The sequence below is a fragment of the Physella acuta genome, unplaced genomic scaffold (genome assembly GCF_028476545.2).
Source record: "Physella acuta isolate Inbredline_101_S28 unplaced genomic scaffold, ASM2847654v3 ptg000099l, whole genome shotgun sequence".
Taxonomy (NCBI): domain Eukaryota; kingdom Metazoa; phylum Mollusca; class Gastropoda; family Physidae; genus Physella; species Physella acuta.
Genome location: NW_026731619.1, coordinates 265,327 through 337,415, shown reverse-complemented (window position 1 = coordinate 337,415; position 72,089 = coordinate 265,327). Strand labels below are relative to the sequence as shown.

The window sequence follows — 72,089 nt, the reverse complement described above, 5'->3', positions numbered from 1 at the left end:
TATTCAAGATGGAAAATTATACCTTATGTACACAAAGCTTAGATAATATCTCAGAAAGAAATCACTTTTAAAAAAATCTTAAAGCTGAAGTGGGAAAGGGAGCTGAAAGGCTAGGGCGGGGGTTGGTGGGAGTGTAGTTTTGTAGCATCTATGATGATGGGGAGGAATTTAATTGAGAATCATTAAAAAGCATGAAGTCAGCAATGGAGGACTCCTTTACCTATCAACGAAGCTGATCTCATACTCACATCCGGCAGACGAAGACCAAAAACATTCCAATGTTGCTAAAAATAGACACACCAGCAACCACGCCCACAACAATCAAAATTGCGTCTTTGTCGTTATCGTCGTCACTTAGTATTTGTTTAGTGTTGAGTTTACATTGGTTACCTGCTGAAAAATTAGCATAGGTTGATTACACTTTTGGAAGACATTGTAATACAGGTTACTTAAAAAACCTCACATAGTTACCCATATTTTCACGCAATCCTTCTATACACACACTTTATATAATATATATATATATATATATATATATATATATATATATATATATATTATTGCTGCTATCATAAAACTGAATATCTAATCTCATGGACGACAGCTTGTCTTCAGTAGCTATGTGAAAGTTTGTGTTCATCGTCTTTGCTTTATGACTATTGTAACAACAAATGTTTATACACACGTGAATAATTTACAACCACACGGAAACAAAAAAGTAAAATATATAATCTAGTAAGGACATCTAAAGAATCGCTAAGATTTTGTAAACATTGAAACATAAGCTTCCTTTGTTTTCGTAGTATTTAATTTACACTATTTTGCCGTTTATTCATTAAAGAATTAAAATCGACAGTTGCGACAAAATATTTGCCTTAAACACTAAACAAGAAGCACAATTCGTGTATTCATTTAATCTGTCGAGTAATGCGGAAATCTAATTAAATTAAAAAAAACAGCATACCACATCTAAACGCTACATTCACTTTTGTATAATTGTGAATTTCCTTGTAGGTTGATAACTGAGTTTCAAAGCATTTGACAGCATCTTTGTTTTGTTGGTAGCACTTCCCTTGTAATTCTTCTTTTAATGTTTGACTCGATACATAAATACGTTTCTGTATATGACAGTTTAAAGTAATATCTATTGTGCTATTAAACAAATACTTGTTCTAAATTTAAACAGTATACCCCAACAGGTTTACCTGAAGTTGTAAGTTACCTGCTATATCATTTGAAAAAAAAAGCTTTTTCATTTTCTGAAGTAAAATAAAGCAGGTCTGTAAGATTGTAAATCGTCAAAATTTGTAAAAATCTCGGTATGTTTTTTGCACGATTACAATGTATCCTTTCTATTCCGTAATGTAGGGAGGTGTAAAACGGTTAAAATTGTCAAAATATCTGCCAGGTATTCAGGACGATTACAATAATTTCTGTATAGAAAGTAAAAAATAATAATGTTCCTTTTTAGACTTAAAGATCCATAGAGCAGGTGTAGTAGAGTTTTTTCTTGACCTCGGGATATGTAGGGAAGGTGTGGTCAGCACTTTGCACAGCCACTTTGGAATTTCCCAACGGGTTTCAGGACAAATGATCTCAGGACAAATGATCTCAGGACTAATGATCTCAGGACAAATGATCTCAGGACAAATAATCTCAGGACAAAATATATCTGGAGAAGTTGTATCATGGACAAATTAGTTCAAAGTATCTCATGGACAAAATATCAATATGTATATTATTTAGGGTGATTTTAGTGGATTTTACATTTTTAATGGACATAACCGAAAAAAAATCTCGAAAGGCTCATTAAATAATTAAAATAAATACCCGATGTCATAAAAATAAATATGGTAATAAAATACCGACATTGATTTTTGTTGGACTTTACTATAGGTTGGGTGTGTTTGATGTTTTTTTTGTTTAGTATTTTTGGTAGCTGAACAAACTGTTATCACAGAAAGTAAACAAATCTTACTTTGGTTGTTTGTTATACAACCATCACACGACTTTGGTTGAGTTGATTGTTATACAACCGTCACAAAACTTACTCTGGGTGAGTTGTTTATAAGTACGTCTGTAACAAACACCGTCTTTCCTGGTTTACAAGGCTTCACTGAGGTGGTCGCTGCGCTACAGTTTTCCTTACAGTTGAAGTGTATCGAACCTGACAAGACTTGTGTCACCGTACCTTGAGAGGAAAATACCATACAGTGATTGTCTGCTATTCAATAGACATTGTACCGTTATACAGTGCGAAACAGAAATGGATGTTATGCTTTCAGCGGAAACTGAGTTAAGACATAATTTGTGTGTTTGGACGGGAAAGGATTCTAATATAATTCTCTATTCTAATTTAAATTCGATATAAATCTCACATAAAAATACATCTTTAAGGAAAAAGTCTTTTTACTATAATCACAAATAGCGAAAAAAATCACAAACTAAAAAATGCTCTAAAAGGTAAAAAATAAATTTAAAAATGTGATTGGTGTAACCTTACTAAAGCTATATGCTGGTATGACTAAGTATAAATACGATTTTTCAAGACGTTTGATGTCTTTTATACCTGTACCGATTTCAAAAGGGCGATTAGTACTTAATCTATAGACTAAAGCTAAGACAATATTTAATGTTTGCCACGTTAGAAAGCGTAAGGCATATTTTAAAAGTTCACCTGAACGTTAATGCCTGTAAAGTTTTTAGTCTTTATATCCTACAAACAACATTATTCACGTGGATCAGAACAACTAAAGAGATTTGTCAAAGAGGCGATTTTAATTTTTAGGAATATTTGATTTCGCTAAAAGTTTTTGTTTCATAAAAATGGGGTTTTTGTTGCCAGATATTTAAAACCACACTTGAATCGTGTTTTTATTAAAAATTATCAATAGAGATAGAGAAAAAAGATCTTACAAAACTGCCAATAAAACATCTGTATGCATACATTTTTATTGACAAACTCAGACATACAAATATAACCCACAAGTCTATACCAACTTTCCACATGCAACATGTTGTTTGAGATTTTTTTCGAAAAGAATGATTTCAAATGCAACAGTGTCTTCATTGCTGGATAGAAGATAATAACAAATGTTGACATCACTATAGACATTATACGAGAAACACAAGAAAGTAGCTGTCACAGTTTTTATTGGGTGCTTTAGTTTGTGGAATGAACAATTTGAATAATAATATAAAAAAGCAACTCAAATGGGCTTACTTATACATCACATGTAAATATAGATTAAAATACTTAAATGTAAAATCTCATCAAAACAAAAGCTTCTGAAATGTTGATTTTTATGTAGATAATGTTTATACTTTGTAAAACAAAGACGAATTTTTAATGACAATCTAAACAGTTAAAAGTTATTATCTTACCTCCGACTAATAATAAAATAATTAGACAGGTATCCATTTTATTCAGTTAAACAGGAAAAGCAAATTTCAAAATGTAGTTGATAAAATTCTGTATTGGTTCTTCTATTTTTATATGGATTCAACTTTTCGCACACGACATTGTGTCTTCGTAAAGGCTATTTAAGAAATGACCTAATTAATCAGACACTTAATGAAAAATATAAGATTTATTGTGACGTCATGTCGTCAGTTAGAGAAGAGAGCAGACGCCATGTTTAAAACAAATGAGATCGGCGGGCTGGTGAGTGCATGCAAACACACGTCTACACACGCAGTAACATACACAGTAACACACACAGGAACACACACACACATGTTGATGAGTGCATTCTAACATGTCTTCATGCACAGGAACACACACACATAGTGTTTCTTCGAGACTTTTTCTCCGAGGGGTGGGGGGGGGGGGGCACTTGAAATTTTCGGGGGGGGGGGGGGGGGGGCGGACACTGTTAAAAGTATATATTTTCTATATAAATTATATAAATTTTATTTCGTTCGGGGGGGGGGGGGGGGAAGGCGGTAGATATTTTTCGGGGGGGGGGGGCTTTGTCCCCACCGAAGAGATGCCTGGAAGAATCTCACACACAGGAATACACTCACAGTAACACACACACATGTTGGTGATTACTTGAGTAAGGGGCGTTTCAAATGTCTTAGTTGGTTTACAATACAAAACATCAGCTAAAAAAATTACTATTTTCTATAACATAATAACAATGATTTTGAACGTTTCTGTTTGTATATAAATATTATAAATCAACAGCTTCTTCACAAATATAATATTTTTCTAGAAGAATTGTTACAGTGATGAGTGTTACAAACTCAAAATAGTGTTGGTAAATTTACCAGTAATGTTTATATTTTGAGCATAGTCTATTAATGACATATGGAGTGATTTTCATTAAGTCAGTCACATTATCAACGTTTCTTTTTTGCATTATATATATATATATATATATATATATATATATATATATATATATATATATATATATATATATATATATATTATGTGAATTACAGAGTATTACGTAAAGCAACTAGATTAAAATGACGTTAAAAGTTATTCTACGCAAGATTGCATTGAGAATGCTTCAGAAGTTTGGACTAATAATATTATAATGACAATGCTTAATGAAAACCCAAAACGTTAAATGATACAATCTTACCTGAGAAGAAGAATAAAGTAATAAGACAAATATCCATATTATTTTATTAAACGTATAATAATTTTAACAAAAAATGTTTTGGTTGAAAATGTTGCCTAAATTTTAGCTCCTAGATAATATATATATAAATGTTTTCTTGCACACGTGATCTCGACTCATTATTAATGAAGGATAGACTCAATAAAGATAAGTTGGTTAACAAACAATAACTTATTATAGTGAGTTGTATTGTTGTAAGTTGCAAAAGATTGCTGACGCCATGTGTAGTAGAATTGGTCGTCACGCGTGTACTAAAAATACATCACTAAACGAACAGAGATATTCCCAGAGGCGTAGCGAAGGGGGGGGGGGTGTTACATAGGGGACGCCAAAATGGGTTGAAAAACAAAAAAGCCCATTTTAGCTGCAGTTTAGCATTATAAATATAAAAAAAAAACAGGGGGGGGGGGGGCGCCAAATTGAGACCACTTGTTGAAACAAGTGAGACCACTTGCATAACTTTGAGATACCACTAGTTTGACCTTGTGAGACCACTAGTCTGACCTTGTGAGACCACCAGTCTGACATTGTGAGACCAATAGTCTGACCCTGTGAGACCACCACCTCGTGAGACCACCAGTCTGACCTTGTGAGACCACTAGTCTGACCTTGTGAGACCAATAGTCTGACCCTGTGAGACCACCACCTCGTTAGACTACCAGTCTGACTTGTGAGACCACCAGTCTGACCTTGTGAGACCACAAGTCTGACCCTGTGAGACCACCAGTCTGATATTGTGAGACCACCACCTTGTGAGACCACCAGTCTGACTTGTGAGACTACCAGTCTGACCTTGTGAGACTACCAGTCTGACTTGTGAGACCACCAGTCTGACCTTGTGAGACCACCACCTCGTGAGACCACCAGTCTGACCTTGTAAGACCACAGGTCTGACCTTGTGAGACCACCACCTCGTGTGACCTCTAGTCTGACATTGTGAGACCACCAGTCTGACCTTGTAAGACCACAGGTCTGACCTTGTGAGACCACCACCTCGTGAGACCTCTAGTCTGACATTGTGAGACCACCAGTCTGACCTTGTGAGACCACCACCTCGTGAGACCTCTAGTCTGACATTGTGAGACCACCAGTTTGACCTTGTGAGACCACTAGTCTAAAAAAGAAATCCTATTTATCAGTAAATTCTAAGTTGCATATGCATTACCTAAAATAGCTTTAAAAACTACAACCGTTCCATAGCTTGAAACGCCTTTGATCATACAGATAGAAACCTGATCAACTTTCCCCACCAAACGACACCACTGTACTGTTCTCCAAACACAAGTGGTGGCTGTTCTATCTCACATCCTGGTGAACGTAAAGCCTGACTACACTAACATGATGTCACGATTTTGCTACATACACAAGAAAATAAAAGCAGCCTTTTAATGTGCTTCTTATGAGTAATTACTTTCAGAAGTCAACTTAATTTAGGGTATCGCTATAAATCTTTCCTCCGCAACTCGGTAAAATCCATCTATAGTGAGGTGTTACACTAAGAAGGGTCTCACAATAGGAGCTAATTTAAAAAAAAATAATTCTTTTACATCTTATAAATTTACAGGTATTTCCAAGAATGTTTTGAATTTCCACAGAATAGGATCAATTAAGTCTGATAATTGGACTTTAATTAATATAATATGCAATACGTACATTAATTACGTTTCATTACAAAGTGCTCTAAAACTATCGCTTATTACTTTAAAAATAAGTAACGAAATAATTTTAAACTATATTTTAGCATTTAGATTTTAAAAAACTGGAGTATTGAGTGTTTTTAAAAGTTTAAGTAATTACAAATGGGTTAAAAAGCATGTCTATATCCCGAGTTGCCATTCCCCGTGGTGTTATCTAAGAATATTCGAGAAAGTTTATGGGAGATCTCTCCTGGTATATTTAATTATGTAAGCAAGGTGTATATAAATAGGCCTACATAATTAAATCGTGAATGTTCTAATGTTAACCAATCTGCGCCATATTCTGTTTACTGTACCACGACGTATGTGGGTATATTTGTGTATGTTCCACCATTGGGGGCGTTAGTTTCTGAGAACAAAAAATAAACAAACATGATACTCAAATAAATTATATAAATATCTATATAAGCACATTGTATCACTCATCGATCAATAGTGTAACGAATTTAATAAAATAATTATGGACACCAAGAGGTATTTCTATTGGTATATCTAGTTATGTATTTAGGGGAAAGGATAAAGAAATGAAGACAAGCATTAACATAAACAGATAGAAAAATATGAACCTATTGGAAATGTACTTTAATGTTTGAACAAAACCCTTTTGGCAATAAACAAATGTGTTAAGCTATATGTTACAACTTGAAACAATCTTTATTGTACATTCATAATTTAGAATCTGCATCAGTGGCGGAACTAGAAAAAAAGGGCCACCCCGCAAAAAATTTTTTTAGGCCCCCCACCCATATATATGTTTATATATATATATATATATATATATATATATATATATATATATATATATATATATATATATATATAAACACAAAATACGAACAGAGCATAGGATGCTCATTGCTGACCTGTTCAGGTTTTGAAAAAAAAATGTTTTTTTTTCAATTAAAACAAATTACTACATGTCATGTGTGTAAGTGCTTTAGTGTGTTTTGAGAAAATCAGTTTTCATTTTATCTGTTATGGATTCTCTTAACATTTATCTGGCCAAAAGAATATAAAACATAAAATCTTTGTAGAAGTAATGGTGTCTCGTGTTGTGATTATTTTTATGTTTTTTTTTTTAATTTATATTATTAATTTTAAATACATTTCCTTTTTATACAAGGTCATTCTTTAGAAAGTATTTTATGAAAAAATATTTAGTAAGAGAAGTAATTGCTTTTTAATTTGTTTAGTACAATTCTATTAAAAGGAGCTTATGAGCACCCCAATTTGACTATTTTAAAAGGGAAATAAGTCATGGAAGTGGTTTGAACGTTTCCTTATCTTTGTTAAGTTCAATTGTAGAGGAGAGAGGGCTTGGCTTTCACAGTGGTTTAAAAAGAAAGGGAAAAAGAATATACAAGAATATATGGTGTCTATAGAATAAAGATAATCAAACCGCAGCTATGGTAATCGTTTTACAAAACAAACATCAAGTCAAAAATTGCAAGAAAATTAGATTTTTTAACTATAATAAAAACTATTAGGGTCGGCCGTGGGCCCCTAAATGGCGTGCCCCCCCCCCCCCCCGCATTGCGGGGTCTGGCGGCACTGTAGTTCCGCCCCTGATCTGCATCAGTTTATTTCAAATTATAAACCAGTAATAAGTAATAATGTTTTCGCGTCATTTGAAAGTTCCAAAACATTTACTTCGTTATCTATAACAGTAATACCAGATCATAAACCAAAAAATAAATTAAAAAAGTAAAGAATCCTCTTTAGACTTAGCGATCAATTTGGGCAGATGGAGTAGAGCTCATATGTTTCTTGACCTCGGCATATGAAGGGAAGGCGTGGTCAACACTTTGTCAAGCCGCCTTTACTTTCCCTAACGTGAGTTAGATCATAGCTGGGTGGACTCTAGCTGGGAAGTTCTACTGATTTGGACCCGGATTCGAACTCGAGACCATCGAGTTAGCAGTCTAGCGCTCTAGCTCTTAGGCCACGCCGACCAAATATACTTTGCGTCACTGATTTCGATTGGTATTTATTACTTCAAGAGTTGATTGTAAGTCTAGGAATAGAAATAAACAATTTTCTATGCAAATAGAGTGTTTTCCCAATAAATAGGAAATTCTGTGTCATCCTCTCCACACCAGTGTCGGTTGTAAAATAGTGTCCGTTTTTTTAATGATATGCCTACAATTTCTTTAATCTTGGGATGTTAGTTTAATCTTGTAATTGTCGATTTTATTAGCCACATCTTGTCTTATGTAGTTTTAAGCACTGTGCCAAAACACTGATTTCAAAATCAAGAAAGAAAGGTGTGTGTGGGTGTGTGTGTGTGTATGAGTGTAGAATATTACCTGGAACCCCATTATTGTTTAGCAAGCCGTCCATGTTGTGAGATTCTTGTCCAGCATTAACAGAGCTGTATAGGTGAATGTCCAGGTTTGTATTATCATAGATGCCAGCATCGATTGTACCTTGACACCTAATGGCTACCGATTTCTTTCTTCTAATGAAATAACATAAGACATGTATAACTCTAATTCTGTATCAGGTGTACTTAAGTTAAATACACTTTAGTAACAAAAAACTATACACTAATACTTTTATGTGATGTTGCAGTTATATGTTTAAACATGTTTAAAGTATAACCTTTGATTAACACAGAATATGCACATTCAAGAATGCAGATTGATAGTTACATTTGTTTTAGAATATTAGATCATTTATCCGTAGTAAGATAATTGCCATAGAGTAATTATCTTCTTTTATTCAAATAAATACCACTGTCAAAACAACAGTTTGTCCAGTTAAAATACTAAAATAGTAGAAGAGAGAGGGGTGACACCAAACCGAAAATATAAAATGTGTGGGTTGGTGTGACACCCTTAGTAACCCCATCGGGTGACACTTAGCTTAGTGACTGATGCAAAGTTAGCAAATTCACTGACATGTTCTTTGAGATTCATTTTAGCTGCTTCTGTACGTCCAATAGGTCTATTTAGGATAGCCAAATTGCTGACACAAACGGCATATCTAAAATGTGCTTCATAACATCATCGTAATTGCCAAACGGTGATGTTACACTACCGCAGGGGAGACGGAATCAACCACTTGTTCGGTTTAGTCATCGAATGTAGTGGGCCACAGTGTTCCTAGTGTAAGCTCCTCTTCAAAATATGTAGGTTCTATAGCGCTCATAGAATAGTCCGGGCCATTACGTGTCGCCTTAATACATCTGATAATCTGATACGCCCCCTGTTCAATTAAGCCATCAATTTACGAGCCCTCCGCATCCCCATTGTATGAAGTTCAGGAAAACAAATAGAGTCGTCATAGTACTCATGTGAGCTGGGGCAGTTCGTATCACACCGCCGCCGTCACGTCGACTGATGTGACTGGTACAGTATCCCTGACCCGCTGTGCAGGGCACCCAATCAACTGATTTCAGAAGCTAAGATTTCAGCCGCTGGGAAACTCTTGGAGGATAACCACACCTTACCGCTAACTCTCCGTAATAAAATAAAGTAAAATGGCATACACCTTCAAATTAGTCAGAGTTTCTTTCAGGCGATCGGATTAATGATGCATTTATTTATTTTATAAAAATGTCAGTAGAACCACAATTAAAGATAAATTACATGAACTCACAAAATGTGATTATGGTTCAAACTAGTAGAAAAAAGATTGACCAATTTTGGACTACGCTTGATACCTGTGTGCGTGTGTCTGTGTGTGTGTGTGGGGGGGGGGGTGTTCCTGGTTTGATATCACATATTTGTGTTATAAAATGTGACCTTTTGAGTTCAAATTTAGCAATTATTTCACAATATATTACAAAATGTATACTTTATTCAAAAAGGAAAATTATACCTTATGTTCACAAAGCTTAGATAATGTTTTAGAAAGAAATCGCTTTTTGAAAAAAAATTCTTAAAGCTGAAGTGGGAAAGGGAGCTGAAACGCTAGGGCGGGGGTTGGTGGGAGTGTAGTTTTATAGCGTCTATGATGATGGGGAGGAAATAGGGAATAAAAAGAAGCATGAAGTCAGCAATAGAGGACTCCTTTAACAATAAACGAAGCTGATCTCATACTCACTTCCGACAGAAGAAGACCAAACAAAATCCAATGTTACTAAAAATAGACACAGTTGCAACCACGCCCACAACAATCAAAATTGTGTTTTTATCGTCACTTTGTACTTGTTCAGTGTTGAGTTTTTTACATTGGTCTCCTGTAGAAATAAGCAAAAATGAATCACATATACGCACACAGAAACACATTTTCATATGTGCCAACAAAATATACATACATATATATAATATAAATACATATATATACATATATATACATATATATATATATATATATATATATATATATATATATATATATATATATATATATATATATATATATATATATATATGTATATATATATATATATATATATATATATATATATATATATATATATATATATATATATATATATATATATATATATATATATATATATATATGTATGTATATATATATATATATATATATATATATATATATGTATATATATATATATATATATATATATATATATATATATATATATATATATATATATATATATATATATATATATATATATATATATATATATATATATATATATATATATATATATATATATATATATATATATATATATATATATATATATAAATAAATAAATATATAGTGGTTTTTTTGTAAAAAAAATAAATAAATATATGTATATATGTATATATATATATATATATATATATATATATATATATATATATATATATATATATATATAGTGGTTTTCTTTGTAAAAAAAATAGGAGCCGGTATTCTGTGATGGATTGCCTAATTTTTAACTATCAGATCGCACATCGATGCAAATCAATTTTAAGATATTAATAATATAATAAATTAATAATATACGTTAAAATACAAAAAAAGTAAAAAGTAATAATTTTTCCCCACATTGAAAACGGTGTCGGTATATATATATATATATATATATATATATATATATATATATATATATATATATATATATATATATATATATATATATATATATATATATATATATATATATTTATATATATATATATATATATATATATATATATATATATATATATATATATATATATATGGACGTAGTTCTACGTAGTTGTTGATAAATAGATCCACACACCTTTTCCGTTTTCTTTTTTTATTTCAAGTGATTTAGCTGGATTATTTTTTTTACCTGCAATTAAATGACACTATACATTTAAAAGTATCCTCAACGCTTATATGTTGAGTGAAATTTACTTCTAAGAAATGTATCTGGCTACTATCTCCTTAAATACACAATACATAAGGTCATGCGGTAATGCACACCACTCCGATCCCCTCCTTCATCCTGCTGGACGCCCATGAGTTCTCACAACTCTACAGACTCACGTAAGGTAAAGGAAAGGCGGCTGAGCGTAATTTGGTGTTTTCTTACATTTGGATAAAGATTTTTTAAGACAGACTCTGGCAGTAGAGTGAGTCTACAGATATTTACCTCTGATGTTCACCCATATGAGTCCTGTGTCGGATCCTACGTCCATCTTAAACATCTTGCAAGTCAATTCTTCTGACCGAGAGCTGAAATTTATTGTTGACAGCAGTTGAAATCTTTGATATATTACAACAGTTGTGACCCTCACATATCCCATACAAGTTTATATAATATTCCCATAGACAAGCATCTCATATTGTTAGACACGGAAATGTGTAGGTCTACAATTAAACAGTATTTTAAAGAAAACCAAGTTCAGCTGGTAGATTCCATTAAATCATGGCGATTAAGATTCGAAATGAAGCGATGAATGAAAATAAAAATATAGGTCAGGAACTCGATTACACTTATCAGACGATTGTAATGCTTTGTGTGACTTAATCAAGCTTAGACGTTTAGAAAATACACTTAAAGTATGACATTTTATTGCTTGTCCTTTTTTAATAACGCCTCATTTCTCGCCACTGAGTAGAAGGCCACGTATCTCTAAAATGTGGGGGTTTAATTATTTTTTAAGACCATATGGTAATTTTATAGGACGCCTTGACCAAGCGGTAGAGCGCTGGACTGCTAACCCGAAATTCTCGAGTTCGGATCCGGGTTCAAGTCAGTATAACGTCCTTTAGTTCAACTATAAATACGACTGGGCATAGTGCTAACCCAACTATCTCTGCAAAGGTCACAGAAACGGGTGAACTCTAGAGCTTTACTTACTTTACTTATATGATAATTTCAGTTATATGAAAAGTGTTATCTTATATCTATTTTGATAGAAATATTATATTTTCTCTAAGCTAAATCTTAATACAAAACTATGAATATATTATTCTGTTTACATGATTGTGTTTTCAAAACTATGTATGTATTATTCTGTTTACATGATTGTGTTTTTTTTAAAAGGTTTTTGATAAATAAAATCGTGTATGACTGTTTCCCCCCACGGTCTTCCATACATACACTATAACAAATATCGCGTCTTACCTGGAGCAATTAATTTCTTCAGGTTCATCAAATCCCACAAATTTCCCAGTTTCCATTACTGGTTTCCAGCTGCTATCATAAAACTGAACATCTAATCTCATGTACGTCAGCTTGTCTTCGGTATATATGTGAACGTTTTTTTTTCATCGTCTTTGCTTCACTGACTATTGTAACAACAAATGTTTATACACGTGCAATAATTTACAACCACAGGGAAACAAAGTAACATGTAGTAAGGACATCTAAACATTTGCTGAGATTTTGTCAACATTCAAACAAAAGCTTTCTCTTTCTTTTTATAGAATTTACATTATTTTGCCATTTATTCATTAAAGAAATAAAAATCGACAGTTACATCAAAGTATTTGTCCTAAACTTTAAACAAGAAACACAATCAGTGTATTAATTAAATATTTTAGCTAATCCGGAGACCTAATTTAATAAAGAAATAAAACCTTACCACATGTATACGATACATTCACTTTTTCATATTTGTAAGTAGCCTTGTGCGTTGATAACTGAGTTTCAAGGCATTTAAGAGCATCTTTGTTTTGTGGGTAGCATTTCTCTTGTAATTCTTCTTTCAATACTCGACTCGATCGCTTATGACATAAAATGAGTGTTTTTTAGCGTTAAAAACACAAACAGCAGCCGATTTGTGATAACTGATTGACTCATCTTTTAAAAACACCCAGCAATTAAAAATTATTTCGTCAGATCGCATCAGATCGCGTCACGCGGTGGTAACAAGAATATATAAAACGAGCTCACCCGCGACGTTTCAAATAGTTTAAAACTAAATTATCTGCCCCTAATAGCCGTCACGAACCCGGCTCTGCGATTGTAAACATTCGGGGTGAACCACAGCTCACCTGACAGGTGGGGATGAGGGTGGTGGCTAAGCTGCGTGGTGTTTTCTATGGTCTCCATGAAGAGAAATATATATATATAGATAATACTGCATAGGGTTTACATTGTGAATTAGTTCTCACTCGCAATCATTCGGACAATCAGGTTTATAGGCTAACCGTAGCAATCAGTGGAAACATTCCTGACCATTCTTTAAATTGTGTTAAAATGACAAGCCATTTTATTTACGAAACAAAGGCCACAAAAATAAGTTGTTCCCCATGAAAAAAAAATAATTCCAAACACACCGCCCCTCATCAGCTGTCTTGGCTTTCTGCTCGCAAAATGTTTACATAAAGCGATGCTCCCTAGCATACTATACTTTTTTTTTCTGGCACACAATTTGGTTGATCAACTAATTTCAGGAAATAAAACACTGAATCTTAACAGACTAGAAAAACATGTTTTACTTCAACATGTGATTGTATGAGTGGTCCGTCTAATAGCTTACAAATGGCGCTTTAATCCAAACGTTTTTAAAAGGCAGGAAGGAACCTGTTTTGAATATTAGTTATTTGAAGTGAAAGGTAGGTTGTTGCTATATTTGCCGAATAAATGAGAAACTAGACGGCAGGTGGGAGCTACAAAGGATATGGCAAGGTTTATCTCAAAAGTACAGAAATGTAAGGCCGTAGCTCATTAGTAGTGGCAGATTATGGAGTTGAACAGGAGACACCCACATTCCGGGGCTTTAAAAAAAATTCTTATCAACAACAGTAAAAATAGTTTTCCTATCGATTTTCTTATAAGCTTTTTTTCTCCCATTTCTTCTAAATTTACAAATACGAAAGAATGAGATTTTTGTCCTCTCATCAAATATATACTTCTGTCCGTTAGTCAGACATCAACGCCCACGCTCTACAGTTTAAACTTAAGCTGTCATCGCTTCATGTCAAACAATGTTTATTTAACGTGATCCTCTTTCTAAAATAATAATGTGTTTCTGATTAATCTTGCTAAGCCTATAAAATACGAACAGAAAGTATATTACACCAGGCTAGGCTTACCTTGTGAGATCTGCAAAAGTATAGTAAGCTGATCACATATACTAAAATAATTTAAAGTGATATATCTATTTTTATAATTATAGTGTGTCTTCCATTTCATAAAGACAAGCAGCACTATAACACTATTATGTTTACAACAGGAGACCTATTCAAAAAATATAAGGAGAGATGGTTTCAAATTTTGTTATCTGAATCAAATTTTCGTATAGTTACGATTAGTGTTTCTTCCAGACTTTTTTCTCCGGTGGGGGGGGGGGGGGGGCACGTGATATTTTCGGGGGGGGGGGGGGGGAAGGGCGGTCAACATTTTTCCGGGGGGGGGGGGGGGGCGGACACTAGTAAAAGGGTATGTTTACAATATAAATTCCATCTCGTTCAGGGGGGGGGGGGGTAGACTCAGAAGAGATGCCTGGAAGAAAATCTGGTTACGATTTTTAAAAGATAAGTTAAAATCAAGCACGATTTTAAAAGTACTGTAGTTGTAATATCAGAGTTGTAACACATTTATCCTGGATTGAAACTCCTCAAGTAATAGAAGTTGTAATTGAATATTATTCTTCTGTACGTTTTGCCATTTAAGTCTAATATTAATATTTTCATTAAAAAATAGACAAAAGCGTCGCAGACTAATTAAGCTTTTGTTAGTCGACGCGAAATTTAAACGCGTATTTAGATAATCTCAGGACAAATGATCTCAGGACAAATGATCTCAAATATCAATATTTAGTATATGGGGTGATTTTAGTTGATTTTACCTTTTTAATGGACACTATCGAAAAAAAATCTCGAAATTTTTGAAAGGCTCATTAAATATATTTAAAAATACGCGATGTTATAAAAAATAAACACGGTTATAAAAATCGACTGATGTTTGTTGTAATTTACTAGACATTGGAGTGTGTTTGATGTTTTTGATAACTCAACACATAAAGAAAAGCCAAAAACAATTATTTAACATTTTTGTCACAGATAGTTTGTTATACAACCATCCCAAGACTTTAGTTGAGTAGTTTGTTATACAACCATTACAACTCTTTGGTTGAGTGGTTTGTTATACAACCATTACAAGACTTACTCTGGTTGAGTAGTTTGTTATACAAGACTTTGGTTGAGTAGTTTGTTATACTACCATTACATGACTTACTCTGGGTGAGTTGTTTATAAGTACGTCTGTAACAAACACTGTATCCCCTGGTGGACAAGGCTTCATAGAGCTGGTTGATGTACTGCACTTGTTTAGACAGTTGAAGTGTATGAACTCTGACGAGGCTTGTGTCACCGTACCTTGAGAAGAAAATACCATACAGTTATTGGCTGCTATTCAATAGAAAATGTACCGTTATACAATGTAGAACAGGAATGCTTATTGGGGTTTAAGCAGAAACCGCGTTAAGACTTAGTTTGTGAGTTTGGACGGAGATAGGATTCTGAACTAATTATCTGTTCTTATTTAATATAAATCTCCCATTAATTTTTTTAAGGAAAAAGGCTTTTCCTTAAATTCACAAATAGCGAAAAAGAATCACAAATGGAAAAATGCTCTAAAGGGTAAAAAAATAAATAATTAAAAAATGTGTTTGGTGTAACCTTACTAAACCTATATGCTGGTATGACTAAGTATAAAAGACTAGCACCCAATGATGAAAATTGAAGATAGATATAATATTATTCTATAGAAAGCACACCAATCAATGAACAACCAATGTAAGGGAAATATATTTTCCAGAATATCAATCTAATTGGGAAAAAAATACAAATATTTGTGCATTGTCAATATTGTCATCCAAAATCTACCACTGTGCCAAATAACAGCTCAATTGGACGATGAGAAATAGGTTCAATTAAAATTCCGAGATTTGCAGAGCCACACATAAATATACTGAGCAAGCTAAATAAAAGCCTTTAATTAAATAAGATTTCATCAACAGTTTTCTGATGTCTTTTATACCAGTACCAATTTTAAAACGGCGATTAGCACTTAATTTATTGACTAAATCTAAGACAATATTTAATATGTTTGTCAAGTTAGAAACCTTAAGGCATATTTCATAAGTTCACCTGAAATTTAATGCCTGCAAAGTTTTTAGTCTGTATATTCTACAAACAACATCATTCACGCGAATCAGCACAGCTAAAGAGATTTGCCAAAGACGCGATTTTAATTTTAGGAATATGTGACTTCGCAAAATGTTGTTTCATGAAAATGGGGTCATCGGGACCAAAACTTTTAAGACTACACTTGAATCTTTTTTATTCAATCAAAATTAACGAAAAAGATATATTTTAAAAAATCCTACACAAATGCCAATTAAGAAACATAAGCGTACTATAAAAGAATAACCAACAAAAGGAACCAACAAAATAAAATTTCATCTAAAACATCTACATGCATAAAAACATTTTGGACAAACTTATATAGCTACAACCCACAAGTCAATACCAACTTCACACATGCAACATGTTGCGCGAGATTTGTTTGAAAAAGAATGATTTCAAATGGAACAGTGACGAGAAACACAAGAAAGTAGCTGTCACAGTTTTTATAGGGTGCTTTAGTTTGCGGAATGATCAATGTAAAAAAAAAAATCAAATACTATATCAACACATATCGGTTTACTTATACATCACATGTAAATATAGCTTAAATGTAAAATATCATCAAAACAAAAGCTTTTGAAATGTTGATTTTTGCGTAAATTATTTTTATAATATAACGACGAATTTTTAATGAAAATCTAAACAGCTAAAAGTTATTATCTTACCTCCGACTAAGACTAAGAGTGCAATAATTAAACAAGTATCCATTTGATTCAGTTAAACTGGTAAAGCAAATTCAAAATGTAGTTGATGAAATTCTGTGTTGGTTTTTTATATTTTTATATGGATTCAACGTTTCGCTCACGACATTTTGTCTTCGTGAAGGCTATTTAAGAACTGACCTAATTAATCAGACACTTAATGAACAATAGAACATTTATTGTGACGACGTCAAGTCGTCAGTTAGACAAGAGAGCAGACGCCATGTTTAAAACAAGAGAGATCGGCGGGCTGGTGAGTGCATGCAAACACACGTCTACACACAGAAACACACACACATCTTGGTGAGTGCGTGCATTTTAACACACGTATACACACACAGGACCACACACATGTTGGTGAGTACTCGAGTCAAGGGTGTTTCAAATGTCGTAGTTGGTATACAATACAAATCATCAGCTGTTGATAGGTAACGTGGTTGGTGGTGTTGTGTTCTTCAGTCTAGGGGTATTCAACAACAACACAACGTATAGTGTACGATACAACAGACTAGATAACACTAATGACTAATTATACTACTAAAATACCATAAGTAGCTTGTGATATCTGAAAGATGATTATCTACTTTGTGATAGCAGCCGTCCGTGACAACTATTTACAAACAACATCAAGATGATAAACCGAAATATAGTTCTTAATCTTGGTACCTCCTCTTAGTTTCCAATAGTAGGAAAACTATTTTCTGTCGCTAATTGTCTCCACTGCGTGAACCACAGCTCACTAGACTGGTCGGGTGATCGCGTCTAGCGATTTATCTCCTCTTATGTTATTAAATATATAAATCTATTGAGTTGTCGCTAACATTTAGTCTTATTATGTCCTCTAACTTTCGAAATCATGTATTTTTAATGACTAATTTAAAATCTAATGAAATTTTAAAAAATTTTAAAAGTTGATCAACATGAGCTACAATATTTGCTACAAACCCATAAACAGACGTTGTGAACAAAGGAAAAGCTTGAAAAAAAAATCTATTTTCTACAACATAAGAAAACATGCACAAGTTTTTGTTTTTACACCTATAAATCGACAGCTTCTTCACAAGTGTAACATTTTTCCACTAGAATTGAAACAGTGATCAGTTTTTCAAACGTAAAAAGGTGTTGGTAAATTAACAGAGATGTTGATATCTGCAGACTGTAGAAGGGGTGGAAGCAGGCGTTGTAACTGAAATAGTAATATTAACAGAAAGTGATATTTCAACGCCAAGGGTAGGCAAAGGTACAGAAAATAGTGCAAGTAAAGACTAGCAGTCAGACACCAACGAGATCCGAACCTACTATTCCACACGGCACCTATTCGCTTTCATGGCAGACCACTGTCGTAGCTTTTTGCAGGTAGACGCGGGGTGGCTTTGACCCTTGACCCGAAAGGTCAGACCGCTAGCTTTCATAAACACAACAAGGACCATTATTCGACCACAAAAACGACACACACAAATGCCGGGACGATGATACAGACAAATAGTAGCTTCCTTTAAATGGGTGTAAACGTGTAGAGGGGGGGGGGGGTGGAAGCAGGCAGTGCCTTCATTAAGACAGTCTAAGTATCAACATGTTTCTTTTTTTAATTATACATTATATATATATATATATATATATATATATATATATATATATATATATGAATATATGAATTACAACGTATTGCGTAAAGCAACTAGATTAAAATGACGTTAAAATATATGCTACTCAAGATTGTATTGAGAAAGCTTCAGAAGTTTGGACTAATAATGACAATGCTAAGTGAAAATTCAAAACCTTAAATGATACACTCTTACCTGAGCAGAATAATAAAATAAGAAGACAAATATCCATATTATTATATTAAACGGATAATAATTCTAACGAAAAATGTTTAGGTTTAAAATGTTGCCTAAATTTTAGCTCCTAGATATAATATATAAACGATTTCATGCACACGTGATCTCGACTCATTATTAATGAAGGATAGACTCAATTAAGATAAGTCGGTTAACAAACAATAACTTATTTTCGCGAATTGCATTGTTGTTAGTTGCAAAAGATTGCTGACGCCATGTGTAGTAGAATTGGTCGTCTCGCGTGTACTAAAAATACATCGCTAAACGAACACAGATATGCCAACATGTAGCGTGTACTTGAATCAGGGGCGTTCCAAAGCTTCGTTGTTTTTACACGACGAGGCTACACAAGGAAAACTGCTTTCAGTAAAGATAGTTTTTGGTCACTTACTTGGTGCACAACACATACAAATAACGCTCTGGCAGGAACTGTTATGATTGTGGGTCTGTGATTTAGATTAAGTTGATGACGGTGGAGACACTTAAATTGGTGCATAAGAAAATTATAGTTTTTTAACAAATAATGTCAGTGATAAATAAATTAAATATATATATATATATATATATATATATATATATATATATATATATATATATATATATATATATATATATATATATATATATATATATATATATATATATATTCATGTACTTTGTTGAGAAATATTTTGTTAGAAATTTAAATTAAATAATAAAATACATAATTTCCATCAACTATTAGGTCTTATTAAGTTGATATTATTTAAAATTTGGATTTCTGGAATGTATTTCAGCAGATTAAATTACACCTTAATTAAGCATAAAGACAAGATCTCACTGAATTATGTATATTGTGTGTCATTTGACATAACTGGTTCTTGTTATGGGCTGCTCTCACTAAGGTGTAGGTTGTTATTTTTTTTTTGTGAGCTTGCCTCAAATGTCTGACTTTGTGAGACCACCGGTCTGACCTTGTAAGTCCACCAGTCTGACATTGTCAGACCACTAGTCTGAGAAAGAAATCCTATTCAACAGTAAATTCTAAGTTGCATAGGCATTACCCAAAATAGAAGAATATCCCATTTTTCCACCCAGCTTTGAAAAACTACAACCGTTCCCTAGCTTGTAACGCCCTTGATCATAAAGATAGAAACCTGATCAACTTTCGCCACCAAACGACACCACTGTACTGTTCTCCAAACACAAGTGGTGGTTGTTCTATCTCACATCCTGGTGAACGTAAAGCCTGACTTCACTAACATGATGTCACGATTTTGTTACATACACAAGAAAATAAAAGCAAGATTTTAATGTGCTTCTTATGAGTAATTACTTTCAGTAGTCAACTTAAAGTAGGGGATCGCTAGAAATCTTTTCTTGGCTAGTCAGTAATAAATCCATCTATGGTGCGGTATTACCACTGCTATTAGAAGTCTTACATTAATATGGTTCTATTCGAACTTATTCAAAATTATATTCTTTTATATCGGCTCTGATATAGCAATCTATTGAATTTCTCGGAATTTCGACAGAATAATATCTATTTTGTCTGAAAATTCGTCTTTAAGTAATGAAATATGGGATAGGCCAGGGGTCGGCAACCTTTTGAAGCGGAAGAGCCAAAAGTTACAATGTTCAAAATTTCCCTGGTTTTAAAGAGCCACTAACATTCTTTTTATTTGAAAAATATTATTTTTTTATTAAGATTATTAGTATTTGTGCAAGGAGCTGGAGAGCCGCATCTTGACATCAAAAGAGCCGCATGCGGCTCGCGAGCCGCAGGTTGCCGACCCCTGGGATAGGCACATTAATTATGGCGTATTACAAAGTGCTCTAGATCTATCGCTCGTTAGGACTAAAATAAATAACAAAGTAATTTTTAAAAATATATTAAAATTTAAGCATTTCGATTTTTAAAAACCTGACTTATGAATGGTATTCTTTCACCGTGGTAATAAACAAGAAGATCTGATTGGTTGGTGCCGTCACATGACATGACTTAGCCATAGTGTCCAAACGGACGGTCTGAATATTACATAGATCTTTATAGTTTAGACACAGTCGTTCCAGTCGTAGTTCCACGGTGGTTTCATTTTGAACTTCCTCTTAAGTTACCTCACAGTCGTTTTATTTTAGTCGTTTCTTTCTTCAATATAGTACACAACCAACACTAGTTCCAAATTATGAAAACGATATCAGTTTATCTGAATGGGTAAGCGTATAGTTGCTAACTCGAAAGTCTCGAGTTTAAACACTCGGGCAATTGAGTCTCGTCAGTTGGGTACCACAACCTATCTACGAGAGACGGCAGCTCCAGCGACACAGCTGAATCCAAGTTGTATAGGTAATGTCCTGTCCCTTGGGTCCATCAGCTGTGTGGAGTGAGGGGCCCAGATACATGGGCAACACCTTTCTCTTTTCATCTTACGCCCAGGCGTTGTGCTTGGATTTCCAATGAGCAATTATCCAATGGTCTATAAGACTATCGAGCCATATATATCTTCATGTATATATCTATGTATATATACACGCACACAAACATCAATCAACCCCTAGCGCTAACTACTCTTCTTTATCTATGAACTCTTTCTCTTTGTCTCCTACAACTCAACTAGATTGAAACTACTACCTACACTGCTCAAATATAACATCATTTTTTCCACTAACTCTGACTCAACTGACTCCTACTTTTACCATCTACTGCTCAACTTCTCTTAACTGGTCAGCTCTGTTTCCTTTTGTTTTCCTACGCTAACCTAACTTAAATTCTATCCTTGACCTATTTCAAATACTTGCATAAAGATTCGTCACTACAAAAACTGTAGCGATATAGGGAAAGTATGAAGTACAGGTTAGCTTTGAATTCAATATGAACGAACATTTGCTTCTTTAACTATTAGTGATTATATTGTTCCAATAGTTAAATGATACACTCTGGCAATTTTTTCCAATTGAATTTAAGTCAAGCAACACATGTTAATACCACAATCTCAGTAATTTTTTTAAAATAAAATTTGTATAAGATTTATTATAAAAAAATACTGAAGTTAAATATATCAATCATTCCACAATTACATTAAAAGCTAAACAAACAAGAAATTTCGTAAAAACTGCAATGAAATATTTTAATAACAAGCTTTTATTTAATAATGCACTAAAAAGTAGAAATTAAATGATTTTCTTTAAATATATAATAATTATAATAATACTCTATTATTTAAATAACTATAAACAAAAGCATGGAGCGCTATAATATGTATTGGAATTTTTACTAATATTTTTGAAGCGACCTATGCTTTCTGTATAGAGCAAGGTAAGGCGCGAGTAATAGTGCGGAATAGTAGGATAATACTACCTACTTATTACAGACCATTGTAATTAATATATTAAAAAATTAATTCTGCATCAAATTAAGTAAAATTTAATATCATATTGCATTGTCATTGGGTCTTGACCCACGTGCCGAATTTCAGAGAAATTGAACGATTAGAAATGCCTGCTTTTTTCACTCTCCCTTTTTTGATCTTGACTTAAGACAGACCGACTGACGACAGACAGACTGACGACATACAGACAGAGGAAGCAAGTTAAATAAAATCTTGTAAAAAAATAAGATATCCTTGTTAACGAATTAGGCCTTTATTTGAAGTATTGTAATCGATGGAAAAAGAAAACGCGACGTTTTACACCTCCCTGAGTCGGAAAAACATAGTTTTTCAATTTTGTCCGTATGTCTGTGCGTGTGTATGTGTGTGTGTATATGTGTGTATGTGAACACGATAACTTGAGTACCGTTACAGCTAGGTTGATGGTATTTCATATACAAGTACTATATTAAATGTGTAGTTCTGTATAAATTTTTTAGGGATTTCCGATATCCGGAAATAGAACTTATGCTATTTTTAGTTTTTCAAAATCCTAAAACTTGAGTACTGTTTCCGATAAATATATGAAATTTCACATGTTAGTAAAATATCCAATTCTCTTCCTTCTATTAAATTGTGACTTATTTCCGTTGACAGGAAGTAATAATTTACGCTATTTCCGATTTCTCAAAAAAAAAAAAAAAAGCTTATGAATTTATCAAGTACTAATAATATTACGCACTATTATACACATAGTGTTTGGCGTTCAATTAGTGCCACTCTCGGTATATTAATTATGTCAGCTAGGTGTAAATAATTAGGCCTACATAATTAAATCGTAAACGTACTAATGTTAACCAATCTGCGCCATATTCTGTTTACTGTACCACGACGTATGTGGGTATATTTGTGTATGTTCCACCATTGGGGGCGTTAGTTTCTGAGAACAAAAAACAAACAAACATGATACTCAAATAAATAAATATCTACATACACACATGGGATCACAAACCGATCAATACTCTAACCAATTTAATATAATAAATATGGGTGCGCGGACCTTTGACCACAGGTGCTTTGACCATAGAGGGTTTGACCATAGGGGGTTTGACCACAGCGGAGCTTTGACCATAGGGGCTTTGACCATAGGAGGTTTGACCACAGCGGGCCTTTGACCATAGGGGGTTTGACCATAGGGGGTTTGACCACAGCGGAGCTTTGACCATAGGGGGTTTGACCATAGGAGGTTTGACCACAGCGGAGCTTTGACCATAGGGGGTTTGACCATAGGGGGTTTGACCATAGGGGGTTTGACCACAGCGGAGCTTTGATCATAGGAGGTTTGACCATAGGAGGTTTGACCACAGCGGGCCTTTGACCATAGCGGTGCTTTGACCATAGGGGGTTTGACCATAGGAGGTTTGACCACAGCGGGCCTTTGACCATAGCGGTGCTTTGACCATAGGGGGTTTGATCATAGGGGGTTTGACCATAGGGGGTTTGACCACATGTGTTTTCTCAGCAGAGGGTCTTTGATCACAGGTGGTCTATAAACTGGTGTTTGATTACAAGCGCTGTGTCCGGCTTTGATCATAGGTGTGATAGAATTAACACGATTTTATACATGTTTCTTGAGAGTACGTTAATAGAAATTAACATGTATTAAAAAAAAGCCAAGAACTATAGTTTAGTCTCCACATAAAGGCTGGTGCTAGCCCTCATAGATTTATGTTAAATATAAATGAAACACAAATAATGCTACATATAACAAGTTTCACAAATAAATAATGTAGATGTACTTAAAAATCTATAATATAAGCGGGCTGTGTCTGTCCTTCCTTCCTTCCTTCCGTCCGTCATCGCTATAGATTTTTGGACTATAAAAGTAAACTACGCACCATGCTGTGCTTTTCAGTGCACCGCAGTGTCTTATTAAAAGTATTAGAGTAGAGTTTGTTTATATAGCGGCAAAGAGCTATTTTATAATTTCCACTGTTTGTACAATTTTGCATAACGTAAAGAGAATATTAAATACACGCACATTGCTAAAACATATTAAAAGGATCAATGTCAAATATAGTTTTCGTTAATATTCCCAAAAAAAAAATGGATATATTATCATGAAATTAGGTCGAAAAAACTAATTAATTCAACTTTTTTTTGGTATTTTTTTTGCAAGGGAGGTAATTTGAAAATATATTTAACTCATCAATATCTAAGTTAATTTTTTTTTATTACTACCGCATTGATTATTATATGTTAAGGTTCATAATTAAAATAGAAAAATGTTAAGATTATTTATATTATTTATTATTATTTTCTAATTAGTCTATGATTTCTCAAAAATCACTATCTTTTTGCTTTTGTTTTTCGGTGTTATGAAAACAGATGGTGAAATTAGACTTTTTGAGAAGAATGGAACGGCTCTCTCTGAGCGCGGACGTATGGGAAAATGTTTTTTTTTAATATTCAACTCACTCTCAATAATTTAAGTTAATTTTTTTATTACTTCCACATTGATTATTATATGTTAAGGTTCATAAGTAAAATAGAAAAATGTTAAGATTATTTATATTATTTTCTAATTAGTCTATGATTTATCAATTTCACTATTTTTTGTTTTTGTTTTTCGGTGTTAACAGATGGTGAAATTTTAGAATTATAGTATAGAGAATGCTGAAAAGGCTCTCTCTCTGGGCGCTGACGCCTGTGAAAAGCGTGTTTTTCGGTGGTGATTCTAATTACATTACCAATGTGTTTTCTTTGAACCATAAAAGTAAACACCACTTGCCGTACATTTATTTGCATCGCATTGTTTTATTGTAAGTTATGGAGTAGAATCTATTTATGTGACCTAAATAAAGGCTCTCTTTGGGCGCGGACGCCTAAATAAGCGTGTTGTTTGGTGGTGATTCTAATGTTGTGGCTGTGGTTGTGTTGTGGTTGTGTTGTGGTTGTGTTGTGGTTGTGTTGTGTTGTGGTTGTGTTGTGGTTGTGTTTTGTTTGTGTTGTGGTTGCGTTGTGGTTGTGTTGTGGTTGTGTTGTGGTTGTGTTTTGTTTGTGTTGTGGTTGCGATGTGGTTGCGATGTGGTTGTGTTGTGGTTGTTTTGTGGTTGTGTTGTGGTTGTGTTGTGGTTGTGTTGTGGTTGTGTTGTGGTTGTGTTGTGTTGTGGTTGTGTTGTTGTTGTGTTGTGGTTGTGTTGTGGTTGTGTTTTGTTTGTGTTGTGGTTGCGTTGTGGTTGTGTTGTGGTTGCGATGTGGTTGTGTTGTGGTTGTGGTTGTGTTGTGTTTGTTTTTGTGCTGTGTTTTTGTTTTTGTTCTGTTCCAAAGTTGTACATTTAAAAAGATTTACCGTGGCGGAGCACGGGATGCAGCTAGTCTATAATATAACGCTGCTGGTAGTGTGTCAGTCCTTCCTTCCTTCCTTCCTTCCTTCCGTCATCGCTATAGATTTTGTAACCATAAAAGTAAACATTCGCACCATGCTGTGCTTTTCAGTGCACCGCAGTGTCTTATTATAAGTATTAGAGTAGGGTTTGTTTATATAGCGGCATAGAGCTATTTTATAATTGCCACGGTTTTTACTCTTTCGCATAAAGTCAAGAAAATATTAAATACACGCAAACTGCTAAAACGTATTAAAAAGATTAATGTCAAATATCATTTTCGTTTAGGTTCCCAGAAAAAGTGGATACATTTTAATAAGATAATAACAGTACGGTAGAAAAATCAAATTAATTTAACTCTTTTCTAATTTTGACAACGGAGGTAATTTAAAAATACATTAAACTCACGCTAATAAAAAATGTAAATGCAAATATTCGTTCGTCATAGAAGGAATTAGTGTTGCAATAATATAATTAGCAAAATGTGAATGCAAATTATTCGGATGTGTAAGAGAAAATTATAATTAGCATGGATTGATAAAAGGCAATCTTTTATTTATTTTATTCACTGAATGTATGCCCTACTGTTTATTACTTATAATTTTTAATCAACTATTCAGCACTATTATAGGCGCGTCATCACGTTCATTAGGTGCGCAATGGTTTTAGTTATGAAACTCAATTGTAAATTTTTAAAATTTAAAGTACTGGAAAAAAAAATGCGTGAATCGATAAAGTGAAATACTGTAGGTAAAACACGGATATTTTAAATACTATTTAAATATTTTAAATGTTATGAGTGTTGTGTTTGTTTTTTCGTTTTTTTTTTTTGCGTTCGTTTATGTTGTGTTTAGTTTTGTTCTGTTCCCAAGTTGGTACATTTAAAAAATATTTACCGTGGCGTGAACGGATAAAGTGAAATATTGTATATATTATAGATACTGCCTATTATTTATACTGTCGGGTTTTATAGGAGAGGCGTAGCGAGGGGGGGGGGGGCATATGTCCCCGGGTGCCGACCTTAGGGGGCGCCAAATTGGGTTGGAAAAAATTTGCGAGGGGGGGTGGAGGAAATCGAAAGTTTTAGCGCGGGGGGGGGGGGGGAAAGGGGTGCAAATCGAAAGTTTGAGGGGGTGCAAACCACCGGAAAGGTCGCGATTTGGCGCTACGGGCTAAACTGTGAGCAATATGCCTTTATGATTGCATTTAAATTGTGTTTATGTTATGAGTGTTGTGTTTGTTTTTTCGTTTTTTTTTTTTTTTTTTTTTTTTTTTTTTTTTTTGCGTTCGTTTGTGTTGTGTTTAGTTTTGTTCTGTTCCCAAGTTGGTACATTTAAAAAAGATTTACCGTGGCGGAGCACGGGATGCAGCTAGTACATAGTATATATAAAGGATAAAAAATGATACAAAACTTGCCAACGATATAGTCAAAGATGTAATACATAAAATGGTTAACTAAATGACAGATGTGCTATAGCACGCAAATATGTCAGTATATCTGTTTGACCATATGTCCATGGTTTTGACATAGAGTAGTTTAGATGACTTGTATTTATACATGATGATTTAACATATTATTACATCATGTCGAAATTTAAAATATAATTTAGCAACTTTTAAAATAAATCCTTAAAATACATGGACAGCATTGGACAAACCACCTGAGATCAAAGACCCTATGTGGACAAAACACCTATGATCAAAGCCGGACGCAGCGATTGTGATCAAACACCCGTTGATAGACCACCTGTGATCAAAGACCCTCTGCTGAGAAAACACCTGTGGTCAAACCCCCTATGGTCAAATCCCCTATGATCAAACCCCCTATGGTCAAAGCACCGCTATGATCAAAGCCCCGCTGTGGTCAAACCCCCTATGGTCAAAGCACCGCTATGATCAAAGCCCCGCTGTGGTCAAACCCCCTATGGTCAAACCCCCTATGGTCAAAGCACCTGTGGTCAAAGGTCCTAGGACCTAAATATGGGCACCAAGAGCTATTTATATTGGTGTATCTAGCTATATAATTAGGGGAAAGGATAATGAAATGAAGACAAGCATTAACATAAACAGATACAAAATTATTATTCGTGCACGATTTGACATCTTTCAACGAAAATGAAAAAGGGGATGACAACTAATGAAAAATGTCCACTATTTACATTGATAAAAAAATATAGATTTAGTTCAATTCATTATTAAATATACCACCCAAGTGTGTGTATGTGTGTGTGGGGAGGGGGGGCAGAGGCGAAGCTAGGGGAGATCATGTGGGGCGGCTATCCCAGTTGCAGGCCTTAAGAGTTCGCCAGAAAAGGTAGAAATATATCTCAAAAGCTCATTTTAGCCGATGTATCGAATTATGTACAATATTTTAAGAAAATAAACGTTACAAATCTTTACAGACTGTTTCAACTATTTTCTATATCAATGAACAATATCAATTAAAAAAAATTAAACTCTTTAATTAAGTTAACCTAACAGCTAGAGTTCTGACGATCATTCAATAAGTTTTGCATTCGAACTCAATACTTGTAGATGATTAATTTACGTGTTATACATTTATTTATTAGATACTAGAGAGAAGGAACGAGATGAAGCTGAACCTATTGGAAATGTACTATGTTTGACTAAACCCTTTTTGGGAATAAACAAATGTATTAAGCTATATGTTACAACTTGAAACAATATTTATTGTACATACATACTTTAGAATCTGCATCAGTTTACTTAAAATTATCAACCAGTAATAGGTAATAATGTCTTAGCGTCATTTGAAAGTTCTAAAACTTTTACTTTGTTATCTATAAAAACTATACCAGAGCATAAACCAAAACAAAATATATTTAAAAACGTAAAGAATCCTCTTTAGACTTAGCGATTCATTGGGCAGATGAAGTAGAGTTCATATATTTATTGACCTCTGCATAGGAAAGGAAGGTGTGATCAGAACTTTGTCCACTCGCCTTTACTTTATCTAAATAGTTAGAGACCCATCAGAGTTGGGTGGACTCGTGGAAGTTCTACTGGCTTGGATTCGGATTCGAACTCGAGACTTTCGGATTAGTGGTAAAGTGTCAATGATTTTGATTAGTATTACATTACTTCAAGAGTTGATGGTAAGTCTGGGACTAGATATAAACCATTTTCTAAGCCGATAGAGTGTTTTCCCTTTAAATAGGAGGTTATGTCTCAGCCTCTCCTCACCATTGTCGGTTGTAAAATAATGTCAGTTTTTTTAATGATATGCTTAAAAATTCATTAATCATGGGATGTTGGTTTAGTCTTGTAATAGTCCATTTTATTAGCCACATCTCGTCTTATAGTTTTAAGCAATGTGCCAAAAAACGGAATTCAAAATCAAGAAAGAAAGGGATATAACGATGCTTACAAGATTTTGCAAAATAGTAATTGAGTTGTTTCTCTTTGCATTTATGCGCAAAGGTTTCTGACAAAAACCAATAGTGAATATGGTTAACCAGATTACCCTAGAACTGATTACTGGTTAGGCGTCGAGCACATGCGGTTAGAGAGTCCAGCACGTGGGGTCAGAGTATCCAGCACATGGGGTCAGAGCGTCCAGAATATGGGGTCAGGGGTTCTACTTGAATCAACAACTAATCTGCAACTGTGAGTGCTCCTGCGCGCCGACATGCATTGACCAAGAGCACCCCAGTCCACCAAAGAGCTCTGAGTCTCTATAAAATGTGCCTATTGTGAGGATACGGAGGGCTACTACAATCAATGATTAAGACAAAATAGGGCAGCGCCCACCAAGTAGTAATGTAATCTGTGGCTTCCTAAGTTTAATTAGCGTTTTTTTATTTGTTAACCACAATTAATGTATCATAGTATGTCACAAGATGTTGTTAACTAAGTAAATAAAAACCAACCTGTCACAAGACAGTAAATTAAAAATGTCAAATCGACTCTTTTGTTCACAAAAAAAACAGAACAAACACACGCACACTCGCACACGCACACACACACATTCGCACACACACACACGCACATCCAAGCGCACACGCGCGCACATACACTTAAAACACACACACACATATATATACATATATATATATATATATATATATATATATATATATATATATATATATATATATATATATATATATATATATACATATATATATATATATATATATTAGGTGTGTGTGTGTATGAGTGTAGAATATTACCTGAAACTCCACCACTGTTTAACAAGCCGTCCATCTTGTGAGATTCTTGTCCTGCATTAACAGAGCTGTATAGGTGAATGTCGAGGTTTGTATTATCATAGATGCCAGCATCGATTGCATCTTGATACCTAATGGCTACCGATTTCTTTCTTCTAATGAAATAACATATTACATGTATAATTCTAATTCTGTAACAGGTGTACTTAAGTACACTTCAGTAACAAACAAAAAACTATACATTGATACTTTTATGTGATGTTGCAGTTGCATGTTTAAACTAAATCTAATTTTACTACTCAGAATAATAACAATAGATTCAAAAGTATAACTTTTGATTTACACAGATTATGCACCTACAAAAATGCAGATTAAAAGTTAAATTTGTTTTGAGAATATTAAATCATTCATCCGTAATCATATAATTGCCATAGAATAATTATCTTCTTTTATTGAAATAAATACCAATGTCAAAACAGTAGTTTTTCCAGTTAAAATAATAAAATAGTGGGGGAGTGGGGTGACACCAAACTGAAAATGCAAAAGTGTGGGTTGGGGTGACACATTTAGTAACCTTATCGGGTGAATCCTAGCTTAGTGACTGATGCAAAGTTAGCAAATTGACGGATATGTTCTTTAAGATTAATTTTTGCTGTCTCTGTAGGTCCAATAGGCCTACTTAGGATAGCCAAATTTCTGATACAAAGGGCGTATCTAAAATGTGTTTCATAACATCATCGTAATGTGCAAGCAGTGATGTTACACTACCGCAGGGGAGCCGGAATCAACCATTTGTTCGTTTTAATCATCGAATGTAGTGGGACACAGTGCTTCTACTGTATGCTGCTCTTCAAAACATGTAGGTGCCATAGCGCTCTTAGGAGAGCCCGGGGCACTTGGTGTCGCCCGATCGTAGGGGACGCCTTTGGCCTTAGTATACCTGAAACTCTGATACGCCCCTTGTTCAACTAAGTCATCAATTTACGAGCCCTCCGCATCCCGATTGTATGACGTTCAGGACAACGAATAGAGTCGTCATAGTGCTCATGTGAGCTGGGGTTGTTTGTATCACACGGCCGCCGTCACGTCGACTGATGTGATAGGTACAGTATCCCTGACCCGCTATGCAGGGCACCCAATCAACTGATTACATGGGCTAAGATTTCAGCCGCTGGGGAACTCTTGGAGGATAACCACACCTTACCGCTAACTCTCCGTAATAAAATAAAGTGAAATGGCATACACCTTCAAATTAGTCAGAGTTTCTTTCAGGCGATCGGATTAATGGTGCATTTATTTATTTATAAAAATGTTAGAAGAACCACAATTAAAGATACATAACATCAACTCACAAAATGTGATTATGGCTCTTCTTCTTCTTCTTCTTCGTTCTTAATTATCAGTGTTTGAAGGGGATCGAGATTTATCTGCCAGTGGGTTTGAACTAGAGACTTTGTTCAAATTTATCAACCATGAGCTTTTTGCCGACTCGACCACGCCTCCAACACAATTAAGCGTTACTTGTCAACTGTTTAAGCGCCATTGAGGCCATTGACTCCGATTTCAGCCTGCTTTTCTTTTTGGATTTGCTTCCATAGCCTTTGTCCAACCAAGAACAAACCACAAGGCAGCAGTTGTTTAATATTGGAGTTGTCTCTCCTAGAAGAGCGGCTGTCCCCAGCTAACGAGCCTCATCTGCCCGAGGGTTCGAACTCGAGACTTTTCGGTTTAGCAACCATGAGCTTTACCGACTCGACCACGCCGACCCCTGATTTTGGTTCAAACTAGTAGAAAAACATTCTCGACTACGCTTAACTTGTGTGTATGTGTGTGTGTGTGGGGGGGGGGGGGGGGTCTTAGTTTGATTTAAAAAGTTTGTATTATAAAAAGTGACATTTTGAGTTCAAATTTAACAATTATTTCACAATATTTTAAGTCATGCATACTTTATTCAAAAAGGAAAATTATACGTTATGTACACAAAAATTAAATAATGTTGTAGAAACAAATCGCTTTTTAAAAAAAAATCTTAAAGCTGAAGTGGGAAAGGAGCTGAAAGGCTAGGGCGGGGGTTGGTGGGAGTGTAGTTTTGTAGCGTCTATGATGATGGGGAGGAAATAGGGAATTATAAAGAAGCATGACGTCAGCAATGGAGGACTCCTTTAACAATAAACGAAGCTGATCTCATACTCACATCCGACAGAAGAAGACCAAACAAAATCCAATGTTGCTAAAAATAGACACAACTGCAACCACGCCCACAACAATCAAAATTGTGTCTTTATTGTCACTTTGTACTTGTTCAGTGTTGAGTTTTTTACATTGGTCTCCTGTAGAAATAAGCAAAAATTAATCACATATACGCACACAGAAACACATTTTCGTATGTGACAACAAATGTATCCTATAAATGTATCCTATATATATATGTATATATATATATATGTGTGTGTATATATATATATGAATGTATAGACATATATATATATATAATTTAACTACAATATATGTAAATATATATATATATATATATATATATATATATATATGTTTTTGTGTATTATATATATTCTTGTTAGACACATAATATACATTATATATATATATATATATGTATATATATATATATATATATATATATATATATATATATATATATATATATATATATATATATATATATATATATATATATATATATATACAGTGGCGTAGATTTGGGGGGCGGGGGTGCGGACCGCACCGGGTGAAACCATTTAGGGGGGTGAAACCAATGCAAAAAATAGCAAAATATATAGAGAAAAATGATAATTCCACTTAATTAAGTGAATAATTATTGATTCGAGTGTTAAAAAGGCTTTTAAGAGCAAATGAGACATCCCGACAAGCGTGGAGGGAGGGGGGGGGGGGTCAAATGGAAAGTTTGAGGGGGGTGCAAATCGAAAAAAAATTGTCCCCTGGTGCCGGGAAGGGTCGCTTTGCCTCTGGGGGGTGAAACCATTTAGTGCCGCACCGGGTGACACCCGACCACGCTACGCCACTATATATATAATTATATATATATATATATATATATATACAGTGCTTTTTTGGAAAAAAAGTGCCGGCAGTCAATGATGGATTGCCTAATTTGTAACTACTAGTTCGCACCTCGATGTATCGTGTTGCGGGTAATTTTAAAAATAAACCGGGAGTGATCTCTCCTAAACTTTCTCGGAAATTCTTATACAAAACAACAGGGGGTGGCAACTTGGGAAATAGACATGATTTTTAATCCATTTTAAATTACTTAAACTTTTTAAAATAGATAAGAATCTCGTAGAAAAAAAGAATTGCGCACCAAGTGAACGCAAACCAAAATATGTATAACATGCGTTTTTTTGAGAAATCGGAAATTGCAAAAATTACTACTTCCAGTCAACGGAAATTTCATTCATCTATCTGAAATAGTACTCAAGTTATAGGCTTTTCAAAAATTGAAAGTAGAAAAAGTTCCACCTCCGGTTATCGGAAATCGATCAAAAGTTGATATGGATCTACGATTTTGAAATAATGCTTATATATGAAATTTCATCAACCTAGCTGTAGCTGTACTCAAGTTACCGTGTTTACAGACACACACACTGACACACACACAGACACACACACAAAGACATACGGACAAGATTGCAAAACTATGTTTTTCCAACTCAGGTAGGTGTAAAACGTCGAGATTTGCAAACGTCTAGATTTTTTTGCACGATTACAAGACTTTCTCTATACCTACTTCGTATATACGAGAAAGTAAAAATCAATTTTTAGACATTAAAAGTATAATAAATTAATAAAAAACGTTAAAATACAAGAAAAATAACAATTTTCCCCACAGGTGCCGGTACACCGTACCTATTTGTACCGTAACAAATAAGTACGTTTGTATATATATATATATATATATATATATATATATATATATATATATATATATATATATATATATATATATATATATATATATATATATATATATATATATATATATATATATATATATATATGGTCTACGTAGTTGTTGGTAAATAGATCTGCATAACATACCTTTTCCGTTTTGTTTTCTTTTTAATTAGATTATATTTTTTAGCTGCAATTATATAACGTAACAAAATAAAAAGTGAAATTGACTTCAAAGAAATGTATCTGGTTGCTAGTTCCTAAGTGGGGCGGTGTAATCAGACGGTAATGCGCACCACTGCTTTATCTTGCTGGAAGTCCAAGAGTCCGCACAACTCTACAGACTCACGTTAGGGAAAGAAAAGGCGGCTGGGCGTAACAGATATTTACCTGAAACCTTCACCCACACAACTCCTATGTTGTCTCCTACGTCCATCTTAAACATCTTGCAAGTCAATTCTTCTGACAGAGATCTGAAATTTATTGTGGACGGCAGTTGAAATCTTTGATATATTACCACAATTGTGACCCTCACATATCCCATACAAGTTTATATAAGATTTCCATAGACCCGCATCTCATATTGTTAGACACAGAAAAGTGTAGGTCTACAATTAAACAGTATTTTAAAGAAAAATTCATTAAAAAAAAAACGTTTTAATAACAAGCTTTTATCTACTAATGCACTAAAAAGTAGAAAATAAATTATACACTACTATTTAAATTACTATAAAGAAAAGCATGGGTGTCTTCCTTAATATTAGTAAAGGTATCAAATGGATACTAAAGTGACCCACGCTTTTTTTTTATAGTTATTTAAATAGTAGTCTATAATTTATTTTCTACTTTTTAGTGCATTAGTAGATAAAAGCTTGTTATTAAAACGTTTTTTTATGAATTTTTTTCAGTACTTTACATGTTTTATTTACAATAATGTTACATGACTAAAAACCATTGCGCGTCTATTGAACGTGATGGCGCAGCTATTGAACCTGATGGCGCAGCTATTGAACGTGATGACGCGTGTGGTGTTGTTGGATAGACATGCCTACTAATTCGGTCCAAATTTTAATTAATTTATAAAAAAATAATTAGGCATCCAATTAAATCAAATTTAGTTTCAGATTGCATTGTCTTCATGTCTTGACCCACGTGCCAACTGTGAATCATATCGGTCAAGTAGAACTGTCCGAATTTTCACTCCGGCGTTTCGGTCTAGACAGACAGACAGACTGTCGAGGAAGTGAGTTAAATAAAAGCTTGTAAAAAAATTCATAAAAAACGTTTAGTGCATTATTACATAAAAGCTTGTTATTAAAACGTTTTTTATGATTTTTTTTTCAGTACTTTACATGTTTTATTTACAATAGAGTTACATGACTAAAAACCATTGCGCGCCTACTGAACATGATGGCGCAGCTATTGAACATACCGTGATGGCGACGACAGAGGAAGTGAGTTAAATAAAAGCTTGTAAAAACCAAGTTCAGCTTTGTGTGACTTCATCAAGCTATGACGTTTAGAATATACATTTTTTCAAGGGACGGCGTGACCAAGCGGTAGAGCGCTTGACTTCTAACCCGAAAGTCTCGAGCTCGAATCCGGGCTCGTCAGCTGTACGTCCCTCTTCTTCTTCTTCTTCGTTCTTAATTATTAGTGTTGAAGGGGATCGAGATTTATCTGCCAGTGGGTTTGAACTCGAGACTTTGTTCGAATTTATCAACCATGAGCTTTTTGCCGACCACGGCTCCAACACAATTAAGTGTTACGTGTCAACTGGTTATGCGCCATTGAGGCCATTGACTCCGATTTCAGCCAGCTTTTCTTTTTGGATTTGCTTCCATAGCCTTTGCCCAACCAAGAACAAGCTACAAGGCAGCAGTTGTTTGATTTTTGGAGTTGTCTCTCCTAGAAGAGTGGCTGTCCCCAGCTAACGAGCCTCATCTGCCCGAGGGTTCGAACTCGAGACTTTTCGGTTTAGCAACCATGAGCTTTACCGACTCGACCACGCCGACCCCTTTTGAGTTCACACAGTAAATACGGCTGGAGATAGTCCTAACACAATTTTCTCTGCCGAGGTCACAGAAACAGTTGACCTCTAAAGCTTTACTTATTTTACTTATATGAAATTTCAGTTACATGAAAAGTGGTATCTTCATATCTATTTTTTTTTATAAATGTTATATTTTTTCAAAGCTAAATCTTAATCCGAACTATTAATGTATTATTCTGTTTACATGATTATATTGTTTTTAAAAAAAAAGTTTTTTGATAAATAAAATCGTGAATGACAGTTCCCCCCCCCCCCCCCCCAATGCTATCCATACATACACTTTAACAAATATTACGTCTCACCTGGAGCAATTAATTTCTTCAGGTTCATTAAATCCCACAAATTTCCTAGTTTCAATGTCAGCTAACCAGGTGCTGTCATACAACTGAACATCTAATCTCATGGACGTAAGCTTGTCTTCGGTACACATGTGAACGTTTTTTTGCATCGTCTTTGCTTCACTGACTATTGTAACAACAAATGTTTATACACACGTGAAATAATTTACAACCACGGGGAAACAAAAAAAGTAACATGTAGTAAGGACATCTAAAGATTTGCTGAGATTTTCTAAACATTGAAACAAAAGCTTTCTCTTTATTTTCATAGAATTTACACTATTTTGCCATTTATTCATTAAAGAATTAAAAAGGGACAGTCGCGACAAAATATTCGCCTTATTCTCTAAACAAGAAGCACAAATTAGTGTATTAATTAAATCTTTCGGGTAAGACGGAGACATAATTTAATAAAAAAAATCTTACCACATTTAAACGATACATTCACTCTTTCATATTTAATAATTTCCTTGTAGGTTGATAACTGAGTTTCAAAGCATTTGACAGCATCTTTGTTTTGTTGGTAGCATTTCTCTTGTAATTCTTCTTTTAATACTTGACTCGATACATAACTACGTTTCTGTATATGACCGTTGAAAGTAATATCTATTGCGCTATTAAATAAATACGTGTTCTAAATTTAAACAGTAAACCCCAACAAGTGGACCTGAAGTTTTAAGTTACCTTGTAAAAAAAAGCTTTTGCATTATCTGAAAAAATATAGCGGGTCCGGAAGATTATATAACGTTAAAATTTGTTACAATCTGGATATGTTTTTTTCACGATTACAATTACATTGAATCATTTCTATTCCTTATATGATAAAGTAGGGAGGTTAAAACAGTTAAAACTGTCAAAATATTTATCAGTTATACAGCACAATTACAATACTTTCTGTGTAAAAAGTAAAACAGAAGTAAGGTTCCATTTTAGACTTAACGATCCATAGAGCAGATGAAGTAGAGTTAATATTTTTTGACCTTGGAATATGAAGAATGGTGTGGTCAGCACTATGCCCAGTCACTTTGGCTTTTCCCAACGGGTATGCCTACCCTGAAAAATGATCTCATGACAAATTATCTCACGGACAAAATATCAATTTTAGTCCATTTTAACACTTTTAATGGACACAACCGAAAAAAATCTGGAAATTTCTTAAAGGCTCATTAAATGTTTTAAAAAATAAATATGTTTATACAGATCTGGCTGATTTTTGTTAAACATTACTAAAGATTGGATTTGATTGATGTTTTTTTTTTAATTTTTGGTAACTGAACACATTTAAAAAAAAAAGTCAAAAACAATTTGTTTGTTTACATTTTCATCACAGAAAGTAAACAAAACATTCTTTGTTTGTTTGTTATACAGCCATCACAAGACTTACTTTGTTTGAGTTGTTTATTTGTAGGTCTGTAGCAAACGGTATCTCTCCTGGATGACAAGGCTTCACATAGTTGGTTGCTGTACTGCAGTTGTTTGGACAGTAGAAGGGTATGAAATTTGACAAGACTTGTGTCACCGTACCTTGAGAGAAAAACCCTATACAGTGATTGGCTGCTATTCAATAGACACGATACCGTTTACATGTTGGATTTTAGCAGAAACCGAGTTAAGACTATGTGTGTTTGGGCGGAGATAGGATTATGAAATAATTCTCTATTCGTATTTAATATAAATCTCCCATAAAAACATTTTTTAAGGAAAAAGGCATTTTGTTACATTCACAAATAGCGAAAATGAATCTGAGAACTCAATAATGAAAATTAGGATAGGTATAATATTATTCTATTTAAGTACTCCTATCAATGAACAACCTATGAAAAGTAACATATTTTCCAGATTATCAATCTAATTGAAAAACAAGTCGATATTTTTGCATTGCCATCCAAGATCTACCACTGCGCTAATAGCTGAATTGGATCATGGGAAAAAGGTTAAATTAAATTTCCAAGATTTGCGGAGCCACACACATAGACACACACGCATAAATCTACTGACCAAGTTAAATAAAAATAAAATTTCATCAACACGTTTTCTTATGTAGCAATTTTAAAACGGCGATTAGCACTTAATTTATTGACTAAAGCTAAGACAATATTTAATATGTTTATCAAGTTAGACTCCTTAAGGTATATTTCATAAGTTCGCCTGAAAGTTTATGCTTGCAAAGTTTTTAGTCTGTATATCCTACAAATACAAACAACATTATTCAGGTGGATCAGCCCAGCTGAAGAGATTTTAGTTTTAGGAATATCTGAATTCGCAAAATATTGTTTCATGAAAATGGGGTCATCAGTACCAATAAAATTTTAAGACGACACTTGAATAATTTTTTTAAAATCACAATTAACGAAAAAGATATATACAAAAAATCTCACACAAATGATTTTTAATCAATTTTTAATTACTTAAACTTTTAAAAATAGAATAGAATCTAGTAGAAAACAGAATTGCACACCAAAAGAATGGCAAACAAGATGTATATACTAGTGCGGAATATTATTAGCATTTCATAAATTCATAAGCGTATATTGAGAAATCAGAAATAGCGTAAATTACTACTTCCGGTCAACGGAAATTACTCAAAATTTGACAGAAGGCCGAGAATTAGATCTTTTACTGACTTTTGAAATTTCATTTATCTATCTGAAACAGTACTCAAGTTATAGGCATTTGAAAAATTGAAAGTAGAAGTTCCACTTGTGTTTATCGGAAATCGCTCAAAAAGTTGGTGCGCGGACCTTTGACCACAGGGGCTTTGGCCATAGGGGGTTTGACCATAGGGGGTTTGACCACAGCGGAGCTTTGATTATAACGGAGCTTTGACCATAGGGGGTTTGACCATAGGGGGTTTGACCATAGGGTGTTTGACCACAGGTGTTTTCGCAGCAGAGGGGCTTTGATCACATTTGGTTTGTCAACGGGTGTTTGATCACAAGCGCTGTGTCCGGCTTCAAACACAGGTGTTTTTTCCATATAGGGTCTTTGATCACAGGGATTTTTGTCCATATAGGGTCTTTGATCACAGGTGGTTTGTCCAATGCTGGCGTTTGCTAATAATCGCTTTGTCCATATATTGTAATGATTTATTTAAAATGTTGTGTAATTATATTTTAAATTGCGGTATGATATAATAATATGTTAGATCATCATATATAAATACAAGTCATCTAAACCATACAATTATTACTTCTTTGACTTCACTGATTGCATGTTTTTTTATCCTTTGTTATCCTTTCTATTTATGTATTTTGAAGTACATCTACATTATTTATTTGTGAAACTTGTTATATGTCGCATTATTTATGTTCCATTTATATTTAAAATAAATTCTATGAGGCGTAGCCTCTATATGCAGACTAAAATATCGTTCTTAACTTTTTTTAGTACGTTAATTTCTATTAATGGACTCCCAGGAAACATGTATAAAATCGTATTAATTGTATCACAAATTTAAATCAAATAACAATTTATAATATCTATTTTAAAATCTATATTTTATGGTTAACCCCGATTTGTGGTCAAAACCCCGCTGTGGTCAAACCCCTATGGTCAAAACCCCTATGGTCAAACCCCCTATGGTCAAACCCCCTATGGTCAAAGCTCCGCTGTGGTCAAACCCCTTATGTTTAAACCCCCTATGGTCAAAGCACCTTGGACCAAAAAGTTGATACGGATCTACGATTTTGATAAAATACTTATATATGAAATTTCATCAACCTAACTGTAACGGTACTCAAGTTATCGTGTTTACAGATACACAGACACACACACAGACATACACACAGACATACGGACAAGATTGCTAAATTATGTTTTTCCGTATCCGTGAGGTGTAAAACGTCGTGTTTGGAAAATTCTCGTTTTTTTTTGCACGATTACAATACTTTATCTAATATATAAAGCTCAATTATGTATGTAACATGTGATAAGTTTGTTTGTCGTGGACATACTTCGATGGATTTAAGTGTTAGATTATTATCGTGCTCATAGTCTAAATTTATGAGTTAAAAAATTACTATTGAAAGTGTTGGGAAATAATTTTCATTTTTCAAACTAATAGTAATAATTGTCGGCATGTTCATTAAACACAATTTTTTAAAAAATATCATCTTTTACAAAAATTCTAATTATGTCTGAAAATTATTTATATTTAGTCCTTTAGCACTTACTTCCCTTTGATAAATTAGGAAAACACAATTACTTCCCTTTATAAAACATTGCATTAGTGGAAAAGAATTTACTTTTTATTACTTTGTTTTGGTGTTGGGAAAACAATAATTACATAATTAGCGGGGATTGATCAAGTGCAAATGTTGTAGGTATTTTACGGATAAGCTTGGAGTATTATAATTGTTCATTTGGTTTGGTTTGGCACCTACGTTCGTTTAAGTGAGTGCAAAAGACTATGAATAACTTGGGTACTATAGTCGTTTAGGTTGGGTTTGCGTTAGTGGTTGCGTTTTGATTTGGTTTGTTTTTGTTCGTTCTTTTTTCGTTTTCGTTTTTGTTTTTTTCTTTGGGTTTGTGTTTGTATTTGTGTTTGTGATTGGTTTTGCGTTTGGCTTTGGTTTGTTTTCGTTTGCTTTTTCGTTTGTATTTTTTTCTTTGGGTTTGTGTTTGTATTTGTGATTGGTTTTTGCGATTGGATTTGGCTTGTTTCGTTTGCTTTTTTGTTTGTTTTTTTCTTTGTGTTCATATTGGTGTTTGTGGTTGTGGTTGGGTTTGTTGTTAGGTTTTTTTGTTTGCTTTTTTGTTTGTTTACTTCTTTGTGTTTGTATTGGTGTTTGTGGTTGGGTTTGTTGTTAGGTTTTTGTTTTCGTTTGTATTTGTAATTGTGTTAGCGTTATGTTTGCGTTTTGTTGTTTTGGTTTTGGTTGGTTGTGGTTTGGGTGGGCAGTACCGGGTTTATGATGATTACTAAACACACAGGTAATGGTCTTTAACAGAAAGGTTTTTCACAGAAGCCAGAGCAGGGCCTGGCCGGGACGGCTAGTACTTCGTATATAAAGTAAAAAACAACTCAAATACAATATCAACACATATAGGCTTACGTAGACATCACATGTAAAAATACCTTACAATAAGCTTTTAAAATGTTGATTTTTATTTTTATGTAGATAATTCTTAGAATTTGTAGAACAAAGACGAATGTTTAATGACAATCTAGAAGTTATTATCTTACCTCCGACTAGGAGTACAATAATTAGACAGATATCCATTTTATACAGTTAAATAGGTAAAGCAAAATTCAAAATGTAGTTGATGAAATTGTGTGTTGGTTCTTCTACTTTATATATATATTCAACGTTTCGCTCACGACAATGTGTCTTCGTAAAGGCTATTTATGAACTGGCCTAATTAATCAGACACTTAATGAACAATAGAACATTTATTGTGACGTCATGTCGTCAGTTAGAGAAGAGAGAAGACGCCATGTTTAAAACGAGTGAGATCGGTGGGCTGGTGAGTGCATTCAAACACACGTCTACACACACAGAAACACACACATTTTGGTGAGTGCACTATAACACACGTCTACACACATACACATAACACATACACAGAAACACACACAGGAACACACATACATGTTAGTGTTTTAACACACCTCTACACACACAGTAACACACACACACACAGATTGGTGAGTATTTGAGCCAGGAGCGTTTAAAATGTCTTAGTTGGTTTAAAATAAAACATCAGCTGTCGATAGTTAATGTGGTTGTGGTAATTAGTAGTTTGTGTGGTAGTTGTTGTGGTTGTTTGATTGATGTGTGGTAGTAGGTGTTATGGTTTATTGAATTCTGTATGATTGTAATTGGTGGTGTAGTTGGATAAATAAGTGGAGGTAGATGTTGTGATAACATTTATTTAGGCGTGTAGTAAATTTTAATGACCCACGGGTAACTAAACACATATTCTCAACCAACTGTATATTCTATAGGTTTTAAGCAAATGTATGACATATTCATCATTCATCCTTATGACAATTAAAATTAAACCAGCATGGAGATTTTTAAAAACCTGGCCAACTTTCCCCACCAAACGACACCACTGTACTGTTCTCCAAACACAAGTGGTGGCTGTTCTATCTCACATCCTGGTGAACTTAAAGCCTGACTTCACTAACATGCTGTCACGATTTTGCTAGATACGCAAATAAAAGCAACATCCTTGTAGAAAATTAATTCTGTATTAGCCAGCTTGGGATTAATTATTTTAATTAGTCACCTTAAATTAGGATATAATTAATTGCTCAACTATTTTGAAATACATCTGTACAGGTGTTTTGCTAACACTGCAATTAAACTGCTTAAAAAATCATAAGAAAGTTTTCATAACATGCTTTTATGTACTAAAAAGAAGAAAGTACATTATTTTCTTTAAATAAATAATAAGAAACTACTATTTAAATAACTATAAAGAAAAGTCGTTGAAAGACTTTGACACGAATCCGTCATTTAGAAGTGCCCGAAATTTCTCTCGAGCGTTTCGATCTATGACGATAGATAGCCAGACTGGCGACAGACGGAGGAAACATGTTAAATAAAATTTGTAAAAAATATAGACTGGTTTGTCTTTTACAAAATTATTCTATTTTATACTGCTTAAACGTTTGTTTTTGTGAATGTAGGGCCTACTAACAAGTGTTGGGTCCACTCAAGAGGACCAATTTAGTCCGAATATTTGTTTTCAGTCATTGTAATATCTGATATGTACATTTTTTAGTTAACAATATATGTTATGTGACTATCGTCATATATCATAAAAGTATGAAACAGTTATGTTTTTTTAAACTATGCGTTGATGGTGTTCGACTTTTAAGAAGGTGATAGATTACTGATTCGGTCATGTTTGGGCTTCTTATTTTAGACTGCACATTTTGTGCGTCTAAAATATAAAGTCTAGCCTTTCAGTTTGTGAGTTACATACACAGTGGCGTGAGGATGAATTGACAAGTGGTGGGGGGGGGGGGGGGGCGGTGTTCTTGAGTAAATACAGGCTGTTGGTTCTATATATGCTAGTCGGTTGTGAATATCTTGAGATCTGAGCGATTGTGATACAAACGAAAGCTACTAATATATTTTTATAATCTAATGCAAAAGATCAATGATTTATTCGTTTGATTGCATTATGATACTTATTCATGTCATAGTAATGCATTCATCATAGTATAATTTTTTTTTATAAAACTCGCTAAAAAGGTTTACACCAGCAGACAATGGTATTGGTCAATGTGTAAAACCCATTGGATGTGTTCTCTATTGGTCAATGTGTAAAACCCATTGGATGTGTTCTCTATTGATCAATGTGTAAAACCCATTGGATGTGTTCTCTATTGATCAATGTGTAAAACCCATTGGATGTGTTCTCTATTGGTCAATGGGTAAAACCCATTGGATGTGTTCTCTATTGATCAATGTGTAAAACTCATTGGATGTGTTCTCTCTTGGTCAATGTGTAAAACCCATTAGATGTGTTCTTTTTGATCAATGTGTAAAACCCATTGGATGTGTTCTCTATTGGTCAATGTGTAAAACCCATTGGATGTGTTCTCTGTTGGTCAATGTGTAAAACCCATTGGATGTGTTCTCTGTTGGTCAATGTGTAAAACCCATTGGATGTGTTCTCTCTTGGTCAATGTGTAAAACCCATTGGATGTGTTCTCTATTGATCAATGTGTAAAACCCATTGGATGTGTTCTCTCTTGGTCAATGTGTAAAACCCATTGGATGTGTTCTCTCTTGGTCAATGTGTAAAACCCATCTAAATGATTTCTCTAATGGTCAGATTTTAAAACCCACCGAAATGATTTCTCTATTGTTCAAAGTGTAAACACGATTAAATGGCAAAAATATCAGGACAAACCATCTACGACAAAAGATCTCAGATAAAATACCCCAGACAAAATATCTCACGGCCAAATGATCTCAGGACACTGAGATCACGGTTGTTACATTTTGGCAACCCACATATTGTAACCTGTCTCTGAAAAATATGTTGTAATCCTTAATGTAAAAGGACAAACATATGCGATAAAACGTTGTCACAATTATTATGTGTAAAAGTAATCGAAAATCATTAGATTAACAATTTACAGTATTCAAATCGACTAAAATCATCATAAAAGCTATATATATATATATACATATTTAGTCGTTATGTTTTGTAGGAGACATTTTGTCTAAGATTATAATTTGTTCATGATATCATTTGTTTTAAAATATTTTGTCTGAGATTATTTGTCCCGTCACCGTAAAATCCCACCACACGGTCTACTGTAAGGGTTTAATAAAAAAAAAGTGTTTACATACAAACATAGACTGTTAAGACAAAACCTGGCTCGACCTAGATATGGAGGCTTGGTGGAGTTTTGAAGATGCCTTTTATTCCAAAATAACTAAAAGGATTAACTAATTCATTTGAAATAGCCACTTTAATGAACAATCTCAACATAATGTTTTCTCCGATTCAACAAACGTGTAACGCCGAAATTTGGGGTCTCTAAAAAACGGAGGCCCCCTGGATGCTGCCTGCTCAGCTCCCCGCCGCTAAATCTACCTTCATGAATGACGACAATCAAACTTCACGTTATAGAAATTCGCGTCAAATGTTTGGAGGGAATTCCCAAACAGTTTGACACTCACACAAAACTCTCCGCTAATACAAGCTTTGTAGCTGATGAACTACACGAAAGATTGGTCCTTTTGTGCTGTAGTTTAGCAAGAACATTTCTTTAACAACTAATAATGTAGGCTGAGCATGCAGTGCTTCTTATGTGGTAAACTGTGATAAGTTGTTTTTCTGAGGTTTTTATTTTAAATAAAAATCCTTCACACTCGGTATCAAGGAAATACCAACAAGATATCTAAAAAGATTTATGACTAAATCTAGATCTATTATATTATACGAGCCGACCCGCGGCATATCATATGCCGCTATTTAGTTGTTGTTTTTTCTACTTTTCAGTTATTCAAAATTTGTGAATTTGACACTACCAACGCTGCCACTGAAAATATTTTTTTAAAACACTATAAGTAGCTGGGTAAGGACGATAAACCCCCCCCCCTCCTTCACCCCCACCCCTCCGTTAAAGTAAACTCCACTTAGTCTCCCCCCCCCCCTACGTTTAAAATCGTTTCAAACTAAATTATCTGCCCCTAATAGTCGTCACTAAACCCGGCTGTGTTTGTAATGTTTGTAAACATAAAGAGTGAACCACAGCTCACCAGACCATGTAGGGGTGGGGACGGTAGGGAGCGCGTTTACAGCTTGTTTTCTAGCGGTTCCCAGAAGAGAATTATATATATAGATAGACAAGGCCTAGTGTTTCTTTCAGACTTTTTTCTCGAGGGGGGGGGGGGTGTTGCTTCCAGAATTTTTTTTCCGGTAGGGGGGGGGGGGCACTTGAAATTTTGCGGGGAAGGCGGACTAAAATCTCGGGGGGTGGGGGCAGACAGTGTAAAAAGTATACATTTTCTATATAAATTCTATTTCGTACGGGGGGGGGGGGAGGGGGGGGGCGGGGGGGGGGCGGTAGACTTTCTTCGGGGGGGGGGGGGCTCCATAAGTAACTCTGACTAGGCCTAGTTTATTTTCGAGAAACGTCTCGTGGACATAAACAATATTCTTTTGCTAATATCTAAAGTTAGCAGCATGAAACATGTATTTTTACAAGCTTTTATTTAACTCACTTCCTCTGTCGTCAGTCCAGACGGAAACGCAGGAGTGAAAATTCGGACAGTTCTACTTGACCGATACGATTCACATTTGGCACGTGGGTCAAGACATGAAGACAATGCAATCTGAAACTAAATTTGACTTAATTGGATGCCTAATTGATTTTAATGAATTAATTAAAATTTGGACCGAATTAGTAGGCATGTCTAGCCAACCACACCACACGCGTCATCACCTTCAATAGCTGCGCCATCACGTAATGGCTGCGTTCAAAAACCATTGCGCGCCTACTGAACGTGATGTTCAGTAGGCGCGCAATGGTTTTTAGTCATGTAACTCTATTGTAAATAAAACATGTAAAGTACTGAAAAAAAATTTCATAAAAAACGTTTTAATAACAAGCTTTTATGTAATGATGCACTAAAAAGTAGAAAATAAATTATAGACTACTATTTAAATAACTATAAAGAAAAGCGTGGGTGTCTTCCTTAACATTAGTAAAGGTATCCAATAGATACTAAAGTGACCCACGCTTTTCTTTATAGTTATTTAAATAGTAGGCTATAATTTATTTTCTACTTTTTAGTGCATCATTACATAAAAGCTTGTTATTAAAACGTTTTTTATGAAATTTTTTGAGTATTTTATCCCAAAACTAGATCTAGAAATTCATAGGACCTTTAAAGAATTTTGTGAGGATTATATTTAGGGCTGATTGAAGAGGCAATACGACATACATACATACATGTATTTTGTATAGTCTAATTGGTTTATATCGCCGCTTGACAAAAATGTACATCATTGTGTTAATATTCTCTCTAAAAGTGCATACGCCGAGTAATATAATGATACATTAAGCCCCTATAGGTGATTATATTTTTGTTCGCAGATCGCACAACCAAGAGGCCAAAATTACCGACATGTCCAATATGAGGCTGCTGCCCTTGTTGGCTTGTCTGCTATTTCTTCCCAGTAAGTTGTTGCCTCAGTTGATTCGTTTATTTCTCTCCTGATGTGTTTTACTGTACTTCCATCAACTCTCATGTGTACATCAAGGTTGTAATCCGCTATAATGTCGTCGTTTTTAATTCGAACTATATGATTACCACACTGTCATGTGCGGGTTTAAATTCTATCACATCCATCCAACAAAAAACAAAAGAGTTTTTTTTTAAATCAGTTGTGAGAGAATGCCTCGGATTAAACAATAACATAATAATATGGCTCCACAGGCAAATAGAACATTTGATGACTGTATTGAAAATTAAAGTACAAAGCTTGGGCGTTAAGTTGAGAAGAGCCAGATGTTGCCCATGCATAATGCCCCCCCCCCCCTCTCTCCACACAGCTGATGGACCCAAGGGACAGGACGTTACCTGTACAACTTGGAATCAGTTGTATCGCTGGAGCTGCCGTCTCTCTTAAATGGGTTGTTGTACCCACTGACGAGACTCGATTGCCAGAGGGTTCGAACTCGGGACTTTCGGGTTAGCAACCATGTGGTTGATTGCCCGATCGCAGATTCAATACAGTTGTTTAAAGAAACGATGACTTAATTCTTTTCAACTGACTAGAATCTACAAGCCTTTAAAAAATTATCATCTTTTCCCGTTCTTACTCAAGACACATTAGACAGATGAATTATAGTTCATCTGTTTCAGAGACCCCGGCAAACGAAAGGATAGTGTGATCAGCTGTATGCCCAGCTGCAATTCTTTTCCCTAACGTGAGTTAGGCACATCAGAGCTGGGTGGACTCACAGACATTCAACTGACTAGAATTCTAACTTTGAACAACAAATAACTTCAACTTTTTTTCCCTCTTTGAAATACCCGAAACCTGCGCTCCTATGGTGGTTGCTGCGTGGAATCCTCTACAGATAAAAAAATTACCCTACCACTGAATACCTTACGCTCTTGTTTACATTGCTTCTACAGACATCCTCTGTGACAATGATACGTTTATAGCAGCCATAATGGGCCTGGAAAGGGACACTCTAAAGTATCCATGTCGCTATACGGGACGAATCTATGGCCATTTTTGGCATCCTTACAAGCTGGTACCCCCTGCAGTGCAGATAAAACCCTGTGTTACTCTAGAAGTTCAGTACTGCCAGCATAACACCATTGCTAAATGTAATCAAGACCGAGTGTATTGGAGATATGTAAGTCATGAAATGTGCGTGGGGTTAGGATTATGGACCAGGGTTAGGATTATGGACCAGGGTTAGGGTTAGGGACTAGAGTTAGGGTTAGGGGTCAGGGTTAGGGTTAGGAACCAGGGTTAGAGTTAGGGACCAGGGTTAGGGTTAGGGTTAGGGATTAGTGTTAGGGTTAGGGACCAGGGTTAGGATTAGGGTTAGGGACTAATGTTAGGGTTATGGACAAGGGTTAGAATTAGGAACCAGGGTTAGGGTTAGGGACCAGGTTAGGGATCAGGGTTAGGGTTATGGACCAGGATTAGGGTTAGGGACCAGGGTTAGGGATCAGGGTTAGGGTTAGGAACCAGGGTTAGTGTTATATACTAGGGTTAGGGACCAGGGTTAGGGTTTGGGACTAGTGTTAGGGTTATGGACAAGGGTTAGGATTAGGAACCAGGGTTAGGGATCAGGGTTAGGGTTATGGACCAGGATTAGGGTTAGGGACCAGGGTTAGAGTTAGGGATTAGTGTTAGGGTTAGGGATTAGGGTTAGGGACCTGGGTTAGGATTATGGTTATGGACCAGGGTTAGGATTATGTACCAGGATTAGGGTTAGGGACCAGTGTTAGGGTTATGGACAAGGGCTAGGATTAGGGACCAGGGTTAGAGTTAGGGATTAGTGTTAGGATTATGGACCAGGGTTAGGGTAGGGACCAGGGTTAGGGTTATGGACCAGGGTTAGGGTTTGGGACTAGTGTTAGGGTTATAGACAAGGGTTAGGATTAGGAACCAGGGTTAGGGTTAGGGACCAGGGTTAGAGTTAGGGATTAGTGTTAGGATTATGGACCAGGATTAGGGTTATGGACCAGGGTTAGGAATATGTACCAGGATTACGTTTAGTGACCAGGGTTAGTGTTATAGACTAGGGTTATGGACCAGGGTAAGGCTAGGGACCAGGGTTAGGGTTAAGGACTAGGGTTAGGATTATTGGCCAGGGATAGAGTTAGGGATTAGTGTTAGGGACCAGGGTTAGGGTTATGGACCAGGGTTAGGGTTATGGACCTGGGTTAGGATTATGTACCAGGGTTAGGGTTATGGACTAGGGTTAGTGACCAGGGTTAGGATTAGGGACCAGGGTTAGGGACCGGGATTAGGGACAAGGGTTAGGATTAGGGACCAGGTTTAGGAATAAGGATAAGAGACTTATTAAACTGACGCAATTAGAGTTAGATTTAAAATGAAGAACAAGTGTGTACTGAATTGAATATAAGATCAATTTAACTGGCTCAGTTACAAATCAATTAATGAAACGACCACATTTACAACTTGTGTTATTGTATTTTGAACGTAGAATATTTGTTTAAAATGTTGTTTGAAATGTGTATAGTAATGTTTGACACATTTGCACATTACATCGTCAGTAACAAAGATTGGCATCTCTTTCAGATGTGCATAATGTGGTCCGTCTGTCAAAAAGAAGAGTTCTGCCCAGAAAGATTTTATTGTTCGTGCAAGAAAGGTCTTCTATACACTTTTGTGGTGAATCCATTTATTAGAGATCGACTGCAAGGATATTTTTATCGATTGGTTTTCCTGTCTAATCGATCTAATACTGTCCAAATAATAGCGTCAAGCAACATCTTTGACCTGCAGACTCGCCCAGGTAAATCACAATTCACTTTATTTAAAACTATTTTTGTTGGAGGATGGTAGGGGGTTAGTGAGAGTAGAGGTGGTCTCAGACAAAATATCCTAGACAAAATATCCTAGACAAAATATCCTAGACAAAATATCCTAGACAAAATATCCTAGTCAAAATATGCTTGACAAAATATCTGAGACAAAATATACTTCACAAAAAATCCTAAACAAAATATCCTAGACATAATTAATCAGTACAAAATATATCAGTACAAAAGATACCAAATACTTCTAACCAAATTCAAAAGACAAAATGACGTGTGTGGCCCACACATATCTGTAGAAATCAAAGTGAATATTTCACCTAAGGGGAAGTCTTTTCACTCTTACATTTTGACAGTAAAGTTATATGTAAATTTACATTTAAAAAAATCAAAAGATAAAAAAGAGGTTGCATTTGCATTTAGTGTAATTTTTGCTTTGTTTTTTATTTTGTGTTGTGTTTGTTGTGTTTAGTGTTGTATTTGTTGTGTTTCGTTTTGTATTTGTTAGCGATTTCATACAAACCGACTTTAGTTACATTTGAAATTCCTGGGATTAAGATAATTGATAAAAACTTCTTGTTATATGGTGACTGTTGAATTCAAATGCTGCTTTATATATATATATATATATATATATATATATATATATATATATATATATATATATATATATATATATACATATATTGACAGCTGATTGGAATCCTATCCACCTCGACGGAATGAAAGTTCTTTCGAAGAATAGTATCCATCATCTACGTGCAGGTATTTTCTATGCCTGTAAATACTTGAATTATAAAACAGATTGAAACGCACTCTAGCAACCTAAAAATGAGATTCAGTTCCAGCTTGCAGACATGAGGCAGTCAATTCGTTTACCGGATTGGACTCACAATTCGTGTTTAAATTTAGTTTTTTATTCAAATTTTAAGATATGCAGCTGAAAATGCTTCTAAAGTCGGCTAGGCACAGTGCTGACTACACCCTTCCATTATATGCCGAGGTTAAGAAACGTATGAACTCAACTCAGTGTGGTCACTAGTTCGGGTGTCACCCAGTACCTTGAAAAAATGATGGATACACACACACACGTGTGGGTGACACCCGAACTAGTGACCACACTGAGTTGAGTTCATACGTTTCTTAACCTCGGCATATAATGGAAGGGTGTAGTCAGCACTGTGCCTAGCCGACTTTACTTTCCCCAACTAAAATGGTACTATTAATGATATACGGCAATACAAGAGACATAATCGATAACATCAAATGTTTTTTTTCTCTCTAACAGATTCAATGTGTGTACACATGGGAACTGTATTTGCCATTGGTCTAGCTACACGTATGCTTTAGTCAAGTTCTAAGAAACATTGAAAGTTGTGGGAAGAATAGCGCAGCCGGCATTGTAAAATTTAAAATATCGTTAATTCTCACTTGATATGTTCATTGTTATACACATATTCGTGATGTTTGGCTTTACGTTTTAAAACAGAAACAGTTTATAAAAAAATTATTTAAACTATATGTTAAATAATTATTCAAATAATTATTCAATCATTTTTAACCATTAAGCCAAGTATTTTTTAAAACTGATTAATCTGATGTTTCCTAAATTTACACTGTTTGAATCTCTAATTTTTGGGGTGGTTATTTTTATCAATAAATTATAATAAAGTCGCATTCAACAATCGAATTTCGTTTGAATCAATGTTTCTAATGCATTAAATATTCTTTCATTGCAATTGAATAATTGGTGTTAAAGTTTTTTAAAGGCATACTTGATTTTTATTTTTGAACAGGTATGCTGTATGTTTAAAGTTTTGTCTCTGTAATCTGTTTTTTAGTAATATATGTTGCTGGAGAAATAATATTTAATTTAGATGATAAAGATGAAATATATGATGCTAGAGAAGATAATATTTAATTTAGACGATAAAGATGAAATATATGTAGCTGGAAAAGATAATATTTAATTTAGACGATAAAGATGAAATATATGTAGCTGGAAAAGATAATATTTAATTTAGACGATAAAGATGAAATATATGTTGCCGAAGAAGATAATATTTAATTTAGACGATAAAGATGAAATATTTATTGCTGGAAAAGATAATATTTAATTTAGACGATAAAGATGAAATATTTGTTGCCGGAGAAAATAATATTTAATTTAGACCATAAAGATGAAATATATGTAGCTGGAGAAGATAATATTTAATTTAGATGATAAAGATGAAATATATGTTGCCGGAGAAGATAATATTTAATTTAGACGATAAAGATGAAATATATGTTGCTGAAGAAGATAAAATTTAATTTAGACGATAAAGATGAAATATATGTTGTTGGAGGAGATAATATTTAATTTAGATGATAAAGATGAAATATATATTGCTGAAGACATCAAATTGGAGAGGAGGTCCTAGGCCGATACGATTACCAACTGGTTTCCTTTCGGCAGCTCCTGCGGCACTGCTGATCCCAAGCTGTACGGAACGTCCTGTCCCTTTGGGGCCTGATACATGGGCAATATAAGACTCTTCTATGCTATGCGCCCAGGCTACGTGCTTGGATTTTCCGATGCGCATCTATTGAATGGTCTAATTAGACTACGGAGACATATTTTTAATGTATTGTTCATTTAGCAAAACTAACACACTGTTTTCTTGCGAATCAGAAAAAGTTCAGCGTCAGTCTACGACGTGATCCATGGCCTTACAAGACCTGGGCTCGCCCAGCACACAGAGAACTTTAGTTTTATTACTGCCTTAAGCTTATCTACAGATGATGCCTTATTGTTGTCAAAATGCGCGTCAAGTTGTTAGAGGAAATTCCCAAACAACTTTGCACTACTTCCTTATTTTCAGCTGAAATCAAGCTTTGTAGCCGATGAAAAGCATGAAAGATTGGCCCCTTTGTGCTTTAGAACAACAAGAAAATTTATTAAACAGCTTATAATGTAGATTGATGTTCCAGTGGGATGTACGTATATGGCAAACTGTTAAAAGTTTGCATTGAAAGTATTTATTTTAAATTAAAAAAAAACTTACTTCACTCTCGATATCAAGCCGATTGTAACTAGATCAAGACTAGGTGTGGAATTGTGGTCTTGATCAAGTTTAGGGTAATCTCACGATATAGCATCGGAAATTATCCGGTAATGTTGTTGATTTTCTTTAACATTCGTTACTGTAAACCATAGTTTATTTGACCTTTGAAATATAAATAAAGCCAATTGCATTAGATTAATGTTTTAACTTAAAGTTTAATTGACAGAAAAATAGAAACAATTTATAAATCTAAATATTAATATTTAAGTCGCATGTAGTAATTGTGTTTTTTAAGAAAAAAAACAACTTGCAGAAGATTTGGAATTAGTAGATTTTAGATCTAGATCGAAGCCTAGTGAAATAAGACGATACGATTTATTAAAGTTTAAAGTAGTAAGAAAGACTAGAACAATGTTTAGTAGCAGCAATAATTAGCACATACACTTAAAATAATTACAAATACAAAATAATTAGTAAAACACTATCTAAAAATTAAACTAAAATCAACTAAAAATAATATGGCGCCAAATAAAATATGGTTTACTGTATTTCCGGTGGTTTTCGGAACCGCGTGTTAACTACGCCATGATTTTATTGTTTTCTACTGATGTACCATTCCGGAACATTAACCGACGCTTTATCGTGAGGATACCCCAGTTCCGATAAAATTTAGGTCTAGATCTAGTGTATTTCAATGAACATCTCAAAAGAATACAATGCATTTTAATAGTTTAGGAGGTAGACCTATTTAGATCTAGCACGACAAAAATGATTTTTTGACAATACCAAACGTCAAAACTATTAATACTATTTTTTGTCCTGGTCTTAAAAGAAAGCGAAACCTGAAAATGTTTTTTTTATAGTAATACTGCATTGTTCTGGCTAGTTTTGAAAAAAAAAACGTTTGAAAAAATGGCTTAGAGCAAGGGAAATGAAAACAATGCTTTAAAAATGGGTTATCATATACAGCACACTAAAATCTATGTTGACTAGCAGTGTCGTGTCGGTGATGCTGCTGCTGTCTACCGTCGTCAGCTTAAACCATGATCCCAAACAAATGCAATAAACCAAATCCTAAACCTAGCCGAGGAGGAGAAAAATGCCTCAATAAATAACTCTACTGAACTGATAGCGCTTATAATTTATATAGGCCTTAGGCATAATAATAGAAAATTTAGACTTTCACAAAGGGCCACTCCAAACAAAAATTTGACTATGATTTTTATTTGCATCGTGGTTTGAGCCTGTTTGTTCTCAGACCTATTGACATCATAGACAATACCAATTTGACGAGAACCTTTCGATCATTATTATTGACATACATTAAAAAAAACGTGTTTTTTTTAAGATTTTGCAATCACAACGACCGTAAAAATTATTAAAAAATAAACACTAAAGCCTGAAAATAATACCGAAATTTAATATTTTTAGAATCAGTGTTATAGAAAGTGCAAATCCAGATAACTTTATAATAATTTTTGGAGTTTAAGGCTAAATTTTTATTTATTTTCATAACGTCTTTTCATAACGTTTTTTCATTTTCGTAAGACAAACATTTATTTGCTGTACAAAACTCCGTGTTAGATATTATGAAAAACCTACTTAAATAAAACTCACAATAATTTGTATTCAAATCTTTGCCGATATATTTTTAAAGTTTAGCCTTTTCTGTTTTCAATTTCGTGATAAATGTGTAACATTAAATTGTTTTTGGCTTTTTGAAAGAAAATAGATTCTGCGTAGTTACTGAAAATACTAAAAACATCAATTATATTCAATCTTTAGTTAAAACCCAACAACAATCAAACCGTCATATGTTTTATAACCATATTTATTTTATTACAGAGCTATGTTAATTTAGTTTAACTCCCTCTCTAAAAGTGCAAAAGGCAAATATATAATGATAAAATAAACCTATTTAATTAAGTGATTATATTTTTGTTCGCAGATTACACAACCAAGAGGCCAAAATTATCGACATGTCCAATATGAGGCTGCTGCCCTTGTTGGCTTGTCTGCTATTTCTTCCTGGTAAGTTGTTGCCTCAGTTGATTCGTTTATTTCTCTCCTGATGTGCTTTACTGTACTAACTTTTTGCGTGTTTATTAATATTATATTACGCTATAATTCGGGTTTAAATTTTTGTCTCTTCTATTCTACAAAACATAATTTTTCATCAGTCCTATCGAGGGTACCGCGGATTAACTGCCTTTAAAGAGAAGATTCGCTAGTTTTTTTCACTGATTAGAGACGACTAATCTCCCTTTGAGTTACCCTGCCTGCGCTCACAAGGTGGTTGCTATGTTGATTTATTTACAGATAAATTCTTGTCCCAACTCTGTATATCTAATGCTGTTGTTTATATTACTTCTACAGACATCATGTGCGAAAATATTTCGTTTGCAGCAGTTTTAATGGGCCTGGAAAGGGACTGTATCAATTACCGTTGCCGCTACACGGGGAGCTTGTATGGCTATTTTTGGCATCCTTACAAGATTCTACCCCCTGCCGTGGAGATAACCCCTTGCGTCAGTCTTCACGTAGAGGTGTGCGAACTTACATCTATTGCTGAATGTGATGAAGATCGAGAAAATTGGGAAAGGGTAAGTCGTTAATGTTGCTTTTGATCAATTTTGGAAACACAGTTTAAGTGCTTCTCTTATTTAAAATGAAAAGTGACAATTTATTTTTCCCACGCTTTTCCTTGGCCCAACTTTGCTCAAAAATGAAAATCAGATTTTTTTGTTGCATTGTTTCTGAGGGACAATACTCCCCCCCCCCCCACCCCAGGAACCTCTTTCACCACCACACCACCTCCCGAAACGAAATACATAAAAATATTTTTGTTGAAATTATCTATTTTAATCAATCCCCATCACCCTCCACACCACGTCTTCAGTAACAAATATTCGCACCTCTTTCAGATGTGTACACCGTGGTCGGTCTGTACGGAAAAAGAGTTCTGTCCCGGTTATGGTTATTGTTCATGCAAGAGAGGTCCGCCATATACTGTTGTGGTGAATCCATTTCTTGGTTATCGGCTACGTCATTTTTTTCGATTTGCTTTTATAGAGTCATATAGGACTTATAAAAACGACGTAATTGCGTCAAGCAACGTCTTTGACATGAAAAGTCGCCCAGGTAAATCACAACACAATTTATTTAAAACTTTTATTGTTGAAGGCTTGTTATTGTTTGACAGGACAAACAATTCCAGACAAAATATCCTAGAGAAAATATCTCAACTACAAAGTGTCTTAGTGACAAAAGGAATCATGTCGTAAAATAATTCGGACCAATTTGTCCTGACATCATTTGTCATGGAAAATGTAAATTTAAGGGGGAAGGTTCGGAAATAAAAGGAAAAAAAATAAGTATTAAGCCTTTTTAATGTATTCGTGTATTTTAGGGTAGTTAAGGAAAAATATTTGCATGCATCAGGGACTTAAATATGTTAGTTTATGTTACAGCTAGAATATTTTGTCAGCAATAGGCGGAATAATCCTAGTGGCGTACAATACGATTAGTTCACAACCAGTGGTAGATCTTGTTTGAAGTTCTGTAAATTAACATTACTGCAAAGTAATACTAACGAAATAACATGAAAAGACACGTTATGAATTCTATATTTTATTTCAAACTTGTATCCAGAAAAAGCAAAATAATAAAATTAGACGACATCTTTCATATTTTATTATACGCGTGTTTAAAAACATAGCCGCGTGACATAACCGGATGACATCTTGATACAAATCGTAAAACCTTCCACCTGATGACATCTTGCTACAGATCACAACCTTTTATCTGATGACATCTTGCTACAGATCACAACCTTTTATCTGATGACATCTTGCTACAGATCACAACCTTTCACCTCATGACATCTTGCTACGGATCACAACCTTTCATCTGCTGTCATCTTGCTACGGATCACAACCTTTCACCTCATGACATCTTGCTACAGATCACAACCTTTTACCCAATGACATCTTGCTACAGATCACAATCTTTCACCCAATGACATCTTGCTACGGATCACAACCTTTCACCTCATGACATCTTGCTACAGATCACAACCTTTTACCCAATGACATCTTGCTACAGATCACAACCTTTCACCTCATGACATCTTGCTACAGATCACAACCTTTCACACAATGACATCTTGCTACAGATCACAACCTTACACCAAATGACATCTTGCTAAGGATCAAAAACTTTCACCTCATGACATCTTGCTACGGATCACAACCTTTCACCTCATGACATCTTGCTACAGATCACAACCTTTCATCTGATGACATCTTGCTACAGATCACAATCTTTCACCCAATGACATCTTGCTACAGATCACAACCTTTCACCCAATGACATCTTGCTACAGATCACAACCTTTCATCTGATGACATCTTGCTACAGATCACAACCTTTCATCTGATGACATCTTGCTACAGATCACAACCTTTCATCTGATGACATCTTGCTACAGATCACAATCTTTCACCCAATGACATCTTGCTACAGATCACAACCTTTCACCCAATGTCATCTTGCTACAGATCACACAACCTTTCACCCAATGTCATCTTGCTACAGATCACACAACCTTTCACCCAATGACATCTTGCTACAGATCACAACCTTTCATCTGATGTTATCTTGTTACAGATCACAACCTTTCATCTGCTGTCATCTTGCTACGGATCACACAACCTTTCACCTCATGACATCTTGCTACAGATCACAATCTTTCACCCAATGACATCTTGCTACAGATCACAACCTTTCACCCAATGACATCTTGCTACAGATCACAACCTTTCACCCAATGACATCTTGCTACAGATCACAACCTTTCATCTGCTGTCATCTTGCTACGGATCACACAACCTTTCACCCAATGACATCTTGCTACAGATCACAACCTTTCACCCAATGACATCTTGCTACAGATCACAACCTTTCACACAATGACATCTTGCTACAGATCACAACCTTACACCACATGACATCTTGCTAAGGATCAAAAACTTTCACCTCATGACATCTTGCTACAGATCACAACTTTTCACCCAATGACATCTTGCTACAGATCACAACCTTTCACCCAATGACATCTTGCTACAGATCACAACCTTTCACCCAATGACATCTTGCTACAGATCACACAACCTTTCACCCAATGACATCTTGCTACAGATCACAACCTTTCACCCAATGACATCTTGCTACAGATCACACAACCTTTCATCTGATGACATCTTGCTATAGATCACACAACCTTTCATCTGATGACATCATGCTACAGATCACAACCTTTCATCTGCTGTCATCTTGCTACGGATCACACAACCTTTCACCCAATGACATCTTGCTACAGATCACAACCTTTCACCCAATGACATCTTGCTACAGATCACACAACCTTTCACCCAATGACATCTTGCTACAGATCACAACCTTTCACCCAATGACATCTTGCTACAGATCACACAACCTTTCATCTGATGACATCTTGCTATAGATCACACAACCTTTCATCTGATGACATCTTGCTACAGATCACAACCTTTCATCTGCTGTCATCTTGCTACGGATCACACAACCTTTCACCCAATGACATCATGCTACAGATCACAATCTTTCACCCAATGACATCTTGCTACAGATCACAACCTTTCACCCAATGACATCTTGCTACAGATCACAACCTTTCACCCAATGACATCTTGCTACAGATCACACAACCTTTCACCCAATGACATCTTGCTACAGATCACAACCTTTCACCCAATGACATCTTGCTACAGATCACACAACCTTTCATCTGATGACATCTTGCTATAGATCACACAACCTTTCATCTGATGACATCTTGCTACAGATCACAACCTTTCATCTGATGACATCTTGCTACAGATCACACAACCTTTCACAACTTATCATCTGAGGATATTATTTATCTGATATATTTTGTCTGTATAAAATTTGTCATGTTATCCTCGTCCCTGAGATCATTTTAACGTTAGATCAGTTGTCCGTTGAGATAATTTGTCATGAGATATTTTATCTTGATATTATTTACGAGATAAATGGCCAGTTTTGGGAGAAATACAATGGACGCTAGGTTGATAGTGTTGTCTTTTTCTCTAAACCGAAATCGAAACCAAAACTAAAATCACATCAACGTCAAAATTAATCGGAAACAAAAAAATGTCATTAAAAACGGAATTTTATCTAGATTCGGCAATTTAAGCTTGATCTACGCGTAGTTACTGCACATTGATACTAAATATAGTTGTAGCCATACCAATAAACCTTCCCCCTCAAACATGACAAAAGTTGCATTTAGAGTTTCTTTATGGCGACTCTAACCCACCCCCCCTCCAAGCACGTTTACCGGAATAGAATTTATATTGAAAATATACTTTTACCAATGTTCGCCCCTCCCCAGAAAATTTTGTCAACCCCACCCCTGAAAATGTCAAGTACCCCCCCCCCCTCCCCTTGAGAGAAACACTGGTCGCAATTGTAGATCATACGGACTAAAGGTAGACACTACTTCTATAATATAGACCCATTTGCTACTAGAGTTTCTTCCAGGCATCTCTTTGGAGGGGTCATGCCCCCCCCCCCCCCCCCCGAAGAAAGTCTACCCCCCCCCCCCCCCCCCCGAACGAAATGAAATTTATTTAGAAAATATATACTTTTAACAATGTCCGCCCCCCCCCCCCCAAATATTTCAAGTGTCCGCCCCCCCCCCCGGAGAAAAATGTCTGGAAGAAACACCGTTTGCTACATTTACTCTTTACTCTTTAAAGCTCAATCATGGATGTAGTGGGGTTTTTTCAGACTTTTTTCTCCGGGAGTTTTGGGGGCACTATATACATTTTGCGGGGTGCGAATTAAATTCTTAGGAGGGGAGGAGAAGGGAGGGGCTGACACTGGTAAAAGTACATATTCTCTATATAAACTCTGTTTCTTTTGCTGGGGGGGGGGGGGGCTTAGACGTTCTGCCGGAGAAGGGGGGGGGGATGGCTTTGCCTCTACTCAAAGAATTGCCTGAAAGAGACTTTTTATTATCAAGTATCGATGACGTTATTATTATTGTGTATTTTTTTTTTTGGGGGGGGGGGGGGCAATAGTATTTTAATTTTATATTTACGCAAGGTTTAATGAGGTCAGTTTTATTGTGTGTACTTTACCGGCTTTAAACTATTTCCATGTGACGTTACGTTAGCTTTTTCGTTTGACTGTGAACGATTTTAGTTTGCTTGTGTTTTCTCTATATTCTATATTGTTCCTGTATGACTGATAGATAAATAGAGTAACATAATGACGGAATAGTGAAACTATTATTATGGAAGTACATGTGTATTCATAAATATAAATAAATATTGAAATATAAATGAGTATATCTATACGTATATATACGTATTTATGTATATATATATATATATATATATATATATATATATATATATATATATATATATATATATATATATATATATATTCCAGCTGACTGGAATCCTCTTTATCTCGATCGCACTAAAAAAGAGTGGGCTTCGTCCGAGAATGATAACGCTAACCTACGTGCAGGTATTTGCTAATATCCTGTATATACTTTAATTATAAAAAGATTTACCTGAACTCTAGAATTGAGTTTCACTTACTGCTAGCACACATGAGTTGATTATTTTTCTGGCTTGGACTTACAATCCGTATTTAAATTTTGTTTTTAATTCATACTTCTAGATGTGCAATTTAAATGTAACCATCAATGATATATAATTATAATATTTAATTATACGACATTACAAGTAACGTTTTTATTAACACATTTCTTTCTTTCGCCTCAAACAGATTTGGTCTATGTACAAATGGGAACAGTGTTTGCCATTGGTCTAGTTAAAATTATGTTCTAGTCAAGTTTTAAGGAATACAGCTGTCTTCAGAAAAGTCAGTCTGAATTGTAAAATTTAAAATATTCCTTAATTCTCATATTTATCTGAAGTTACTTATTATAAACGCAATAGTAAAATTTCTACTTTATGTTTAAGGGCATTGACACGCTTTATTTACAAATATATAATAAAATATATTTGTAATAATTTTTTCTTCACTAAAATTTTCTAACAGTAAAGCACAGCTTTTTCTTAAATTGCTGGTTTGTATACTTTAAAAATTTTCTCTGTCTAAGCTTCATATTTTCTGGCTAATGTGTTATCTATACATTTTAATAAAGCTGCAATAATAATTGTATTTTGTTTGTATAAATCTTTCAAATTCATTAAATAATTTTGCATTACATAAGATAGTTTTTATAAAATACTTTAAATTGAATAATTTCGTTGGAGTCTTAAATGATTAGTTACATTTTTTCGTATACTAGATTTAAGTTCATCTGTTTTATTTATTTTTATTTATAATCATCTAGTTATCAAAGTTTCATAAAATTGTCAACATTTCAATTGTGCGTTAAACTTCGAATCAGTCTTAAATACACACAATTTCAGTCTATTATTAATGGATCAATTTCAATTATGGGAATGTAAAAAAATAAAATAAACCGGGAGTGATCTCCCCTAAACTTTCTCGAATATTCTCATATAACTTGGAATATAGACAGGATTTTTAATTACTTAATCTTTTAAAAATAGAAAAGAATCTCATAGAAAAAAAAAATTTCGCACCAAGCGAACGCCAAAACAAAATGTGCATAATAGTGCGTAATATTATTAGTACTTTATAAATTTACATGCGTTTTTTGAGAAATCGGAAATAGCGTAAATTAGTACTACCTGTCAACAGAAATTACTCAAAATTTGACAGAAGGTAGAGAATTAGATCTTTTACTTACATGTGAAATTTCATGTATGTATCTGAAATTGTACTTAAGTTATAGGCTTTTGAAAAATTCAAAGTAGAAAAAGTACCTCTTCCGTTTATCGGAAATCGCTCAAAAGTTAATGCGGATCTACGATTTTGATAAAATACTTATATATGAAATTTCATCAACCTAGCTGTTACGGTACTCAAGTTATCGTGTTTACACACAGACAGACAAACACACACAGACAGACACACAGACATACGGACAAGATTGCAAAATAATAAGGCAATTTTTTACGTGATTCTATTCTATTAAAAAAAGTTTAATTAAGTAACTAAAAATGGATTAAAAATATTGTCTATGTCCCGAGTTGCCATCCCCCGTAGTGTTATATTAGAATATTTGAGAAAGTTTAGGAGAGATCACTCCCGGTTTGTTTCTTAATCTGTTCTTCTTCGTGTCTGTGTCTGTAAACACAATAGCTTGAGTATCGTTTCAGTAAAGATAACAGATTACATAAGTACCGTTTCTCTTTGATTAACTAAATTTTATAAATAAGTATTGGATATCAGTATTTTGATTATTTCAAATTTTCAATATTTTCCAATCAGTTTAGGTTTGAATCAGTATAGCTCAATGTTGTTTTTATATGTGTTGTAGTGTATCTAATGAAAACACCGATAACATCATAACAGTACCCCATCCTATTACTGCCATAATAACAACGTTTTGAAAAATGCGACATATAGGCCTACTTAAATTTGAATTTGAAAATGTTTACACTTTTTTAAAAATAATATTTAGTATAAAAAATGTCACACGTGATTTAATTAATATTTTATTAGAAAAAAAACATATCATTTATATAATTATGCCTATAGAAATTATTCGTTCTATGCCGATAATTTAAAAAAAAAAAACTATATCTTTTTTGAATTACAAATTAATTTGATTAAAAATTCCAATTAGAAAAACGGTATTGGATATTTTAAATATTAAATATGGGTCTAAAATAATTGTACTATTTTTTATATATTAAATCTTTTAAAAGACATAGGAATAAAAAAATGAATGCAATTATTGCATTTTCCAAAAACGTATTTATATAAAATGAAAACAAAAGGCAGCTTGTAATTCATAATTGTGATATGCATTACGTTCAGCTGACGAAACTGTTTACAGTTGTTTTTTAAACACAATATTTTGTACAAAAGCAAAATATATTTAAAAGAAAAACATGTGGCAAAACAATCAAGCTGGTATAGAAAATTTAAAATTTCCAAACTAAAAGCTGTTAATTTAATATGTGATGTGCTACCAATTAAAAGAAAAAAACTTATAGTTAGTAAATTATTCTGTGTCTAATTTTATAAGTAAGCATATACAATTATTTTGACCCATGGAGACTACTAGTGGTTTTGCTCAATTAGGCCAACATAATAATCATTCATGTGTCTGTGAAATATACAAATGAAATGTGAAATGTGTCATTTAACTTTATTAGGTATCTAAATCTTGCAGGAACTTTATTAATATAAATAATTACTTTTCCATAAAACATTTCAAACAATTTTAAAGTTATTTTTTTTATTCTACATTTATTTCAAATTTAAACTGCCTGGCCTTACAGCTTTGCATCAAATTAGAGTATTGCTATTTAATTTGACTGACAAAATAAAAATGTAAGTGTAGAAATAGCTCTATTACAACTCTACTTAAAACACTTGTGTGGTCTTGTGAATTGGTGTTGATATAATGGTGAGGTATAATGTGCTGCTTTCTCGCTTCAGTTTTTTTTTTTAAAATAGGGCCTACTTGTCTATTCAAAAATTATTAAATTGAACTGCTTACTAAAATAGTGTGGAAAGCTGCACATTAATTGGAAATTATCGATTTCAGCGCATTGCAGATTTTTTTTTCATTTTAAGATTTTCATAAAATAACAATGCTCAGTATTATTACTTTTAAAATGTAGACAACTTTTCTATTTGACAATCCAGCATAAAGAGAAAATTAACACATTTACAATTTTATTTAGGCTATTCACCATTTTACCCCATTTAAACATATTAACTTATCACAATTTTGATTAGTCTCATTTTATCTAAACGCAGCGTTCTAGATCTTCAAAGTCCCCTATAAAAATTAGATTTTTAGCTTCAAAAGTGGGTGTCCATTTCTATTCTTGCCGCATCTATCTCACTACCATTAGAAGGTTGATCAGCAGTTCTGAAGTGCAGCAAACACTGTATTCGACAACTGTTGAAGAGAAACACTATTACATTAGTTTAATGACATCAAAAGTGGATGAAAATCATATATAAGTATTAGCAGCTAACGTAAATTTCTGCCCAATTTTTAGCGATTTCCGTCAAGCGGAAAGGTTACTTTACTTGATTTCCGATTTCTCAACAGCATTAAAAACTTGATAATTTTATATCGTGTTCTCATAGATTACAAGCCGTCACTGCCAGGCCCTGCACTGGCCATTAAAAGGTATCTGTAATGGACCGTGACGTGTGTGTTTATTGCGCCGCGAATACCGTACCCTGCCCAAGTTTTAAAAATATATACAAACATAAATACAAACGCAAACATAACCCTCGCCACAACCTCAACAACCAGCCAGTTACCAACGCCAGGTTTTGTAATGTTTATATCGCCATAACAATGGTGATGGTTGCATTTAATTTAAGAACGAAAAAATCTCACGATTTTAAAATTTGAATTAAAAAGAACTAAAATGGCGGAAATGTGGTCTGAAGTAGAGATAAAATATATAATAATTATTAAACAATGCAGCTTTAAATTCCTTATAAATAAAAAAGCAAAACCTGAATTACAATAATAGCAGCATTTTAAATTATGAAAATATCTTAAAATATCCTCAACCCCGTTGTTCAAAAATGATAAATAAATTCCAAATAGTTAAAATGCAGAAGTCTAAAAATAAGAAACTAAATTGCACCGGCGCTGAATATGAAGACCTAAAAATGGTGGTAATGAGGCTTTTGGATTTTCATAAAAGACAAAGTCAGCCGGAGACATACTTTGATTATATATATATATGGATAGATATTCTAAGAAAGTTTTGCCTTTATTTGTTTTCTCCAACAAAGAGTGTGTTTTTTTTTAAATTGGCAAACTTCTTTATTTCTGGTATTGCAATCCCAAAACTGAATGTTGAATAAGAATATACGAGAAAGTGTAGGAGAGATCACTTACGTATTATTTATTAAAGGTTTATTTTATTTATTTTATTTAAACAAACAAGAATTTTTAAAATGGTGCTTTAGCTTTGTAAAATAAAAAAGTTTATAAATATGTAACTTACAAACAAAGAAAATAAATAACCAAACAGATTGCGATAAGGCATAAGATGACAATTAAAACTGTTTTGTTTGTGCCTGAAAGAAAAATTGTACGTTAGTACATGCATATTTATATACTTACATATATATAAATATATACGTACATATATATATATATATATATATATATATATATATATATATATATATATATATATATATATCACAGAATTGAACTTTTTATATTAGACATTAGTCATATATAGGGGATGAAGACTGCGTGGCCTAGTAGTAGAGAGCTAGAGTGCTAACTCGAGAGTCAAGAGTTAGAATTCGGGTTTGTCTCTGAAATGTCCGTGAGTCCACTCAGCTCTAATGGGTACCTAACTCACATTAGGGAAACAAAGGCGGCTAGGCATAGTGCTGACCACGCTATCCCATGATATGCCGAAGTCTCTGAAGCAGATGAACTCTACTCATCTGCCTCATGTGTCTCAGGCACAAACGGGAAATGATGATGATTTAGGGGCATATATATATAATATATAATATATATATATATATATATATATATATATATATATATATATATATATATATATATATATATATATATATATAGATAGATAGATAGATAGATAGATAGATAGATAGATAGATAGATATTGTTAGACTTGGAAAGCAATGAACGAAATTTACGTTAGCATCTTTAAAAAAAATTCAATAATATTGTGTTTTTCGTACCCTCAAATTTTTACTTTCTCGTATATACGAAGTATAGAGAAAGTATTGTAATCGTGCAAAAAAAAAAAATCGAGATTTTTACAAATCTCGACGTTTTACACCTCACTGATACGGAAAAACATAATTTTGCAATCTTGTCCGTATGTCTGTGTGTGTGTGTGTGTGTGTGTGTGTGTGTGTGTGTCTGTCCGTGTGTAAACACGATAACTTGAGTACCGTTACAGCTAGGTGGATGAAATTTCATATATAAGTATTTTATCAAAATCGTAGATCCGTATCAACTTTTGAGCGATTTCCGATAACCGGAAGTGGTACTTTTCTTACTTTGAATTTTTCAAAAGCCTATAACTTGAGTACTATTTCAGATAGATAAATGAAATTTCACATGTAAGTAAAAGATCTAATTCTCTACCTTCTGTTAAATTTTAAGTAATTTCCCTTGACCGGAAGTAATAATTTACGCTACTTCCGATTTCTCAAAAACTAATGTAAATTTTAAAAGTACTAATAATATTGCGCACTATTATGCGCTTTTTTATTTGGCGTTCACTTGGTGTGCAATTAATTTGTCTACGAGATTTTATTCTATTTTTAAAACTTTAAGTATTTAAAATGGATTAAAAATCATGTCTATAGCCCGAGTTCCCATCCCCTGTTATTTTATATAAGAATATTCGAGAAAGTTTAGGGGAGATCACTCCCGGTTTATTATTGCATGTCATTATTCTTTAAACAAAAGCAATCAGACTTATTATAAGCGTAGATGCATGTTGTTTTATTTTTTTTTTAAATTAGGCTAGTTTTGCTTTTGTGAGTGGAAAATACTAAATATTATATGACATACAATGTATATTGAACTCACAATTTGTTTAAAAACGGACTCCTATTTTGTTTCAGATTTTTTTATATACTTAATCCACTTATCAATTATCGTGAATACAAACCCTTGACTAAATATGCACTTATATTTTTACGACCCAGGTAAATAAAATGCATTTTCTTATTAGGATCAATTAGTGCTAAATTGTTATAACAACGTATTCAAATGTTTAAATGTGAATAATATAATCAAACAAAGATGTGATCTTATTAACTTACCTGTAACAAAATATGTACTGGTAGGTGTTGTGGTCGTTTCGGTGTAATATGTAAATGTCGTAGGTGGTGCTGTAGGTGGTCCAGATGTAGAGACACTGGCAATGTTGGTGGATGATGAGGGAGATGTTGGTGTTGTATCAGAGACACTGGCAATATTGGTGGATGATGAGGGAGATGTTGGTGTTGTATCAGAGACACTGGCAATATTGGTGGATGAGGGAGATGTTGGTGTTGTATCAGAGACACTGGCAATATTGGTGGATGATGAGGGAGATGTTGGTGTTGTATCAGAGACACTGGCAATATTGTTGGATGCTGTGGGAGATGTTGGTGTTGTATCAGAGACACTGGCAATATTGGTGGATGATGAGGGAGATGTTGGTGTTGTATCAGAGACACTGGCAATATTGTTGGATGCTGTGGGAGATGTTGGTGTTGTATCAGAGACACTGACAATATTGGTGGATGAGGGAGATGTTGTTGTTGTATCAGAGACACTGGCAATATTGGTGGATGAGGGAGATGTTGTTGTTGTAACAGAGACACTGACAATATTGGTGGATGAGGGAGATGTTGGTGTTGTATCAGAGACACTGGCAATATTGGTGGATGATGAGGGAGATGTTGGTGTTGTATCAGAGACACTGGCAATATTGTTGGATGCTGTGGGAGATGTTGGTGTTGTATAAGAGACACTGACAATATTGGTGGATGAGGGAGATGTTGTTGTTGTATCAGAGACACTGGCAATATTGGTGGATGCTGTGGGAGATGTTGGTGTTGTATCAGAGACACTGGCAATATTGGTGGATGAGGGAGATGTTGGTGTTGTTTCAGAGACACTGGCAATATTGTTGGATGCTGTGGGAGATGTTGGTGTTGTATCAGAGACACTGGCAATATTGGTGGATGATGAGGGAGATGTTGGTGTTGTATCAGAGACACTGGCAATATTAGTGGATGCTGTGGGAGATGTTGGTGTTGTTTCAGAGACACTGGCAATATTGGTGGATGAGGGAGATGTTGGTGTTGTATCAGAGACACTGGCAATATTGGTGGATGAGGGAGATGTTGGTGTTGTATCAGAGACACTGGCAAAATTGTTGGATGGGGAGGGAGATGTTGGTGTTGTATCAGAGACACTGGCAATATTGGTGGATGAGGGAGATGTTGGTGTTGTAACAGAGACACTGGCAATATTGGTGGATGATGAGGGAGATGTTGGTGTTGTATCAGAGACACTGGCAATATTGGTGGATGATGAGGGAGATGTTGGTGTTGTATCAGAGACACTGACAATATTGGTGGATGAGGGAGATGTTGTTGTTGTATCAGAGACACTGGCAATATTGGTGGATGAGGGAGATGTTGTTGTTGTATCAGAGACACTGACAATATTGGTGGATGATGAGGGAGATGTTGGTGTTGTATCAGAGACACTGACAATATTGGTGGATGATGAGGGAGATGTTGTTGTTGTATCAGAGACACTGACAATATTGGTGGATGATGAGGGAGATGTTGGTGTTGTATCAGAGACACTGACAATATTGGTGGATGATGAGGGAGATGTTGTTGTTGTATCAGAGACACTGACAATATTGGTGGATGATGAGGGAGATGTTGTTGTTGTATCAGAGACACTGGCAATATTGGTGGATGCTGTGGGAGATGTTGGTGTTGTATCAGAGACACTGGCAATATTGGTGGATGAGGGAGATGTTGGTGTTGTTTCAGAGACACTGGCAATATTGTTGGATGCTGTGGGAGATGTTGGTGTTGTATCAGAGACACTGGCAATATTGGTGGATGAGGGAGATGTTGGTGTTGTATCAGAGACACTGGCAAAATTGTTGGATGGGGAGGGAGATGTTGGTGTTGTATCAGAGACACTGGCAATATTGGTGGATGAGGGAGATGTTGGTGTTGTAACAGAGACACTGGCAATATTGGTGGATGATGAGGGAGATGTTGGTGTTGTATCAGAGACACTGGCAATATTGGTGGATGATGAGGGAGATGTTGGTGTTGTATCAGAGACACTGGCAATATTAGTGGATGCTGTGGGAGATGTTGGTGTTGTTTCAGAGACACTGGCAATATTGGTGGATGAGGGAGATGTTGGTGTTGTATCAGAGACACTGGCAATATTGGTGGATGAGGGAGATGTTGGTGTTGTATCAGAGACACTGGCAAAATTGTTGGATGGGGAGGGAGATGTTGGTGTTGTATCAGAGACACTGGCAATATTGGTGGATGAGGGAGATGTTGGTGTTGTAACAGAGACACTGGCAATATTGGTGGATGATGAGGGAGATGTTGGTGTTGTATCAGAGACACTGGCAATATTAGTGGATGCTGTGGGAGATGTTGGTGTTGTTTCAGAGACACTGGCAATATTGGTGGATGTGGAGGGAGATGTTGGTGTTGTTTCAGAGACACTGGCAATATTGGTGGATGGGAAGGGAGATGTTGGTGTTGTATCAGAGACACTGGCAATATTGGTGGATGAGGAAGATGTTGGTGTTGTATCAGAGACACTGGCAATATTGGTGGATGATGAGGGAGATGTTGGTGTTGTATCAGAGACACTGGCAATATTGGTGGATGAGGGAGATGTTGGTGTTGTATCAGAGACACTGGCAATATTGGTGGAATTTGTGGGAGATGTAGGTGTTGTATCAGAGACACTGGCAATATTGTTGGATGCTGTGGGAGATGTTGGTGTTGTATCAGAGACACTGGCAATATTGGTGGATGATGAGGGAGATGTTGGTGTTGTATCAGAGACACTGGCAATATTGGTGGATGCTGTGGGAGATGTTGGTGTTGTTTCAGAGACACTGGCAATATTGGTGGATGAGGGAGATGTTGGTGTTGTATCAGAGACACTGGCAATATTGGTGGATGAGGGAGATGTTGGTGTTGTATCAGAGACACTGACAATATTGGTGGATGAGGGAGATGTTGGTGTTGTATCAGAGACACTGACAATATTGGTGGATGAGGGAGATGTTGGTGTTGTATCAGAGACACTGGCAATATTGTTGGATGCTGTGGGAGATGTTGGTGTTGTAACAGAGACACTGGCAATATTGGTGGATGATGAGGGAGATGTTGGTGTTGTATCAGAGACACTGGCAATATTGGTGGATGCTGTGGGAGATGTTGGTGTTGTTTCAGAGACACTGGCAAAATTGTTGGATGGGGAGGGAGATGTTGGTGTTGTTTCAGAGACACTGGCAATATTGTTGGATGGGAAGGGAGATGTTGGTGTTGTAACAGAGACACTGGCAATATTGGTGGATGATGAGGGAGATGTTGTTGTTGTATCAGAGACACTGGCAATATTGGTGGATGATGAGGGAGATGTTGGTGTTGTATCAGAGACACTGGCAATATTGGTGGATGATGAGGGAGATGTTGGTGTTGTATCAGAGACACTGGCAATATTGGTGGATGGGAAGGGAGATGTTGGTGTTGTATCAGAGACACTGGCAATATTGGTGGATGGGAAGGGAGATGTTGGTGTTGTATCAGAGACACTGGCAATATTGGTGGATGATGAGGGAGATGTTGGTGTTGTATCAGAGACACTGGCAATATTGGTGGATGAGGGAGATGTTGGTGTTGTATCAGAGACACTGGCAATATTGGTGGATGATGAGGGAGATGTTGGTGTTGTATCAGAGACACTGGCAATATTGGTGGATGAGGGAGATGTTGGTGTTGTATCAGAGACACTGGCAATATTGGTGGATGAGGGAGATGTTGGTGTTGTATCAGAGACACTGACAATATTGGTGGATGTGGGAGATGTTGGTGTTGTATCAGAGACACTGGCAATATTGGTGGATGATGAGGGAGATGTTGGTGTTGTATAAGAGACACTGGCAATATTGGTGGATGATGAGAGAGATGTTGGTGTTGTATCAGAGACACTGGCAATATTGGTGGATGATGAGAGAGATGTTGGTGTTGTATCAGAGACACTGGCAATATTGGTGGATGATGAGAGAGATGTTGGTGTTGTATCAGAGACACTGGCAATATTGGTGGATGATGAGAGAGATGTTGGTGTTGTATTAGAGACACTGGCAATATTGGTGGATGATGTAGGAGTTGTTGGTGTTGTATAAGAGACACTGGCAATATTGGTGGATGATGAGAGAGATGTTGGTGTTGTATCAGAGACACTGGCAATATTGGTGGATGATGAGAGAGATGTTGGTGTTGTATCAGAGACACTGACAATATTGGTGGATGAGGGAGATGTTGGTGTTGTATCAGAGACACTGGCAATATTGGTGGATGATGAGAGAGATGTTGGTGTTGTATCAGAGACACTGACAATATTGGTGGATGAGGGAGATGTTGGTGTTGTATCAGAGACACTGGCAATATTGGTGGATGATGAGGGAGATGTTGGTGTTGTATCAGAGACACTGGCAATATTGGTGGATGCTGTGGGAGATGTTGGTGTTGTATCAGAGACACTGGCAATATTGGTGGATGATGAGGGAGATGTTGGTGTTGTATCAGAGACACTGGCAATATTGGTGGATGAGGGAGATGTTGGTGTTGTATCAGAGACACTGGCAATATTGGTGGATGAGGGAGATGTTGGTGTTGTATCAGAGACACTGGCAATATTGGTGGATGCTGTGGGAGATGTTGGTGTTGTATCAGAGACACTGGCAATATTAGTGGATGCTGTGGGAGATGTTGGTGTTGTATCAGAGACACTGACAATATTGGTGGATGAGGGAGATGTTGGTGTTGTATCAGAGACACTGACAATATTGGTGGATGAGGGAGATGTTGGTGTTGTATCAGAGACACTGGCAATATTGGTGGATGATGAGGGAGATGTTGGTGTTGTATCAGAGACACTGGCAATATTG

At 34.8% G+C, this 72,089-nt stretch overlaps 1 protein-coding gene and 2 long non-coding RNA genes across 3 annotated transcripts; all 3 read left to right on the top strand.

Annotated features, from left to right (window-relative positions):
- Nucleotides 1-45,318: 45,318 nt before the first annotated feature.
- LOC131930633 (uncharacterized) lies at nt 45,319-48,483 on the top strand. The gene is made up of 3 exons (XR_009384140.1): nt 45,319-45,426; nt 47,215-47,297; nt 48,263-48,483. It is a non-coding gene; the product is annotated as an uncharacterized LOC131930633 (long non-coding RNA).
- A 1,433-nt stretch (nt 48,484-49,916) lies between these two features.
- Nucleotides 49,917-51,819, top strand: LOC131930635 (uncharacterized). The gene is made up of 3 exons (XR_009384141.1): nt 49,917-50,127; nt 50,843-50,914; nt 51,438-51,819. It is a non-coding gene; the product is annotated as an uncharacterized LOC131930635 (long non-coding RNA).
- A 1,208-nt stretch (nt 51,820-53,027) lies between these two features.
- LOC131930487 (uncharacterized) lies at nt 53,028-58,467 on the top strand. The gene is made up of 5 exons (XM_059287003.1): nt 53,028-53,128; nt 55,145-55,227; nt 55,573-55,799; nt 56,121-56,229; nt 58,289-58,467. The coding sequence occupies exons 2-5, from the start codon at nt 55,176-55,178 to the stop codon at nt 58,465-58,467; spliced, it is 567 nt and encodes a 188-aa protein (XP_059142986.1). The 5' UTR covers nt 53,028-53,128; nt 55,145-55,175.
- The last annotated feature ends 13,622 nt before the right edge of the window (nt 58,468-72,089 follow it).

Coding starts and splice junctions, on each gene's coding strand:
- LOC131930487 (XM_059287003.1), top strand. CDS start 55,176: ATGTCCAATATGAGGCTGCTGCCCTTGTTGGCTTGTCTGCTATTTCTT. Junction 55,800..56,120: donor ATCGAGAAAATTGGGAAAGG/GTAAGTCGTTAA, acceptor CACCTCTTTCAG/ATGTGTACACCGTGGTCGGT. Junction 56,230..58,288: donor TGTGGTGAATCCATTTCTTG/GTTATCGGCTAC, acceptor ATCTTGCTACAG/ATCACAACCTTTCACCCAAT.